Source organism: Silene latifolia, chromosome 1 (assembly GCF_048544455.1).
Source record: "Silene latifolia isolate original U9 population chromosome 1, ASM4854445v1, whole genome shotgun sequence".
NCBI classification, from domain to species: Eukaryota; Viridiplantae; Streptophyta; class Magnoliopsida; order Caryophyllales; family Caryophyllaceae; genus Silene; species Silene latifolia.
The window spans coordinates 173365009-173437097 of record NC_133526.1 but is presented as its reverse complement, the minus strand read 5'-3'; the positions used below and the strand labels follow the sequence as shown (position 1 = coordinate 173437097).

The 72089-nt window shown below is 40.5% G+C and overlaps 1 protein-coding gene across 1 annotated transcript; it reads right to left on the bottom strand.

Moving 5' to 3' along the window:
* Positions 1–50692: 50692 nt before the first annotated feature.
* Positions 50693–51992, bottom strand: LOC141587879 (protein FAR1-RELATED SEQUENCE 5-like). The gene is made up of 2 exons (XM_074409346.1): positions 51540–51992; positions 50693–51133 (listed from the first exon to the last, which is right to left on the bottom strand). The coding sequence occupies exons 1-2, from the start codon at positions 51990–51992 to the stop codon at positions 50693–50695; spliced, it is 894 nt and encodes a 297-aa protein (XP_074265447.1).
* Between the last annotated feature and the right edge of the window lie 20097 nt (positions 51993–72089).

Below are 72089 nucleotides of genomic sequence, written 5' to 3'. Positions count from 1 at the left end.
ACGTAATAAATATAAAAATATATTATTAAAATATGGGGTGTTACAGTCTTACTCCCTAACAAAAAGTTTCGTCCTCGAAACTTGAGGTCCACCTTAAGTGAAAAGCTCGGGATATTTTTCTCGCATCGATGCGTCGGTTTCCCAGGTTTCTGACTCGGTTGCTTGACTCCTCCAAAGAACTCGGACTAACGGAATAGCCTTACCATGAAGTGTCTTCTCTTTTCGATCCAAAATTTTAATCGGCTTTTCGGAGTATTTTAAGTTAGGCTTTATAGCTATCTGGTCTGATTCGATTATGTGGGAAGGGTCGCTACGGTATCTCCTCAACTGGGACACGTGAAACACATTGTGGGTATTAGATAGGTTAGGTGGTAATGCTAGGCGGTAAGCCACTTGACCCACTCTCTCCAACACTTCAAATGGTCCTATATACTTTGGACTGAGCTTCCCTTTCACTCCAAATCGTCTAACCCCTTTCATGGGTGAGACTTTTAGGAATACCTTATCACCAACCTCAAACTCGATGGCTTTTCGACGAGGATCAGCATAAGCCTTTTGTCGATCTTGGACCGCTTGCAATTTCTCTCTAATTATCTTTATTTGCTCTATTTGCTCCTCAATCGTTGTTGGTCCTACTTGAACATTATCACTGGCACATCCCAACAAACTGGGCTTCTACACTTTTGCCCATATAAAGCCTCAAATGGTGCTCGTCCAATGCTAGAATGATAGCTATTGTTGTAAGAAAATTCTACTAATGGTAAATTGTTCTCCCAATTGGTATGGAATTCTAGAGCACATGCTCGCAACATATCCCCGAGGGTTTGAATAGTTCTCTCTGACTGACCATCTGTGGCAGGGTGAAATGCGGTGCTCATAACTCATAAGTATCTTACTGCCCAAAAGTTGCTGTAGTTTTCTCCAAAAGTTAGACATGAATCTCGGGTCGCGATCCGAAATGATTTCTAATGGTACACCATGGAGGCGAATTATTTCCTTTTGATATGCATTGGCCAACTCCTCCAGGCTCTAGTTTTCTCTAATAGGTAGAAAGTGAGCTACTTTGGTGAAACGGTCAACAATTACCCAAATGGCATCTTTCCCGCTCGGTGTTCGGGGTAACCCCATAATAAAGTCCATAGTCACCGAGTCCCACTTTCCTTCTGGAATCGGTAGTGGTTGCAACAAACCACCTGGTCTTTGATGCTCTATTTTCACCTTCTGACAAATCAAGCATCTAGAAACGTACTCGGTTATGTAACGTTTCATGTTCTGCCACCAAAAGTGTAGCTTGAGGTCCTTATACATCTTGTCGGCTTCAGGGTGAACAGAATATCTCGAATGATGGGCTTCATCGAGGATTTTTCGTCTTAACTCTTCTCTTTCAGGTACACACCATCTCCCTTGAAAACGTAGACTGCCATCATTGTGAATCTCAATGTTTTGAGTCTCGCCTCGTTGAACCAATTCTTTATAATGATTAAGCAGATTATCCTCCCATTGTGTTGCTCGGATCTCATGAAATAACTCGGGTTCCACGGTAATCAGAAACAACTTATCTACCTTATGAAGAATAACCTCAACATCAAGTTTCACCAAATCTCGCTTGATATCTTCGGGTAAGGGCTTAAGAACATGTAGCCCATGAGATGAATTCCGGCTTTGAGCATCGGCTACAACATTTGCCTTTCCTTCCTGATATAACAATTCCAAGTCGTAATCCTTAATGAGTTCCAACCATCTCCTTTGTCGTAAATTCAGCTCCTTTTGAGTAAAAATATACTTGAGGCTCTTACAGTCGGTAAAGAATTTGCAAGGAATGCCATATAGATAATGTCGCCAAATCTTCAAGGCAAAAACAATGGCTGCTAACTCAAGATCATGAGTCGGGTAGTTACGCTCGTGATTTTTCAACTGTCGAGACGCATAAGCGATCACCTTACCATTCTGCATAAGTACACAACCCAACCCATTTAGTGACGCATCACTGAATACATCAAATCCTTCGCCATCAACTGGTAGAGCTAAGACAGGTGCGGAAGTGAGGCGATTCTTAAGCTCATTGAAAGCCTTTTCACAGTCCTCTGTCCACACATACTTAGATTCCTTTTGTAATAACTTGGTCATAGGTTTGGCGATCTTAGAGAAGTCTTTGACAAAACGACGATAATATCCTGCCAAACCCAAAAAGCTTCGAATCTTAGTTACATTCGTTGGGGATTTCCATTCCATTACCGCTTTAATCTTTGCGGGATCTACCACGACTCCATCCTTGGAAATCACGTGTCCAAGAAATGATACTTTTTCCAACCAAAATTCACACTTAGACAGTTTAGCGTACCATTGAGACTCTCTAAGAATATCGAGTATTGTGTGAAGGTGCTCGACATGCTCCTCATTGGTTTTTGAATATACCAATATGTCGTCTATGAAAACGACCACACACTTATCAAGTTATTAGTGGAAAGTTCGGTTCATTTGGTCCATGAAGACTGCAGGTGCGTTGGTTACTCCAAATGGCATTACTACAAATTTGTAATATCCATAACGGGTCCTGAAAGCGGTTTTAGGGATATCTTCACTTCTTACTTTAATCTGATGATATCCGGACCGAAGATCAATCTTTTAAAACACTCATGCTCCACGTAACTGGTCAAATAAATCGTCAATCCTTGGAAGAGGGTATCTATTCTTGATGGTCACTTTATTGAGCTCTCTGTAGTCAATACAAAGTCGCATACTCCCATCTTTCTTTTTAACGAACAACACAGGTGTGCTCCCTACGGCGACACACTTGGACGAATGAATCCTTTTTCGATTAGCTCTTCTAACTGTTTCTTTAGTTCTTGCAATTATAACGATGCCATACAGTAAGGGGCTTTAGAGATAAGAGCGGTTCCAAGGACTAGGTCAATAGAGAATTTGACATCACGGACAGGGGGCACTCCGGGTAACTCATCGGGAAAAACATCAGGATATTCTCTTGCAATAGGTATTTCCTCAAGTTTAACCTCATCGTCAGACTTGGTAATATTGCACAGTAAAACTTCATAACCTTTATGGTGCATCTTCACCATTTTCATAGCGGACACGATTTTAACTCCTCCTGATACCTGGATGCCTTGGTATGACACACGATCACCAAAAGGACTCCTCAAAATAATCTTTTGGTTTCGACATTCGAATTTGGCATGATGCTTGGATAACCAATCCATTCCTAATATGACGTCAAACTCCGCGAGGTTAAATTGAATAAGGTTGGCGTGAAATGTGGTATTGTATATAACGATTGGGATGTCTTTAAACAAGGATGAACAACTAACATTCTCACCATTAGGCAAGGTTATAGAAGTGTACGTTTCATCCTCAGTTTTTATGTGGTTTCGTTTGACAAATTTCGTGGCAATGTGAGATAATGTTGCTCCAGTGTCGAATAATACTAAAGCTTTAAAATAATTAACAAGGTACGTACCCGAAACAACATCTGGGTGATCTCCGGGATCCACCTCGGTCATCATGTACACCCTTCCTTGCACCCTGACCGGAGTTGCTGATGGCTTTTTAGGGCAAACATTAGATCGGTGTCCCTTTTCCTTGCAGTGCCAACACTCGATAGGAGAACCATCACATTTAGTGTTAGGGTGACGTGGCTTCGGGCAACCTGGGCACTTGCTGAAATCACCTCCAGGTTTGTTAAAACTTCCCCCGGGCTTGTTGAAATTTCCCCCGTTTGCAGGTGCCTTTCCCTTACCAAAATCACCTCCCGAATTAGGGTGTTGCTGAGTCAAGGCTCCATGGAAGTTTGGGTTAGAGTACTGGGGTTTCTAAATGAAGCCAGACTTTGACACGGGTGGAGTAAAGTTCTTACGTGCCACTTGTTTAGCCTCAATGTCTTCTCCCATGATCGAAGCATTCAGACTTAAGGCGGTTTGATATGCCTTGCTGATATCAGAGATAGGTTGCTACAACATTGCGGTACGGAGTCTACCCACCATGTGGCGGATATAGAATTGCACCAAGCCATTCTCTGAGGGGACGATCCTCTTAGCAAAGCGGGCTAGTCTCATGAACTTGTCATGATGATGTGACCATAATTAGCGCATATTTAGCCCCCGAATTAGCCTTGTTCTCATTCTTTTTAGTGCATATTTGGGTCATTTATTATCTTTAGTTCTTTGTTTTGCATATTCTTTGAGATTTTGATCCCTTGGTAGGAAAGGAGTAAGAATCTTGCATTTTCATGGCAAAGTGAGACTAAATTGATCGAATTCAATGACCAAGCATCAAGGAGAGACAAGATTAGAAGGCCTTTGTACATATTATAGTAGAAGAGCAATGTTGAGAAAGGATCCTTGAGTCCCCAAGGAAATCCCCAAGGAATTTATGAAGAAAAGGGAAGAAAAGAAGAAGATGTCTTGCTGAGTGACAATCCGTGCGGATTGTCCCCAATCCGGCCGTCCCACAGCTGCACAATCCGTGCGGCTTTGCTCTAATCCGCTCGGATTCCACCTCCACAATCCGCCCGGATTCCCTCGAATCCGCTCGGATTCCAACGCCAGAATCCGCCCGTCCCGACCTTATTCCGCCCGGATTCCAGCACAGCGTGATTTCCTCTTCTCCAAGCTACGAAGAAAGAAGCCCTTCCTTCGAAAAATACCGGCTCCTCCTTGCTCAATCTAAAAAGTGTAATTACTAGTTTAGCCCTTAGATAACCCTAATGCATCCTCCCTAATTTCCACTATAAATACCTCATTAGTCTAATTAGGAGAGCATGTTCTTCTTATCAATAATTAGAGTAGTTAATATCAATCAAATCTCTCTTTAGTTTTGTAATCAACAATTAATCAAGTTCTAATACAAGTTTTATTTCCTTAATCTCTCTTTTGTTCATCCTTTATTTTGGGTATTTGAAGATTATTTGGGTTATTATTGGGAGATTGACAACCTCTCAATCAAGCATTCAAGTACTTCTTTTATCTTTGCTTTATTATTGGAATCATTAGTAGGTATAATCTCTTAATCCCTTTTTAATTATTGTTAATTACTTTCATTTATTCATCATGTTTCATATTGTTGGTATGATTGACAACCTTGCTAACATGATCAACATGATAATGAGTGAGTAGTCTCTTAGCTAGGGTTAAATGGGTGATTAGGGGAAACCAACATGGGGAATGATTCATGCTTAAATTAATATGCTTTCATGTTTTATTTGCTTGCTTGTTTTGATCTCAACTCATGCACATGTTATGTTTGATGAAATGCTAAGCCTATGAATCCTTGCATTTACCACCATCACCTATCTTTTCAATGAGACTTGTAAGACATAACCCAACTCGAGTCTCATTAGACCATGCATGTTGTTGAGTAGGGAAGATTAAGTCGACTTGTAGGTGTTGTACAATCTAATTGATTCGGCTCCGGGACCCAAACTTTCCTAGGATTGTAAGATATAACCCAACTCAATCCATCACAACAATAATTGCTTGCTTATAATTTGAGAACATGTTTGTATGATCATATCCCATGATTCCCCTATGATCCCATGACACCCTAGTGCTTTTAATCAATTGTTTACACCCCCTTTAATTCATCTTGCTTGTTTATTTTCATTGCTATTTTAGTTTAGTGACCTTCTACATCAACCCAATTTGTGACACCCCTTAGACACCACTAGTTGCAATAGAAATCTCATTTCAATAACCGTCCCTTGGGATCCGACCTTTACTTGCCTCTTTACTAATTGTAGAGTTGTTTGTGAAGTTATAAATTGTGTTTTGATTCGACCGTGACCCAACGACCACATCTTTAATTGTGAACACGAAACGGACCCGATCAAAAATGGCGCCGTTGCCGGGGACGGTGTTTACTTGATTTAGATTTCTTTTTATTGTTATTAGTTGTGTCTTTCTTCGCCTTGGGGAAGTAAAACTCCTCAAGGTTTGCTCTAATCGTTTTCAAGTTGTTTGATATTTTGCGAGATGGATTTCATAGATTGTTTTGTAGAAGACCACTTGAGTATCCCTTACTTCAAGGATCCCATGCAAGCATTGGAAGCCTTGGAAGCAAGTGAGGCTAAGAGCATGTATTGGGAGTTGGAGGTGGATCTCTTTGAGGCCGCTCTAGCTAACAAGGAACTCACTCGTGCACAATCCGAATTAGTGCATAATATTCTAGTGGAAGCATATCAACCCATCATGGGATTTGAATATGATGAGGTTGATGAAAGTGAAGTTGAGTATGCTATGAGAATGGAATGTCTAATGGAGATGGAGCAAATTCTCAATGAAACTCCAAAGGAGGAAAGTAAGGTACAAACTCCTACTTTGAAACCCCTTCCCCCAAATTTGAAATATGCTTACCTTGATGAATTAAAGACCAAACCCGTGATTGTTAATGATAGACTTGATGATGACCAATTGGGAAAGTTGCTTGATGTGTTGAAACAACATGAGAAGGCTATAGGTTATAGTCTAGATGACCTTAAGGGGATAAGTCCCAACTTTTGCATGCATAGAATTCATCTAGAGGAAGACCATAGACCTACCATTCAACCCCAAAGAAGATTGAACCCCCACATGCAAGAAGTTGTCAAAGGAGAAGTCATGAAATTACTTGATGCGGGAATCATATATCCCATATCGGATTCTTTGTGGGTTAGCCCCGTCCAAGTGGTACCTAAGAAAGGAGGTACTACGGTAGTGACAAATGAAAAGAATGAATTAATACCCACAAGAATGATCACCGGTTGGCGTATGTGCATTGACTATCGGAAATTAAACTCCGCAACAAGAAAAGATCACTTCCCCTTACCATTCATTGACCAAATGCTTGAGAGGTTAGCCTCCAACAAATTCTTTTGTTACCTTGACGGGTATTCGGGATTCTTCCAAATCCCTATACACCCGGATGACCAACATAAGACCACCTTCACATGCCCTTATGACACTTTTGCATATAGGAGGATGCCTTTTGGATTATGTAATGCCCCCGCCACTTTCCAAAGATGCATGATGAGTGTCTTCTCCGATTACTTAGAGACCATAATGGAAGTTTTTATGGATGATTTTAGTGTTTATGGAAAGGACTTTGACTCATGTTTGCATAATCTTTCTCTTGTGTTGCAAAAGTGTGAAGATGTTAGCCTTGTTTTAAATTGGGAAAAGTGTCACTTCATGGTCAATGAAGGAATTGTTTTGGGCCATTTGATTTCGGAAAAGGGCATCGAGGTCGATAAAGCTAAAGTTGAGGTGATAGAGAAACTCCCACCTCCAGTGAATGTTAGAGGGGTGAGAAGTTTTCTCGGTCACGCGGGTTTTTATCGTCGTTTCATAAAAGATTTTTCAAAAATAGCAAAACCCCTCACTCAACTTTTGCTTAAAGATGCCCAATTCCAATTTACTGACGAGTCTGTTGAAGCTTTTAATAGAATAAAAGAAGCATTAATCTCGGCACCAATCATTCAACCCCCGAATTGGGAGTTACCTTTCGAGATTATGTGTGACGCTAGCAATTACGCCGTTGGAGCGGTTCTTGGCCAACGGGTAGGAAGAGCTCTTCACGCCATCTATTACATAAGCAAGACCCTCGACCCCTCTCAAGTGAATTATGATACAACCGAAAAGGAGCTTCTTGCCATTGTTTATGCTTTGGATAAATTCCGTTCCTACTTGCTTGGATCCAAGGTGATTGTATTTTCGGATCACCGTGCTCAACGACATCTCTTGATAAAGAAGGAGGCAAAACCAAGATTGTTGAGATGGATTTTGCTTCTTCAAGAATTTGACTTGGAAATAAGAGACAAGAAAGGAGCCGAGAATGTAGTGGCGGATCACTTGTCAAGGATCCGGTTTCATGATGAAAATGGAGAAACCCCGATCAATGACTCATTTCCCGACGATATTTTGATGGCTATTCAAACACAACTTGAGAGGCACATCACTCCATGGTTTTCCGATTATGCCAATTATATTGTTGGAAAAGTGCTCCCTCCAAATTTGAACCACAACCAAAGGAAGAGATTCCTATTCGAAGTGAAGAGGTACTTTTGGGATGATCCAAACCTCTACAAGGAGTGTAGTGATGGGCTCTACCGGAGATGCATCCCTCAATGGGAAATCCAAGGAATCTTGGAAGGATGTCATTCATCACCTTACGGTGGGCACCATGGAGCAAGGAGAACCGTTGCAAAAATTCTCCAATCGGGCTTCTATTGGCCTACAATGTTTCAAGATACAAGAAAATTCATCATTCATTGCGATGCTTGTCAAAGAACGGGGAATATATCTTGGAGGAACGAAATGCCACAAAAGGGCATTCTAGAGGTAGAGATCTTCGATGTTTGGGGAATCGACTACCAAGGGCCCTTTGTGACATCCAATGGGAATAAGTACATCCTTGTGGCCGTAGATTATGTCTCAAAGTGGGTGGAGGCAATTGCCACCCCAAATGATGATGCAAAAACGGTCACCAAGCTTTTCAAGAAGATAATTTTCCCAAGATTTGGAGTTCCTAGAGTGATCATTAGTGATGGAGGAACGCATTTCCATGAGAAGAAGCTTGCATCCCTTTTGACCAAATATGGTGTTCAACATCGAACCGGCTTGGGATATCATCCTCAAACAAGCGGTCAAGTGGAAATTTCAAATAGAGAGATCAAGCAAATCCTTGAAAAAGTTGTGAACAAGACTCGGAAAGATTGGAGCACAAAGCTTGATGATGCTCTTTGGGCTTATAGGACGGCCTATAAGACTCCCATTGGAGCCTCCCCCTACAAGCTTGTCTATGGAAAAGCATGTCATTTGCCAATCGAATTGGAGTACAAAGCTTATTGGACAATCCGAGCACTTAATCTTGATCTCAAATTGAGCGGTCAAAGGAGGATGATTCAAATCCAAGAGTTGGAGGAATTCCGACTACAATCCTATGAGAATGCAAAGATTTACAAAGAAAGAACAAAATTGCTTCATGATAAGAGAATTAGACAAAAGGCCTTGCACAAGGGAGACAAAGTCCTTCTATTCAATTCCCGCTACCGACTCTTTCCGGGAAAATTGAACTCTAGATGTATGGGTCCCTATGTGATAACCGAAGTTGGAAAATATGGAGATTTCGAACTCAAGGCGGAAGATGGAAGCAAGTTCAAGGTAAATGGTCAAAGGTTGAAGCCATACTATGAAGGAGCGTTTGTTGGAGAGGTCGAGGCTACCTACCTCGGGCCTCCTCCCCCTTGAAAGGACCATCTAAGGGAGAGTTTGGTGGAGTCCTCCCTAAACCACCACTTGTAAATATACTAACCCTCTAACTTGTATTTATTGCATTTGTTTTAATAAAAGCATGAACTCTTTTCATGAGCGTAAGTAAGGGAGGGTTACTAATGAATTTTGAATGAAGGAAGGAACAAATTCTCAAGTGTGGGGACGCATCTAAGAGAGGATAAGAAGTCAAAACTCGCAGCCTGAATCCGTGCGGATTCCCTGGAATCCGGCCGTCTTGCTGGAATCCGGGCGTCTAGAGGAGAAACCGTCCGTCCAGCTGCGCTGAAAATTTGAAGATTTTTGGACTGAGGTTGAATCCGAGCGTCCAACGAGGAAAAACCCCCGTCTCATAGAATCCGGCCGGATTTGAAGAAAGACGCCCGTCTTTCTACCTGTGCATTTCAAAGAAAATCTCTGAAGAAGAATCCGTCCGTCTTCATAAGAAGACGCCCGTCCCATCGTAAAAGAATCCGAGCGTCTCATGCACGGGACGCCCGTCTCTGAAGCGTCAAATTTTGGAAATTCTCGCTGTGACAGAATCCGGGCGTATTGCCCAGAATCCGCCCGTCCCGAGGAACACGAATCCGAGCGTCTTCAGCTCGAATCCGCTCGTCTTCTCACGGTGTTTTGACCCGATTTTTTCCCTAATTAAAATACACCCCACCACACATACAGTGACACATCACTACTCCTTCCAATTGCACTATAAAACCCACCTCCTTATGACTCCCATACATATCCAAATCACTCTCTAACCCACAAAATCAAAAAGCCCCAATTTCCTAGGGTTTCCAACACTCAATCAACAAGGAACATCCTTACCCTTTTACAAATCAAAAGAACCCAACAAAAGAATCAAGAATGGCACCAAGGAGATCCTCTTTTAGGAGTGCAAGAAGACCAAGGATGATGGGAAGTTCTTCTACCTCCCATCTCAACACCATTAGAAGGGAACATGAAGAGATTGTAGATCTCACAAGGCTTGATGATTTCTCAAATGTGGAATTCCTCAATGATGTGCAGAGATTAGTCTTCCACCGGCTTCTAAGTAAGAATATCCTTCCCACTAAATTTTTATGTCATGCTACCTTGAGAAAACTTGGGATTTTTCACCAAGTGGAAGCTCTCTTTGAGGTTTTTGGTCTTTCAACCCTTTTTCGCATGTATGAACCAACCTATCGGTCCCTTGTGCTTGAATTCTTGAGCTTTTTGAAGATTACAACCTTGAACAAAGTGATATGCATAGAGTTTAGGTTGGAGAATGTTTCTAGGATGATGACCCTTGTAGAATTCGCAAATGTGTTTGGACTTGATGTTTCGCCTACCCGAACATCGAAACCCAAAAAGTATAGTGTTGCACCTTTGTGGAGGGCCATGACGGGCCGGGATTTCATTCTTACCAAGGAATGTCTTGCTTTTCATATCCAAAACCCGATCTTGAGGCTTACATATCGATTTCTTTCGGGCATTCTCTTTGCCCGCCGAGATCCGGCCATCGTAAACCAATTAGACCTTGTGTTTATGGAATCATACCTCAACATTCAAGGGAGAGATGGGTATCACTTCAATGCACCTCTAGTTTTGCTAGAGAAATGGGCAAAGTTTAGAAATGGGGGCGATGATGGAATGAAGCACATAGTGAATGGAGGACTCATAACTAGACTTGCAAAGCACTTCAACCCAAGGTTCAATGAGAACAATGAGTACACTCCACTTACGGGGAGCACGAGAATTAATGAAGATCTCCTTCTCGTCCAACACCATTGGATAACCCTTGAGGGGGTCGATAAGCGGATAAAGTGGTTGACAAAAGGAAGCGATCCGATTTATCTCCCAATGACCGATCTACCACGGATCTCCCCAAGAAGAGGAAACTTGTCCCCAATGCCCTCCTACCTCATCCCATGTCAAACAAAGCAAGCACCACCACCCCAAAATCCACCACCACAACAACAAGAACAACAAACCCAAAATGAGAAGATAAAAGTGCCTCCCTACCCCTTTCCCTACCAACCATATAACCATCCAAATCCCTTCATCCTCCCCCGTGACGACTTTGTCACGGGAATCTTACAAGATCTACACTACCGTCAATACGAGACCTCCGTGGACACTTACTATGCTCTCTACCCCCAATACCATGAGATGGTTCGAAAAGGAAGGATTAGTGAGGAAGGAGCTTTCCCCTCATGGGCTCAAATGGATTTGCTCTTCCCCAACTCGGAGAAGGCTAATGAAGGGGCGAACGGTCGCCAAGAGGAGGAGAGTGGCAATTCTTGTGAAGGTGACACGGTGAAGCTTGAGAGTGAGGAAGACGAATTCATGGACCCAAGTTTGAGTGATGCTTCAAACGATATTTGGGATAGCGATATAGAGGGAGATGATGCCGATGTCTAGAAGACTACTTCATCACTAGGTGGAGCGGGCAAGAGGCACCCACCTAAGTTCAAGTGAAGTTTTCTCATCTCTCCTCTTTATTTTTCAATGTTTAATGAAAAGAAGTTTGTGTCTTGTTACCTTGTATTTTCATTAATTTTGATCATTGTTGGAGTAGTCCTAGCACCATAGAGGACTCACACCTCGGTACCATTGAGGTGTTCTCATTTTATTGTTCCCATTTTCAAAATCCAAAATGACAAATTAGTTTCATGCATTGCATAGTGTGTGCATGAACTACACCCATCCTTGGACATTAGCAATAGTGTCTCACTCGGTTTGGAGAAGTTAATGCATATACAATGGGAGGTAATCTAAATTATCCTCTCCGTCATAACAAAAACCATGCATCATGTAGTGTAGCTTAGTGTAGATTGCATTTAGTATAGAAATCATGCATCATCTTTGCATAATTTCCATCATTTTGGCCATTGAGGATAATGCCCATATTAGTGTGGGGATGGGAATTCTAACATTTAACTCTTATTCAAAAATCCAAAAAAATTGAAAAATCTCAAAAATCATAAAAATTTGAAAATTGAAAACCCAAAAACATGTTTATTTCCTTTTGTAGTCTTATATATATTGTTTTGTATATATTGTGTTTGTTCTATCCTTGTTCACATTGATTGACTACGCCACATCCGAGACATGAGGATATTGAAGACCGCATGGTATGATCTTTCCAATCTCCTTTTTCCTCTTTATGTTAATGACTATGTGGCTTTATTTTGATTGATGCGGTATAACAATGTGAACTTAGGACTTGCATTTAGTTTATATGTCATATTAGTTGATAGAATCACTTGCATTAGGATGTTTATATTAGTTGCATCATGGCATGTAGTTGCATGTTAGAAATGTTTTGAAAAATGCCTATTTAGGAACTTTGACAAGAGCAACTAAGCCATTACAAATACTTGTTCAACTTAAGACTTTGCCTACTAGAATGGTTGTAAAACACCCTAGATAGTGTCATACTAGTGTCTTTTGACCCATGACCCAAAGCCTAGTCAAGGGTTTGCATGTGAGTCACCTATCCAACCCCGTGATGCGATATGGACTTGGTTAACTTGTCTAGGTGACCTTGTTTGACCTTGTGGTAAGGCAACCCAAAAATATTTTCTATCAATAAGCTTGAAGTGCTCATTTCAAGGAGTTTTGTCATGTGGAAGTAATGTAATGCCAAGGAAACCTCAAATGTTATGAAATGTTGAAAGTTGAGAAATTTAAGTTGTTTTGATGGAGGCGTACCACTTCAATGTGCTTTGGTGAGGGATCCATTGAATTGGGCCCCCATACGGTTGTGAATTCGGCCGCCCAGAGACAGAGTGACTATCGCCCAGAGACAGAGTGACAAACCCCATCTTAAATTTTTGAAATGTGAAAGTGAAATGAGGTCAATTTTGAATACTAGTCATATCCACCCGTTGTGAATAAAGATTTGAGCATTTCATTCCCAAAAAGCCTTTTGTCAAGCCACTTGGTCGAGCTTGGGACGATCCATGACCTTTACTTTTGTAGAGAATTCGAGACTTGTCATGTCATATGCTACTAGCATCATAGGGATCATCATTCCACCACCATCCGATCGCTCTTGACGAAAGCATTTGGAAATTGAGGACGAAAGTAGTCTAGTTTAACACCATTTGGAGGTGATTTAGTACCATCCTCTTAGCCTTAGTAATTTGTTGAACTAGTATTTGTGAAGGATTACATGCTCTTAAATTTGTTCCTCTTTAGTGCCTCCGCCACTTGATGAGGAAGTGGCTATTCTTTTTGTAGATGCATCCATTATGTGATTTTGTGTGCTTAATGTTTGGATGTGTCGCCATTTTGGCAAGACCCACCTTGCCTTGCAAGAAGGCATCCTACCTTATGGTTGTCTTGTTGTGCGTTGAAGTGGCGGAGTGAGACCCGCTAATTGTCTCATATCGGCTATATTATTAGGATAGGTTAGTATTGGTCCTAGTCTTTGTCACCTCTTTACTCGGGACGAGCAAAGGTTCGGTTTTGGGATATTTGATGTGGCCATAATTAGCGCATATTTAGCCCCCGAATTAGCTTTGTTCCCATGCATTTTAGTGCATATTTGGGTCATTTATTATCTTTAGTTCTTTGTTTTGCATATTCTTTGAGATTTTGATCCCTTGGTAGGAAAGGAGTAAGAATCTTGCATTTTCATGGCAAAACGAGACTAAATTGATCGAATTCAATGACCAAGCATCAAGGAGAGACAAGATTAGAAGGCCTTTGTACATATTATAGTAGAAGAGCAATGTTGAGAAAGGATCCTTGAGTCCCCAAGGAAATCCCCAAGGAATTTATGAAGAAAAGGGAAGAAAAGAAGAAGATGTCTTGCTGAGTGACAATCCGTGCGGATTGTCCCCAATCCGGCCGTCCCACAGCTGCACAATCCGTGAGGCTTTGCTCTAATCCGCTCGGATTCCACCTCCACAATCCGCCCGGATTCCCTCGAATCCGCTCGGATTCCAACGCCAGAATCCGCCCGTCCCGACCTTATTCCGCCCAGATTCCAGCACAGGGTGATTTCCTCTTCTCCAAGCTACGAAGAAAGAAGCCCTTCCTTCGAAAAATACCGGCTCCTCCTTGCTCAATCTAAAAAGTGTAATTACTAGTTTAGCCCTTAGTTAACCCTAATGCATCCTCCCTAATTTCCACTATAAATACCCCATTAGTCTAATTAGGAGAGCATGTTCTTCTTATCAATAATTAGAGTAGTTAATATCAATCAAATCTCTCTTTAGTTTTGTAATCAACAATTAATCAAGTTCTAATACAAGTTTTATTTCCTTAATCTCTCTTTTGTTCATCCTTTATTTTGGGTAATTGAAGATTATTTGGGTTATTATTGGGAGATTGACAACCTCTCAATCAAGCATTCAAGTACTTCTTTTATCTTTGCTTTATTATTGGAATCATTAGTAGGTATAATCTCTTAATCCCTTTTTAATTATTGTTAATTACTTTCATTTATTCATCATGTTTCATATTGTTGGTATGATTGACAACCTTGCTAGCATGATCAACATGATAATGAGTGAGTAGTCTCTTAGCTAGGGTTAAATGGGTGATTAGGGGAAACCAACATGGGGAATGATTCATGCTTAAATTAATATGCTTTCATGTTTTATTTGCTTGCTTGTTTTGATCTCAACTCATGCACATGTTATGTTTGATGAAATGCTAAGCCTATGAATCCTTGCATTTACCACCATCACCTATCTTTTCAATGAGACTTGTAAGACATAACCCAACTCGAGTCTCATTAGACCATGTATGTTGTTGAGTAGGGAATATTAAGTCGACTTGTAGGTGTTGTACAATCTAATCGATTCGGCTCCGGGACCCAAACTTTCCTAGGATTGTAAGATATAACCCAACTCAATCCATCACAACAATAATTGCTTGCTTATAATTTGAGAACATGTTTGTATGATCATATCCCATGATTCCCCTATGATCCCATGACACCCTAGTGCTTTTAATCAATTGTTTACACCCCCTTTAATTCATCTTGCTTGTTTATTTTCATTGCTATTTTAGTTTAGTGACCTTCTACATCAACCCAATTTGTGACACCCCTTAGACACCACTAGTTGCAATAGAAATCTCATTTCAATAACCGTCCCTTGGGATCCGACCTTTACTTGCCTCTTTACTAATTGTAGAGTTGTTTGTGAAGTTATAAATTGTGTTTTGATTCGACCGTGACCCAACGACCACATCTTTAATTGTGAACACGAAACGGACCCGATCACGTGATAATCCTGGAATGTCATGCCCTCCATGCTTATCCTCATAAACTGTTCCTCCATCTGCCACTTTAACTCTTGTGATCAATATTAATTCTCAATAGTCACCTTAAAATCTTCCCAACCAAAAGTAGTGTCTTCCATCAATGTTGGTCTAACCATTTCCACCAATGATTAGCCTCACCCTTCAGGTAGTAGGTGACACAATTCACTTTCTCCTCCTCGGGAGTATAAGTCAACTCGATTAACTTTTCCATTTCATCCAACCACTTGTTGAGCACATTAGGGTCAGTTAATCCAGAATAAGTCATAGGACGGTGTTTGGAGAATCTGTCAAAAGCTGACGGTTGATACTGAGGCTGATTGTTAGGTGTTTTCCATGGCCTTCTTTGCCAAGGCAATGATGGCTTTTCGGTATTCGAAATCCTGTTTACCGGCGGCGAACGAATTCTTAGTGCTCGCTGTGTCATGGGTACTGGAGCTACTCTTCCAGCTAGACTTTGAACTGCTTCCACTTGACCCATCGCGGCTGGATCGTTTGAAGCTAGCGCTGCTTGATCGAGTGTTATCAGACATCTGACGATTAATACACGTGTAAGTAAACTTAAAGGCATTAAGTAAGCACAAAGAACACTTGAACGAATGAACTTAGAGATCACATGTTCATATTTTCACATAGAGGTTTGACGATTAATATAAGTATTTCATCATGTCAAGCATAAAGTCTTGCAAGATAAGTTACAAAATACGTAATACAACGCATCTTAAGGGTATCTATGAGTTCCACTACGAAATAGAAAGTCATTGACATTACGGCAATATAGCCTAACAATCTAAGGCATGCTAGACACTACGGATTTGCCCTGATGTAAAGGTACAAGGCAAAAGAATAGTCGTCCCAGTCGATAAACTCTACACTAGGCCTAGGACTAACTCGTCTCCACCAAGACAACACGTCACTGTCCAGATAGCTGACTGCAACCTGGACCCACAATGATCGTGGTACGCGACGTTGACGGAAGAATCTCTCCTTCCTGTCCAAATAAGGAATCCTGTCATCTCGGGTCCCATCAGAAGGTGCTATGCCAAAGGACACCAATCGCCTGATCATTCGGCGGTCCATCCGGACTCCGGAACGATATAGAGGTAAGTGAGGTCTATCGGCCCAAGACCTTCAATCGATATCCCTAAACGCACGGGTCCTCCTCTGGTACTCCTCATACTGACAATATCGCTCGTGACACTGGACTCTAGTCAGGTCGCCAATACGGACTCCATCTTCCACAAACTTTTTAAGACTCATCTGAAAAATTTGTAAAAGAAAATAGCAGAAATCAGATAAAGTTTATTTGTTAAACTTCTAAAGAAGTTTTTGTGGACAGAGGGGGTGCCCACGGGGGCGCTTGGGAGAGAAGAGAAACAAGCGTTTGCATTTTGTATGGAGTCGCCACCAATTTTTATGGGAAATTGGAACCGTTCGAATACCTCGTGCCATGTCAAGACACAAAGTAGAGACATGAACACTAAGCAATCGTTACCCTTAGCATTCTATGTCTAGAATGACTCTCGTTGATGCCAATGAACACGGGTGTTCACAGATATCTGGAGTAAGGGGTGAGGGTACGTATTAGGAAGCTCTTTTGATCGAACACCTAATCCCGCCCGCCTCGATAGCGGCCTCTACTAATGATTAGGGAAGTTATTCGTACTTGATATATCGTCGATTGTATGCATGCAATGCAACATCCAAGTTTTAATCCTATTATGTGAGATTAGACTAAGTCGGTGAACAATTAATTTAGCAAAAAATTAGGTCGAAGTAGGATTTAAGTTCAATTATATGTGAAGGCATACAAATGATACAAGAAATATGATAAATACAATAGGAAAATTACAATAATGAAAGTTACATTAATTACTTTGGATTAAGCGATTTATGTCGAAAATACCTTTAAAAACGGATAATTTGAGAAAACGAAATAATAAAAGAATAAACGAACAGATCAGAAGGTGATAATATGATTAATAATTAATTATACGGATGTTAAATAAACTAGGTCAAGCAACAACGGAGTTCAGAAGCAGAATTCAACCCGGAACAGGCGCAGCAGAGCTGCGTCCTTTGGAATAGGCGCAGCAGACGCTGCATCTGTTCCTGACCTGAATTCTGGCTGTGAAGCCGGAATTGCGTGTTGTTAATACTCGTTGGTGAATTTAATGATTGATTAAATTATTTACTCGGATGAAAGTGATTAATACGTTATTTACAGGTGAATGATAGGTCATAAAAGCAATAAACATGGATGAGACGGAATTAAGACGGATTATTATGCGAAAGAATGATTGATTAGTGACATGAGTGAATAAAATTGATTAATTACAACGAATTAGTGACAAATATACGATGGTGACAATAATAAACAGATGCAAATATGTCAAAGATGAATTCCAGAGACCCAATATTGATGAATTGGATTTCTACAACCCGGATTGAATTTAATGATGAAAACCCGCAAATATTGATTATAAGGGATTTAAGTCGGATTTAACAATGAATTATACGAACTAATGATGATGATTAATGACATACATGTGAAATTATTATGTGATTGTGTCGAAGAATTAACAAACAAACGAAAACAAATAACACGACGAATTACAGAGGACGAACGAAGAAGAAAGGAAGCGAGAATCGCGGCCCTCACGAAGAGGCGCAACAAAGTATCAAGCGCTCCTTCGAAGAGGCGCATCGATTCTTGTGCGTCCTTTCTCGACGGTTATCTGCTGGAAATCCGTAAAAGAGGTTTTAAAGACGGTTTTAGAAATCGGTTTTAAAAGGTATTTTCGACATAAACCTTACAATTGTGATACAATAATTAAAATACAATAAATAAAAGAGAGATTTACACCCTCAGACTTACATGTTGACGAAACGAGAAGGACTAAGATATCGATTAGTGATGCTCGACGCGAATGCAAAGAAAGTGCCCTCGTAGGAGGAAAACGATAAGATTAATTAAATTGATTGATTTGGAGTTGGTCAAATTGGTCGGTCATGCAAACGAGGCTGGTACTCAGAAGGATCTGAGCTTACGTGGTCGAATGTTCAAGCACGTAGATGCCAAAAAGTAAGAACAAAGGTCTAGAATGCAAAGGGAGAAGAGAAGGGCGGACACTCGCGTGAGAAATATGAGGAGCGAAAGCTCCTATTTATACTAATCACGTGAAGGAATTAGGGTTTCGGAGACTCTTTGGAAGTGAATCTCGGAAAGATATGAAAAAGATACGAAAATTACGCAGAAAAGGACCTGGGAAGAGGCGCAGCAGTCACTGCGTCTCTTGGAAGAGGCGCAGCACCTGCTGCGTCTGTTCCCAAGGGGTTTCCTCCTGCGGAAGAAAGATTTCCGTGTTTAAGTTATGGTAGGACGGAATAATTCGGTTTTCCTTAATATCTTATGTGAATATAACGGGAAATTGTTTACCAAAAGATAAAGATTGTGAAATATGGAATAGAAATATCCGGAACATTCCAGAACATTCTGACTCGGGATTTAACAGTTCTCAGAAAGTGGAGACGGTTTTAGACCTGGACTCCAAATGTACTCTAATTACTGTCAAAACGACCGTATTGGCACGTAGATGACAACTAAGAGGTAGACATTAATATTTGAGCAATCACTTGACGATAATCTTACGAATTGTCACAAATCGTTCCGCGTACCAAACATGCGGCCCAATCATCACCGGGTGGTTTGCGAGAGGTGCGAAAATGAGGTATCTCTGAGCCCCCACTTTGACCGAGGCTTGGACAAGGCGAAAGTCAAAGTATAGCCATCAGGTCAATCGAAGATTACAACCTGACGACTATGGCGACGCGAGGCGGCTCAAGGGGTCTGAGCCAAGGACCTGTCGTCGGGAACATTTTAGAGTCTGTCGACTATCGGGGAGGGTCGTTTAAAGTCCATTAGACTACGTAAGGAGGCTCGCCAGCCATAAGAAGAGATCATACCTGAGACTTCTTTCTCGAGATGTTTCCGGAGGTATATGGGAGCTGTTGAGCGAAGATCAGGCGTAAGGACTAAATAAGGTGAGTAGCGGGACACAAAGGGAACTGCTGAAAGAAGGCTGCTTGGGTAGTCTTCGAGAAATAATTGCGAGTAGCGGGACACAAAGTGGAACTGCTGAGGAGAAATATGCTTAGGTAGATGTTAATCTTCATGTCTTGAGAGGGACAGTACGTCCGCTTACTCTCGCTGGAGACATGATTGGGAATTCATTCTTCATGTCATGAGAGGGAAAGTGTATCCGCTTACTCTCGTCGGGAAACATAATGAAGGCGTGTCGAATTCTGTGAAGGAATAAATGCTCATTGTGACACGCAAAAGGTCTTGGAGGAAATAAATAATATGCAATAGTCTGCGGCTGGCTTGGAAATGCGGGCCGGAATGAAAGAAAATCGTCAAACGGACCAAAAGGATAAAATAGCATCGGGGAAGAGGCGCACCAAAGATGGGCCCACAAATAACGAACTCATAACGAATTTTTGAAAATCCGTATGGAGGGAACATAAGGAAGAGGCGCAGCAAGAGCTGCGTCTCTTGGAAGAGGCGCAGCGCCTGCTGCGTCTATTCCCCAAAGTGTTTCTTCTGCGTAAAAACGCGATAATCAGAGGCTTATGTTCATTATCATTTCGAAACACAATTTCACATATTCTCTCTCAAATCTTCACCATTTCCGCCAAGGTTTGATCCAAAAGCTTGCATTAATCATGACTGATCGAGGTATGTGTCTCATTCTTGCATTAATCGTCTATATTTGTCGAATTTTGGATCGAAAAAATTAGGGTTTATGACCCAATTGATCGAAAATTTGGGGCTTTTCCCCCAAATGCATTTGCCTTGTCAAATTGACATTATAAATGGATAATTGGTAATATTAGGAACATAACCATGCATTTGTCTCGAATTTTCGTTGAGTTTTGAGCCTTTGAGTGAATTTGAGACGGTTTCACAGCTAAACCGTAAATTGCTTCGAAAATAGCCTTAGGATTGCCCATTTATGATGAAACTTGATATTTGGGATCCTTGAATGATGGGTAAACTTCCTACCATCTCGGAATTTTGGTTTGTGACGGCTTTTTCAGGACACTTTTCTAGGGCATAATTGCCGTTATAACGAAATGTTGCCGAAATTTCGACTCGAACCCGGAACTAGGCTTCAAATTAGGCTTTACTTGACCCAAATTTCCACATGAGTGATCAGGTTGGTGAGAATGTGGCCAAAGATGGCGAGAAAGAGTGATTTCAGGGCTTCCGAAGGCTAGAAAATCCCTTAACCAAGGCTTGTCGTCACGTGACGCGGCCTAAATTTGCTTTAATATTGCAGGTGATGTAGCTTCTACTTCTGGGAGAGCTCCCATGGAGATAGACATTGCTACTGTCGAGGAGGATTTAGAGCAGGCCTTCATCGCCGCGGTGATGGCTGCTGAGGACGAGGTCCACGAGGAGGAGGCTGTCGAGGAGGACGAGGCCCCGAGACGGGCCAATGTTGGACGAGGAGGTCATCAGCTGAGAGGAGCTCCTGCGTGGGCTGAGACTTCGGAGAGCATTAACCTGTTGTGGGCTGCAGAGGGTCACCTGTCCTACAGGACGGTGAAGAGCTTGGTAAATAGGAATTCACTACTCATTACTCATCCTCTTTCATTCATTTGTTCACATCTCTTTCAAATTTCATTCAAAACTAAAGATAGCTTTTGTTTCAAATCACAATAGGAGGCCGGGAACATCAGGTCGTTCTCGGGCTACACGACAGCGATGGAGCACTACGAGCGGCTGTCGGCGGAGGAGCGGGCCATGATCGAGCACGGAGCGTTCGGTCCTTTGGTGCAGGCCTGGAGGGATATCGCGAAGAGGAAGCTGCGGGCTAACCTTAGCCTGGTCCGCACTTTCTTGGACCGATTCTGAGATACGACTTCCACGTTTCACATGCCTTTTGGTGAGGTGGGAGTCACTCTGGAGGACTACGGCATGATTTCTGGTCTGCCGTGTGGGTCTGAGGAGGTGGAGTGGCCGGAGACTGCTATGAGGGTGGACTCGGCCGAGGCGAGGAGATTGATCGGCTGGAACTTGTCGCCGAAGAAGCTGTCACGATCTTGGGTTTGGTGCCCAGCTCCTACGTTTGAGACTACTTTGCGGGAAAGATCTCGGCGCCGGTGACGATTGACGGGAGGGAGACGGCTCCTCCTCCTGTCTGGTGAGCGGAGGGGCTCGTTTGTGGCTCTGGTGGTTTCTGTCTTCGATTTACCTCGGAGACAAGGGCGAGAGGCTGTCGACGAAGCTTCTTCCCTTCCAAACTGACATGAGTTCCCTAGGGCGTTGGGACTGGGTCACTGCTGGCTTTGCGGTCCTCATCCGCTTCATGAGGGCCATGGTTCGTCCGGAGTTGATGGAGAAGGAGACTTCTCCTGGCGCTGTCAGGCCTGGACTACTGCTGGAGGTATGAACCCTCCTTTAGACCGAAATCAATTCCTCTCTTTATCAAATTACGAAAGATTGTCATTAACTATATTGCCTTGCAGGCGTGGGTGTACTCCTACTTCCCGGGCCTCGCGCCCAAGAGGACGGAGCCGCTGGAGAAGGCCTATACCGTGGTGAGGAATTAGGTGATGTGCAGAACGAAGAGCAAGCGTTCTTCTCACAGCGTCTACCGGCGGGACGTGAACGCTCTTCAGCTAGACAGCGTAAGCATCTTTCTTATATTCATTTGCTTCTATATTTCTTTAATTGATCATAGGAATGATCCTTGTTTATCTTATCATAGTGGGTGCCCAGACCTTGGGCGGAGTACGCTGGAGCGCCTCCTTTCGTGGCTGAGGTCCTTCGACCCAGGAGTTCGAGCCGGCTGCTGCTGAGGACGTCGATGGGTCCTGTGTAGTACTTGGGCGAGCGCTTGGCTCGTCAGTGCTCTCGGGACGTGTTGACGGTTCCCGTCGATCCTCCCAAGACGATGTTCAGGGAGCCCTCTGAGGCCGAGCGGGAGGTGGACTTGGCTGGTGCCAGTGGTGACGCCCTCCTTCTTCCTGGCGAGGACTACTCGGCGTTCCTCAACGGGAGGTTGGCGTACTGGCCGGTAGTGGTGAGCATTTTTTACTCTTCTTCTTAACTTGATTTTCTTTTGAGAACTATGATGAAAGATCACCGATTAACGAGAAATATTTGACTTTTCAGGAGGTCGAGGCGGCAGGCATCGAGCCCCCAGAGTACCCCGAGACCCTCGAGTACACTGACGCGACCGGGAGGACGACGATCTTCGAGCTGCGTGACTTTGACGTAGCTGTGACGGATGCTGGCCTGGACAGCTGGCAGCATCTGATTCGGAGGGTGAGCCTCTAACTTTGCATAACTTCTGTGTAAGAACACATTTGATTGAGTTTGTTCAATTGTTTAGAATTTCTTTTTGGAAATGCAGGTTGCGCCGTCTCGGTTTGTGGCGTTGTGGAGGGTGGCCAACCGGCTGCGAGCTACTGCCGTCGAGGCACTTGTCGGCGGTCGAGGTCGTCAGGTATGAACCTTATGCCTATTCCATTTTTGAATTTTGATTTTCCAACTTTGCTTGAAACGATTGACATGAGCCAATTTTGTTGTTGTTTACAGGGTGACCACGAGCTGGAGCGAGTGACCACGAGCTGGAGCGAGAGTTGACCCAGTCTCGGGAGGAGACAGCTCGTTTGTTGAGGGAGCTCGAGGTTCGGGACGCCGAGATTGCCGTTCTTGCGGCAAGAGTTGCAGAGCTGGAGGGCGATCAGCAGTAGTTTTGTGTAGCTTTTGTAGACTTGCACATTTGGAAATTGATTTTGGACATTTTTTGGACTTTTTTTTGGGGAGAGAGCCCCCAGTTTGTAGTACATTTCCCTTGTTTGGTGTATATATGACGGCATGAGTGCCTTTGCTGCTGGATTGCGTTTGCTTGTATCTGCAGGTTAGCTTTGAACAGGTTTGGTAGATGACGGTTTATGCCGTCATGCTGCCGAAATTTACATAGAAATCACGCAAAACATACATTTGTATATACATATGGCCTCAATTAGCGCAAAACGAATGACTCAAAAGATGCAAAAAATGCAAAAAAATGCAAAAAAATTGCCGGAAATGACCGGACGGTAGGGAGGGTTACCCCTAAAAAAAGAAAAAAACAGAAATCTATAAGTTAGAAATGTAGAAATGAAATTAAGAAATTGAAATGAATATATAAATGTTGAAATTCGGTAAATCGAAAATTATTTTCTAAAATAAATGAATTAAATGAGAAATGTAAAATTAAAATGATTTAAAACGAATTAAAACGAAAATTATTTCCTAAAATAAGAATGAAAATTATTTCCTAAAATGAAAATGTGCGAGTGTGGTAAAATGGCGAAAATGTCGATGTCGCCTCGAAATGCATGCCCGCGAAATTAGGAAACTTGAAACATGGTAATCTTCACGTATTTACCAAAATAATAACCCGTAGGAATAGGAAATTATTCGTCATGGAATTAGGAAAGATCCAACGCGGAAAATCACAGAAGGGAAGCTGAGGAAGAGGCGCAGCATGAGCTGCGTCCCTTTGAAGAGGCGCAGCAGGTGCTGCGCCTGTTCCCAAGGTGTTCTATTCTGACGGATTTTTGGAAACAGAAATTAGTATAAATAGAAACGTCGAGGGAGCTTTTATTCACACAAATCTTCTGTCTCTGCTTCGTCAAATTACATAAAATTTTCAAAATAATTTTTCATCATGAATACTTTGGAGATTCGTTTGAAGGAATGGACCAACGAATTTTCGAACATGGAGAAACATGATATGTGTTTTAGCAGGATTTTCCTGAAAGGATCCGGCTTAATTATAGAGTAATCAGGGTATCTAGTTCTATAAGTTTGGAATAATATTATGAATAAAATAGCAAAGAAGGGCTAAGTATAAAAGATATCACTTGTATTTATTTAATAAGCTGAGCATAAACTCGTATATGTAATTGAGTATACAGGAAATAGTAAGAGATAAATTAATTGATCACTCATGAATCCTCCCCTTTACAAATGCTCGATCATCTATATATAGTTCTACTAATATTAACGTTGTATTTAATCCCAACGTTCCTCTCAATAGTCGGAAATTTATTCTACGGATTAATAGGGCACATTTCCTATTAATCCGTTTGACCCGTTCTTCTCTAACTGTTTTTAGCTTTTCTCCTTAATCACGTCTTGATTCATGGGAGTGATGTAGTCTTGTGGTTGGACTTGGTCTTCCTTGAGAATAGGACGTGGCCATATAGTTGGTATAATTGTATTTCTTGTTTTCCTTCTTAATCCAGCCTGCCTAGGTGTCGTGCCAGGCTACTCTGTATTCACCACCAGCCTTTTTTCCAGGGTTTAGTTGCCTTCTTACTGTAATATCTTTGAATAGTAGTCAGACTTGTCAGGTCCTGGGTTACTTCAGTCAGTCTATTAAGGTCAGGCCAGGCTGGAGTCAGATCAGGCTAAACTGGGCCTAACAATTGCCCCTTGACATTTTACCCATGCTGGATCTGGCCAGGGGTGAGATGTCAACTTTACCGGGTTTAAACAATAAGAAGAATCATATTTATTCAGTGACTCTTAGACTCCTATTTACCGTTGAACACTGCAACGGCTAAATGATGTCATGCTGACAGTTTTGCAATTCCTAGGGTTTCCATGCCGTTGTACATCCTCTATAAATACGGTATTTAGGGCGAGATTATTCTTCACCAATTTTCCTCCACTTTCTTTGCTAAGTTTTCTTCTGAAATTCTCCCCTATTTCTCAGCAATCTTGTTCTGCTAATTTATACTTTTTTGATAATTTAACTTCATCACAATAAATCAAACAATAAAAGATATGGGAGCCAAAAGACGTCCTTCATCCCAGAAAACTGCTGCTGTTGCTGAGCCTGAACCCATAGATGTTCAGGAGGAAGAGGTGATGGAAGTTGAACCTCCTGCTCGTGCTGTGGCTTTTAAGTACCAGGATTCTGTTTTCACCGCCCTTCAATCTCTGGATTCTTCTTTTCCTGAGGAAAACTTACTAAAAACAAACTATGACAAGATTCTAAGGGAGAAGAAAATAATTCTGAGTCAACCGAGGTATGGATTCTCGAGTCTTGTCCAGTCAGGGCTAACTGGGTGTCACCTGGCTGGTTCTGTATTTTTGAATGGGCGTTCAAAGCAGGCTGTAAGTTACCTTTTACTCCCTTAATGATTGACACCATTCGCGCTATGGAGGTATCTCCTTTTCAGATTATGCCAATGGTTTGGAAACTTGTCCATTCTATTGAAAATTTATGTGCTAAACACAATCTTGTAATTACTATTAATGATATCAAGGCAATATATCATATGAAAAATCCTGTTGATGGTCGTTTTAATTTGAGAATTAAATCGAAAATGTCTCCATTAATTACTAACCTGGACTCTGGAGATGATAAAAATTGGGCAAAGACTTTCCTGTTTGTCCGGACTGAGACTTTGGGATCGGGCTTTGATTATCTGAGATATCCTCCCTTGGAGAGTGGTAGGTTCCCTGTACTTTTATTTTGCAATATACATTACATGAAATTAATAGATTTTGATTTTTACCTGTAATTGTGACGGTTTTGCGGCTCCGATTGGAGCTTTGATTCTCTTGATGAGGAAGTCATTTCCGGGATAGAGGCTTTCCTTGCTATTCCCGAGAAAGAGAGGACCTGGCCAGCTAGTTTGGGCGGGAATTGTTGCCCCGGTATATGAAGACCAAGCCGATCGGGGTCGAGTACCCAAAGGCAAGCCTAGTTCTACTACTCTTTCTGTACGTCTTACTCGTATGTCTTTATGTTAATCGTTATCTTCTTGTCATTTCTCGTCCTGATACTTACGTATATATTTTTTATGTATTCGGTATTTAGGTCTTCTGCTAGGTTGGCCACTTTTACGTAAAGGATTTGAAGGTGGGGTGGCTAGGATTGCTTTGAATGTAGTCCAAGAGTCGGGAGGCTAGTGGGAGTGACAAAACGCTTGATATCCTGGTTTCTGATATTCAGCCTTCTCAAGATCCACCCAGGATAGCGTCACCGGAGGTCGTCCAGGCTCAAAAAAGGAAGAGGGAAGATGTTATCCTGGAAGAGGAGGAGGGAGAGAAAGAGCCTATCCAGGCTCAGCCAATCAGGATTATAAGGCAAGTGCCTACTAGGGTTGATGACATGGATGATGCCCGGGCACGGATAGATGAGTTTTCTGCAAAAATGAGCGGCCAGCTATTGTCTGCTAGAACTCTTGAGTCGTCTACCAGAGTGGTTTCTATTCTGACTTCTCTTGTGACAAAGGCTGCTGAACTTGCTTCCCAGGCTAGGGAGGTTAGTTGTAAAGGGATATTTTTAATTGTTCATGTGCTTTTTGTTTTGCCTTGTATTTGGCTGATTGATTTTATATATATGTAGGGATTGGATGCGGGTTGGCTCCTGCTTGTCAGCTCAGGGATGCCCAGGCCAGGGTTTCTAGTTTGGAGGAAAAACTGGATAAACTTAACCGTGACCTGCACACATCCAGGGGTAATGAAGTAGTGCTTCAATCTCAGTTGAGGACAGCTAGGGAGTCAACCAGGGCCGCTATAGTTTGTGAGGTAGCTGCAAAAAATGCTGAGAAGGCTGTCAGGCAAGAGTTGGAGGCTGAGAAGCAGGCAATGCAGGATCAGTTGAGAAAAAATGAGGAGCTTGTTGCTGAAAAGGAATTGGTGGAGGCGAGGTTGGCTGATGTTGCTCAATACTTCTTTGGGAAAGGCCGGGTCGATGCTATGAGGGATCCGGAATCTGACCGGGCTAATTGGAATCCGGACCGGGATGAGATAGCTTTGGACGCTCAGTATCCTGATTTGGCCAATATGGGTCAAGAAGAAGAAGTGGATTCTCCTCCTTCCAAGGCAAAGTCTGATGACCAGGAAATGGCGGATGGTTGTGAGTCGGTCACTGGCTCAAAGATAGCTTAGTTTTGTTTTTCTTTTAGGTTTTGGTCTATCCAGGGGGAATGTCCCTGGAATGAATATTTAGAAGCATTTTTTTGGCCCATCCAGGGGGGATGTCCCTGGAATCGATGGGTATTAGGTGTGTGGTAAGGCCAATTATTTTGGATGAATAAATATTTGGTCTTTGTTTGTTTCTTTTTGTGTTTTGACAAGGTACTTTTGAAATGTTGGATGTGTCTTTGGATCGACCGGTTTTTGACCGGATCGGGCGATTTTAGTGCCTTGATCTGCGATCCTCGTTTTTATTGTATGTTATGGGTGGGTTTGTTGCCTGTCTGGAGGGCTTACGTCCCCTGCCTGTCTGGAGGGCTTATGACCCATCTATGTTATACAAGTCAGGAAGGATTTTTCCAGCTTTGTATGTTTAAGTGGAGCTCAATATTTAAAGGCCTGTTTTGCAACTGAAATTTGGATATCAGTTGGATATTTGGTGGGGGTGGCCCCCAATCTTTAAGATTTGTTTTAAATAAAATGCAATATGTAAAACAAGTATTGAAGATTTCACTAAGTAAATATGAGAACATAGATAAGTACTTGGGCACATAATTTGAAGAAATAATATACGGCATTTATTCATATAATTACAAGTATCATACATGTAGTTTCCAGGCAAGAAATGTCAAGGTGAAAAGTTATACCTGGATTGAGAGATATATTTTATATGTGAAATAGTTTTAAATGTGCAATATTCCAAGCTCTTGGGATCATTTCGCCGTCCAGGGTTTGTAATCTATAAGCTCCATGGCCGACTATTGAATCAATCAGATAGGGACCTTCCCAGGTTGGGGCCAATTTGCCAGCATTCTTTTCTTTTGTGTTTTGGAAGACTTTCCTGAGGACAAGGTCTCCTACCCTGAATACCCTGGCTTTGACAGTCTTGTTGTAGCTTTTCGCAACTCTTTGCGATATCTTTGCTAATCGATCTTTTGCATCTCTTAGCTCTTCTGTTAAGTCCAGGTTGTCCTCCATTAGAGGTATATTGCTTGTTATTGTGTTCAGGCTGCATCTGGTGATGGAATGTCCACCTCGGCCGGGATTATTGCTTCACATCCATAGACCAAGGAGTAGGGGTTTGGCTGTGGATGTTTTAGGCGTGGTTACATCATTGAGGACCGGGGGGAGTTCTTGACCCATCTGCCTTTTCTTCTTTCCAGCTTTTTCTTTATGCAGCTGATTACCACCTTATTACTGGATTCTGCTTGACCGTTGGCTTTTGGATATCCTGGTGTGGATGTTACAGTTGATGTTCCATTGAGCACGAAGGTCATTTCTTTTTTCTTTTCCCACAAATTGTGTGCCATTGTCGTATACTATTTGAGAGGGATGCCATATCTACATATGATGTTGTGTTTGATGAATGCTGTGACATCCTTCTCCTTGACTTGCCTGTATGATTCAGCTTCTATCCACTTGGAGAAGTAATCAGTCATTGCTAGCATGAAAACTTTCTGTCCGGGTGCTTGAGGTAGTTTTCCTACTATATCCATGCCCCCACTTCATAAATGGCCAGGGTGCGGATATGGAATGTAGTTCCTCAGATGGCTGATGGATATATGGTCCGTGAATCTGACAAGCTTTGCATTTAGAGCTAAAATCCAGGCAATCGGCTCTCAAGGTAGGCCAATAATAACCTGTTCTGAGTACTTTGCTTGCCAGGCTTCTTCCACCTTTATGATTTCCACAAGATCCTTCATGGATTTCGATAATATCTGCTCGACTTCTTGTGGTTCCAGGCATCCGAGGTACGGCCCGGCCTGCGATTTCTTAAAAAGCACGTTGTCAATAATAGTATATGAAGCAACTTTTATTTTTAGTGCTTTGGCATCTTGCTTATTTAGGGGAAGGATTCCTGTTGTAGCCGATCATAGTAGGGTTTTGTCCAAGAATTGGCAATATAAATTGGGAAGCTTTCATTTTGTTTATTTATTGCGGTTCTAGTAAATGTACGATGGGTATTTTGTCGAAGTCTAGGGGGTGAAGTTGGATCCTAGGCCGGCTAGAGCATCGGCACAGGTATTCAAGTCCCTAGGAATTTGGTCAATATTAAAATTGCGAAATTTTGATTTTAAGATTTGAACAACATCTAAATAAAGCATCATCTTTGAGTCTTTAGCTGTATATATCCCATTTACTTGGTTTGAAATAAGGAGGGAATCGATCGTACCTTTAGGTTTTGTACACCAAGGTCAATACATACCTTTAATCCAACTATTAGGGCTTCGTATTCTGCTTCATTGTTGGTGGCTTCAAATGCACAGCTTATAGCCTATACTATCTTATCCCCCTGTGGCGATTTTAGTACTACTCCCAGGCCTGTGCCCCTCATGTTGGCTGCACCGTCGACAAATAGGGTCCATTCTAGGTCCGCTGGTCGTTTGTCGGTTTATTTACTTCTTTTATTAGGTCGGGTTCTAGGGTCGGACTAAAATCACCCACAAAGTCTGCTAGTGCTTGTGACTTAATTGTTGTTCTTGGTTCAAATGTTATGTTGTATGTGCTTAGTTTGTCTTGACCATTTACACATTCGTCCAGGATAATTCGGCTTCCTAAGTATAGATTTGATAGGAAGATTGGTTCCGACTATTATAGGGTGGCTTTCAAAGTATGGTCTTAATTTTGTGCAACTCATAATTAAAGCTAAAACATATTTTTCAAGCGAGGCCATACGATCTCTGCGTCCGATGAGACTTTTACTTACATAATAGACGGGGTCTTTGTTGTCCGTCTGCTTCTTTGACCAAGACCGCACGACATCGGTTTACGTGGATCGACGGTATATCTTGTCGGGGGCTCATCTTTGATTGCTTTTGCCGGCGGGGAGGAGAGGATAGATATATCTTTAGGTCTTCAAAGGCGGTCGATGATCGGGGGTCCATTGAAAGTCCTTGTTCTTCCTTAACGAGGTTATAGAATGATTTGCACCTCTCTCGATGATCTTGAAATGAACTGTTTAGGGCCGCTATTCTTCCAATCGGCTTTTGTATGTCTTTGACTGTCTTTGGTGGTTCTAGCTCCGGAATAGCTTTGATCTGTTTAGGGCTGGCTTCTATTCCTCTTTTTGTCACCATGTAGCCCAGAATTTGCTCTTTGAGACTCAAGTGGCATTTTTGTGGGTTGAGCTTCATATTGAATTTCTCCAGTATTTGGAAGGCTACTTCCAGGTCTTTGACGTGGTCTTCTGCCTTTTTTGACTTGACTACCATGTCATCTATATAGACTTCCATGGTGTCTCCTATCTGGTTTTTGAACATCATGTTGACTAGCCTTTGGTAGGTTGCACCTGCATTTTTTAATCCAAAGGGCATAGCAGTATAACAATATATACCTCTTTCAGTGATGAAAGCTGTGCTTTCCTGGTCTGCTGGGTGCATTTTTATCTCGATTGAATCCGCACCGAGGCATCCATGAATGTTAACATTTCGTGGCCTGCAGTGGCATCTACCATTGCATCGATGTGTGGCAGGGGAAATGGATCTTTTGGGCAGGCTTTGTTTAAGTCGGTGTAGTCTACACAGACTCTCCATTTGCCATTTTTCTTTTGGACGACTACTACGTTTGCAAGCCGATCGTCAGGTACATTACTTCCCGATCATTCCCATGTCCAATAGCTTGTCAACTTCTTGGTTGATGATTTCATGCCTCTCTGCAGCGAATTTTCTTCTCTTTTCTTTGTACATGGGCTTAAAGGATTTGTCAATGTTCAACTCATGAGTAATAACATCAGCATCTATACCAGTCATATCAAAATGTGACCAAGCAAAACAAGACATTTTAGTTTTGAGAAAGTCGACCAGATTTGGTCCGATTGAGTCGGTGCGTCGACCCTACAAGTACTTTCTGTCGGGAATTCTGGATCTAATATGACTTCTCCTGTTTCCATCTGTGATTGTGCTACATATTCTTCCCTGACAGGTGACTTTAATTGCTATGCGAGGACTTACGACTTTGAGGGTTTCAAAGCCTGAGTGTAACATTCCTGAGCCGTCCTTTGTTCTCCTCTGATGGTGGTTATCCCCCATTCTGTTGGAATTTTCACGCATTGATGGTATGTTGATGGGATTGCTTTGACATTGTGGATCCATGGTCTGCCCAGGATTACATTATACGAGGATAGGCAATCCATTACTCCAAATCTTTCATATGAAGCCACGCCTTCCACATAGGTAGGCGGTGATTTCTCCCAAGGTGTTCTTTGTTTCTCCACTGAATCCAACCAGGACGCTGGATTTCTTGATGATCTTCCCTTCGTCTATCTTCATAGCTTTAAGGACGTCAAGCATTACCAGGTTGATTGAACGCCTCCGTCTATCGGGATTCTTGATACCTTTCTTTGTGCCAATTTGCATGGTGATTACCAGTTGTCATGGTGTAGATCGATATTCCTGCAGTCCGAGTCATCAAAGGTAATAGCAGGCAATGACTTGGGCCTGGAAGGAGGTTGAAGTCCGGATTCCCTGGATATTCTTTTGGCGGTGAGCTGGTCGGACCACGATTTCGATCCTCCATTTATGAATTTGACTTCATAGATGGGGGGAGGAGGAGAAGGGTCTCTGCTGCTTCCTGGATCTCTCTTGTTTTGTCCTTCATCTTTGTTCTTTGGCTGCTGGATTAAGTCTTTCAAGTAGCCTTTCTTTAGAAGATATGCCACCTGTTTCTTGAGTTGGATGCATTCTTCGTGGTGTGTCGATGTCCGATGGAAGTCACACCATCTTGTTGGATCTTTCCTGGGGTTGTCGGATTTCTTTGGCCATCCGACCGTATCTCCCCAGGTTTTCCGAGCGTTTGATTAATCCTGCGGTATTAATAGAGAAGTTATATTCAGGAATAGTTGGAAGGCTAGAAAGGTTACCTTTATGTTCTTGTGCCATATTGACTTCAGATCGTTCAGGCCTAGAATAGGGTGCTGATCTGGGATTGCCTCCTTTCTGGTAGGAGCTTTTCTTGTTAGTGTGTCCATAGCCTTGCTTTCCTCCGGATGAGTTCGTCCTGAAGTTGAGGTCTTCTTCCAATCTGACATGCTCTAAAGCGATGGGTTGAACAGTGGCAAAGGTCGGGCGAGCTTTCTTAGTCAGTCTGCATAGATGTCACTTGTCAAGCGGACTCCTTGCTCAAAGGCTTCCACCGCTTTTTCTTCATCACACCTGGAATGGCCACCTTTTCTTTGACAAATCGGCCGAAAATTCTTTGAGAGATTCTTCAGGAAGTTGCTTTACCCTGAGCAGTTCTTTGGGTCTCTTGGCCATATCTCTGCTGCTTGCGAAATGTTGATTGAAGGCATTGATCAATTCTGCAAAATTCTTGATACCTCCATTTGGGAGATTGATGAACCATTGTAATGTTGCTCCAGGCAGGGTTGTACCAAAGCCCTTACACATGCAGACTTGCCTGAGTTCACTGGGTATTGAGGCAGCCAACATTTTCTGTTTGAATATGGCAACGTGATTTTGTGAATCAGAGGTTCCATCATAAGTTCTCATGGACGGAACAAGTAAATTTCTTGGGAGATCAATTTTTGCAATTTCATCTGCAAAGGGTGAATCTGCGTCATTAACTTCTACTTCAGCCACAGGGTCTGGCACTCCGGGTATGTTTTCTATTTTGTTGTGGAGTTTTTGAATTTCCTGAAGCATGGCCATCATTATTGTTGCTTCAGTTTTGTTTGTCTCATCATTGGGAATGGTTGGGGTACCGGATAATGTATCCTTCTCCGGGGTTCCAAAATTGGAGAAGTCTATGTTTTTGATAATGGATGAAAATGGGGTTCCTGGTTCGAATCTGGTCTTGGAGCCCGAAGCCTGATTTTCCAATTTTTTCTTCGAGCTAGACTCGATTCTTTCACCTATTGATTTACGCTCATTGGCCGCCTTCTCTTGGATTGTCTCCAATTCTTTGATCTTGGCCAGGGCAGCCGCTAATTGTTGTTCTGCGGTGAGTTCCACCATTTTTGTGTGTGAATATTAAATGAAAAATGATAAGGGGAATTTTATTGGTTGAAGAACTAGATGCCCCACGGTGGGCGCCAATTGTTTTAGCAGGATTTTCCTGAAAGGATCCGGCTTAATTATAGAGTAATCAGGGTATCTAGTTCTATAAGTTTGGAATAATATTATGAATAAAATAGCAAAGAAGGGCTAAGTATAAAAGATATCACTTGTATTTATTTAATAAGCTGAGCATAAACTCGTATATGTAATTGAGTATACAGGAAATAGTAAGTGATAAATTAATTGATCACTCATGAATCCTCCCCTTTACAAATGCTCGATCATCTATATATAGTTCTACTAATATTAACGTTGTATTTAATCCCAACGTTCCTCTCAATAGTCGGGAATTTATTCTGATTAATAGGGCACATTTCCTATTAATCCGTTTGACCCGTTCTTCTCTAACTGTTTTTAGCTTTTCTCCTTAATCACGTCTTGATTCATGGGAGTGATGTAGTCTTGTGGTTGGACTTGGTCTTCCTTGAGAATAGGACGTGGCCATATAGTTGGTATAATTGTATTTCTTGTTTTCCTTCTTAATCCAGCCTGCCTAGGTGTCGTGCCAGGCTACTCTATATTCACCACCAGGCTTTTCTTCCAGGGTTTAGTTGCCTTCTTACTGTAATATATTTGAATAGTAGTCAGACTTGTCAGGTCCTGGGTTACTTCAGTCAGTCTATTAAGGTCAGGCCAGGCTGGAGTCAGACCAGGCTAAACTGGGCCTAACAATATGGGTGCTTATAATTTTAGGTCTTTGTTGAGTTTGAAACTTATCAAGGTTGTTAAACCGTTCTTGGATGCTTGTCTTGACTATTGGGACCCAAATTACCATGTTTTTGCGTTCCCTGGAGGTGACATTTGCCCATTTCCCGAAGAAATTGCTGCTATTGGTGGGCGGGATCCCGAACACTTGCATGTCATTCCTTCTACTTTGCAAGGGTACAAGAGCAAATTTAGAGACTTGCTTGGGTTGACTAGACTTAAGGTGGACCGTCTAGTGACTTCGAAAGGCGTGAGGATGCTGGACTTCATAGATCGATTCATCAACAGGGCCGACCCCACCGTTTCTCATGTTGCTAGGCGGAGAGCATTTGGCTTTTGCTTGTTGCATGTGTATGTCTTCCAAGGGCATGTTGATGAAGACTTGAGAGGTGATCCCCGTCTTCTGGGCCTTGTTGAGCAAATGGAGTTGCGCAGGAGCCCAGCTTGCTTATGCTTAGGAGAGATTCTTTTGGGCTTGGATAATAGGAAATCCAACCGTGATCTACCGTATTTGGGGAGTCCCGTCATTCTGCAGGTAAAAGACACATTTTTTCTTTCTTCTTCTTCTTTTTTTTCGTTTTCGTTTTTTTTTTTTTCTTTTCGTTTTTTTTTTTTTTTTTTTCGTTTGTTGTCTAATACCCGCTTTTGGTAGGTTTGGCTTATGGAACGGCTCCGATTGATCGAGCCCCCAGTTCATGTGCTCTCCTATCATGCCCGCTCGATTGCGATGAGGACGAGGTTGTATATGGTGGACTTCACTCGGGTCTGTGATTACTGGAAGAACAAACTGAAGAGTGATGATGGCCCGTTGATTAGGTGGGTCGTACCGTGGTGGCACCTCAAATCCGTCACTGGAGTGTCTTCTTTGGATCCCACTAGGTCCGTGCGCATTCCTGGATTGGAGTTTATGGTGTGCATCTTCCGGAAAGGTGATGAGACAAGTTGGGCTGAAAAGCAGACGATCCCGAAAACTTGATACCGTCCCGCAGATCGCTATGGCGCTTACTACGAGAGTCAAGAGAGTGGGCCATTAAATGGGCCCAAAGAAACATGTGGTTCTTGAATTTCTCCGCTAATGCCTTGTGGGTGTCGGATTCTTATCTGCGATGGAGAAAGGCTACTACTCCGGAAGAGCGCTAGAGATTCAGGAAGCGCGAGCCCGTTGACTACAAGGTGCGCGAGTTAGAGAAAGAGAAAGAGAAGCATCTGACAGAGGGAGAAGAAGAAGTCGGGCTTCAAGTTGTTCATCCTTCGAAGAAACCAAAGACTACTCCTGTCGCGGAAATGGTGATTAGCAAGAATGGAAAGTCTAGGCCTCGAGAAAGACCGTTGGTGATTAGGTCTGAAGTGGCGCAAGAGCGTCCGGCTCGAGGTCGTGACAAGAAATATGACAAGAATGACAAGGGCAAGGGGAAGATGGAGGAATAGCCCGAGTCTTTATTTATTATTTTATTATTATTATTATTTATTGTTGTAATAAAAGGTGGGGTTTTTAGAATCCTAGCCTATTCTATTTTTATTATGTAGCTTACTACTATTATTAGAAAATGGATGAAATAAAAAAAGGTTAAGTGGTTATGAAACCGTTGTGATTTTCTATTTATTATTCTTGTCGAATTCCAAATGCAATGCAAATGTCCTTCTATTTACATTTTTGAAAATAATGGGTTGAATCCTGTGAAGGATTGCCTACGTATTCACTTAAAAAAATGAAATCAAACCCTTGCGCGTAGTTCGAGTAAATGTAAAAGAATAATTGTCCTAAGCAAGAGCTTGTAATGAACTTAGAAAATAAGCATGAGCTTTTTGCTTACTCTGAAGGTGCAAATTTAGTTTATTTGATGATATGAGGATGACAAATTTGTCAAAATGCAAGAGCACAGTGACATTAGCTTATTTCAGCTTGGCCAGGGGCCGTTTATTTAGTGCCACAAGAGTGACACGTGGGGTTACGCGAGGCGCGTTTTTGTTCCTATCCTACGCATAGTACCGTTTTAGTTGTTCCTATCATATCTATCCCTCTTCCAATCGGCTTCCGGGATTTGACTTTCTAGTAAAATACGCAAGGATGGTATCTCTAGCTCGACTGGTTGTACAGCTTCCATGCCGTAGGTCAAATGGAAAGGAGTAGCCCTAGTGGGCGTCCTAACAGATGTGCGATATCCCCACAAAGCAAAGGGTATCTTGCTTGGCCAATCTCTATAGTTGTCAATCATTTTCTTGAGAATCGTAACAACATTCTTGTTTGCCGCCTCTACCGCGCCGTTAGTCTGTGGTCTATAGGGCGAAGAGTGGTGATGCCTAATCTTGTATTTGGCTAGCAATTGCTCAGTCTCAGCTTGGAAATGTGATCCGTTATCGCTAATGATCTCATGTGGGCAACCATATCGACAGATGATGTTGTTTTGTATGAACTTTGCCACATTTTTAGCTGTAAGACTAGTGTAGGAAGCCGCTTCTACCCATTTGGTGAAATAGTCAATTGCTACTAGAATGAAACAGTGACCTCCTGCTCCGGCCGGGGTTATCTTCCCGATTATGTCAATTCCCCATGCAGAAAATGGCTAGGGAGACGTCATTGTATAGAGCAATGAAGGAGGGACATGTTGTACATTCCCGAAGATTTGGCAATTGTGGCAATGTCTTACATATTTGATGCAATCGGATTCCATTGTGGTCCAATAATACCCCAAACGTGTGATTTTCTTTGCCATCATGGGCCCACTCATGTGAGGACCGCATTCTCCGTCGTGGACTTCTTCCATCACCTTTCGCGCCTGTGAATGATCAAGGCAACGTAGGATTACACCAAGAGGTGTTCTTTTGTATAATTCTCCTTGCATGAGAACGTATTTGGAAGCAAGTAGGCGTATAGCACATTGTCCCCTCTTGTCCATATCGGGTGGATAGGTACCATTGAGCTTAAAATTCAGGATTGCTTGGAACCAGGGTTCCTGCGCGATTTCTTCTTCATCGGTGATTTGGTGGACATAAGCCGGCTCTGACCGTCGTTCGATGCACAAAGGCATTTCCACCATGTGATCTGGCATATTAATCAAAGATGCAAGCTTCTCAAGAGTGTCTGCAAATTGATTTTCTTCCCGAGGTAGGTGTAGGTAGGTTACGTGATCAAAGAATTGAGCGACTTGGTCTATTCTAGCCTGATAAGGTGCGAGGTTTTCGCTTCGAATTTTCCAAGATCATGTAACTTGGTTGATGATCAGTGATGAATCCCCATGTACTCGGAGGTTTTTAATGCCTAGGCTCACTGCCGCTTGTAGTCCAATGAGACAAGCTTCGTATTCTGCAGCGTTGTTTGTCACCTCGAAGTCAAGTTTGACAGCAATTGGTGTATGCTCGCCTTCAGGAGAAATGAGCAACACTCCTATTCTAACTCCTCTCAAGTTTGATGCTCCATCAAAGTAAAGGTCCCAGGAATCTACATCAGTTTGGAGTATATCCTCGTCTGAAAATGACCAAGTGTCTACCGTTTGTGCGTCATTGATGGGATTTTCTGCGAAGAACTCGGCGACGGCGCGCCCTTTAATAACTTTCAGTGGCACGTATTTGAGGTCGAATTCTGAGAGCATCAGGGTCCATCTTGCTAGGAGTCCGTTGAGGACGGGTTTCTCGAAGAGGTATTTGACTGGATCCATTTTGGAGTATATTTTGACGGAGTAGCTAAGCATGTAATGGCGTAGCTTCTTCGTTGCCCACACAAGAGCGAGGCATGTCTTTTCGAGTTGTGAATATTTGTACTCGTACTCCAGGAACTTCTTACTAAGGTAGTAGATAGCCCTTTCTTCACTTCCCTCTTGTTTGAGCCAAAGATGGCACCCATGGTCATTTTTTGATTCTTGTGAGATATAAACCAAGAGGTTGATCTCGTTGCGGCGGCATGAGCACTGGTGGTTTAGCCAATATCTCTTTTATTCGGTCAAACGCCTTCTGACAATCGTCGTCCCACATGGTGTGGTCTGTTTTCTTGAGTTTCTTGAAGATAGGCTCACAAATCATTGTAAGTTTTGATATGAATCGACTTATATACTGCACCTTTCCCAAGAATCCTCTGACTTCTTTTTCCGTTTGAGGTTGTGGCATTTCGATCAGAGCTTTGATTTTGGAAGGATCTATTTCTATACCTCTTTGACTAACGACGTATCCCAGGAGTTTGCCAGATGTTACCCTGAATGTGCATTTCTGAGGATTGAGCCTCATGTTGTACTTTCGTAGCCTTGCGAAGGTTCGTAATATGCCCCTCTCTTTCCTTTGATTTGACAATCATGTCATCTACGTATACCTCAACTTCTTTGTGCATCATGTCATGCAAGAGTATAGTTGCGGTGCGTTGATATGTAGCTCCGGCGTTGATCAATCCAAACGGCATGACCGTATAACAATAGGTTCCCCATTGAGTGACGAAGGCGGTCTTATGCATATCTTCCATGGCCATTTTGATTTGATTATAACCCGCATATCCATCCATGAAGGATAGTAACATGTGGTCAGCAGTGTTGTCCACCAATATGTCGATGTGGGGTAGAGGGAAGTCATCTTTAGGACTTGCTTTGTTCAAGTCCCTAAAGTCAACACAAACACGGATTCTCCCATCCTTTTTGGGCACAGGTACTATGTTGGCTACCCAAATCGAAATACTCGAAACTTTGATGAACCTGGCTTTGAATTGTTTGTCAACTTCTTCTTTAATCTTGAGAGCCCATTCTGTCCTCATTCGTCGAAGCTTCTGTTTCACAGGTTTGAAACCTGGCTTAATCGGAATTCTACGTTCAGCGATATCCCTGTCGATCCCTGGCATGTCTTTGTAGGACCAAGCGAAAACGTCTTTGAATTCGTTTAGGAGGTTTATGAAATCGGCCCTTTCGGTAGAGCTCAAAGTAGTCCATATCCTAAGTTCTTGGGGTTCTAGTTCGGTTCCTACATTGATGGGTTCGGTGTCTTCTATTACTGGTCCCCCTTCCCCTTCCTGTAGTATTTCTTTGGCTATGTAGGGAGGTATTTCGATCGAGTCTGGGTCTTGGTCATCCTCAGTATCATCGTAAACATAATTTAACTCAAGATAACACAAAGAGTAAGCAGAACCTGATTTATTCATATTAAAATTTGAGTATAGTTGAAACAAAGAAGCCAACTGATCCATGGTCAGTGGCGGCAAAGGGACAGTGGTTGGGGCATTTCCCGAACTACTGTGACTACTCGAGGCTAAGCTAGGAGAAATAAAGGGAGTAGGGATGACGACAGGAGGAGACTCTCTAATGACTTCTCTAGACTCCGACTCTGACTCCGACTCCGACTCGAACTCATCGTCTTCTGGTTCTCCTTTGAACATCTCTCCTTCTCCAGTGGTGAGCTTGAAGAGTCTTCCTTGATTGTTAGTCCACTTGATTGATTTTCTCCATCCTTTCTGCTGTCTTGCGTTGGTTTCTGTGATTAACGCGGTGGGGTTGAAGCGATCGTCTTGAAGTATCATGGTAATGATCTCATCCTGCGCGGCCTTGACAAATCGATCTTCTCCAAACAATAAGCTAACGGTTTGTTCGTCTAAGCAAGGTGCTTGACGGGTTTTGACGGTAGGAACCGTTTCTGGAGGGATAAAGTAGCAATCGTGAAAAATCTCGATTCCGGCTAGCTTCTTCTCGAGATAATGCCAAGGCTCGGGAAATCCGTGAAAGAGTTCTAGACTTCCTTCTTGAACAAAGTACCCATTTAAAGTGGGGAGATAGGGTCTCATTTAGACTCCTACATGCTTCCGGTTTTGGACTTGGGCAAGCATTTCGAGAACCTCTTCTTTAGTGGGTTTGTACCCTAGTCCAAGTGGTATCCTCTTTGAGTTGCCTTCCTTGTATGGTGCGAAGGTGTTTCTTCGAGTAGGGTTCAAAGGCATTCCAGGGAAGTATCCCTGGGTTTTGAGCATGTGGTTGACCACCAAGTTGGAGTAGGGATCATAGTATAAGGGTGCCAACTCACTTTCTATGACGCTTACACTTTGGAAGCCTCCAAGTTTGTATACGGGATCTGCAAGGACTTGATTGTTCGACTGTTTTTCGATTATTGCCTTGATGGGCGACGAAGTGATCGTCACTACTTTGCCATTTAGTGGGATCTTGATCTTTTGATGAAGGGTGGATGTTACCGCTTTGGAAGCGTGAATCCACGGCCTTCCCAGAAGTAGTGCTTTGATATGGACGACCCGAGCGAGTTAGGTGGTCTACATCTTGGTCTTCACCATTTTGGACTATTTCTTTGACTAAGGAGTTTTCAATGAGATACTCGTCCTCATCATCGTCGGCCTAAACTCCATTGATTGCGGTTAGCTCTCTCATTCTCATGATTTCATCTTCCAGTCATATGATTTGGTCAACTAGTTTATCAACCACGGTGACTACTTCTTGCATAGTAGCATTTTGAGAGAAGATTAGTGGCACATGTTCTTTGGGTGTTGCGTTGGGATCGCGTAAAGTTGTCACCATATTTTCTAATTCCCAAACTTGCCCATCTACACTCCTTGCCCATATGATGAAGTCGGAAATGGTAGGGGAGATAGTAGAGTAGAACCCTTCATTCTCGATTGCGTAGACTTCATTTTCGATTGGAGAAATAAGGTGTGAGCAATCTAAGGTAGATTCATCACTTGTAATCACTAGAACTCCAAGAGGATTCTGAGTGTTGTTGGGTTTACCTCCCGGTGGTATTGGCAATCGACCATCTTCAATCATGTCTTAAAGCACGTTTTACAACTTGTAGCATTTTTCTGTGTCGTGCCCCTTGCCCCTATGGTATTCACAGTACGAGTTCTCATCCCAGAATTTGGATTTCCTTTCGGGTTCGGGAGTAGGTCCAATGGGTTGGAGTTTGCCTTGCTTCATTAACCTTTTTAGATCGTTGGAGTACGTGTCCCCAAGATTTGTGAATTTCCTTGGTGGGGTACTTTTCTTGGATGGCTCGAGAAGGTTAACTTTATCGATTTTGCTAGTAGAGCCGTATGAACGACTTGTTGAACCTTGATATCCTCGACCTACCGTTTTGGACAAGAGTCCTTTACGGATGTCATCTTCAATCCTTGTCCCTAGTACGGTCAAGTCCTTAAAAGTTTTGATGTTTTGGTACCTCAAATGATTGGCATAGATGGGTTTGAGATTATCCACAAACTTCTCCACAAGAGTAGCCTCATCCGGGCGTTCAACCAGTTGGGTACTAGTCTTCCTCCACCTACTTAGGAAGTCGGTGAATCCTTCTTTGTCATTTTGGGTAAGAACCTCTAGAGTACGCATGTTTACTTGGATCTCGGCATTATCCGCATATTGTTTAGAAAACTCGATTGCGGCATCTTCCCAAGTAGCGACCTTCTTGTGGTCTAAGGAGTAGAACCATTGCTTCGGGATGGTGTCAAGAGATGAAGGAAAGATCCTTAAGAACATCTCGGGTTTGATGCCTTTGATAGACATATAATCTTTGAAGGCACGGATGTGGTTCAAAGGGTTCTCGTGTCCCTTGAATTTAGGGATATCCGTCATATTGAAGTTGGTTGGCAATTTGGAATTGACGGCCTCATACTTGCGATTGTTCTCCTTATAAATGTCATCCCCCTTAAGGTACATCAATTGCTCCTCTAAGTATTGTAGTCTTTTCTCGCTACATCATCCCCATGAGAGGATTTTCATCCTTGGATTCATTATCGGAGTCACCTATTACTTCACTTTCATGAGGGGGCAACCTTCCCTCTACGGCATAGATACGGCCCTCGATGAGCTCAAGGCGGTCATAGACTTGGTCTTGGGTAACTTGCATTTGGGCTAGCGCGGCTAGGATTCGATCATTACCATCTTGAAGTTGGTGGAGGTTTGTTTCGCTGGATCCAGGCATCTTGAAAACTGGATAAGAGATCGGCGATGAATCAAAACACGATCGACCATTCTAACACACTTGCTAAAAGAAGAAATGTTTTGACTCGTGAAGTGGGTGTGTGCCACTTGTGTTGAGTGAGCTTTGAAGAAAGACAAGGTTTTTGAAAATGTGTGTCCTAGTCAACTATAGTGTAGTTGTAGGAGTGGACTCAAAGTGAGGTTTTGAAATGGGCTTTGTGGCCCGAATTTTGACACGACAAACGGACAGAGTTTTGACTGGATTTTGCGCTAATTGAAGGCCTATTTCGAAATTTTGATTAAGAAAAGAGTTTTGATTTTTGAAAAATCGTCATGATTTTGTTTAGAAATGGTGATCACGTAAGGTACAAACATTTATACAAGCATTATAACGGGATGCTGAGTGCATTTAAAAGGGTTTTGATTTAAAGGGTGGGTTGCCATACCGAACCATCAAACCCGAAGTCTGTGGAGAGGCTCGTACCAAACAAGAGTAAGGCCGATTCCTAGTCCAATTCCTCAAGTAGTGAAAGCCCTTGATACAAACAAGAGTAAGTACCATGGTATGGATGACGTCAATCGCTATCCATCCTTAGGCCCAAATAAGAATTAGGACCGTTTAGAGGGGACGATTGGTCAAATGGGTTGGGTTGGGCCTAAGAAGGCCGAATAAAACGATCTAGGAAGACCGAGTTATGAAAACCGACAATTGTCTTATACAAACTATTCCCTAACCTTGTTCAAGTTTCACCCTTGCTACACGTAAGTGTATTTTCCCCAGCGGAGTCGCCAAACTGTGGACAGCGAGGGTGCCCACGGGGGCGCTTGGGAGAGAAGAGAAACAAGCGTTTGCATTTTGTATGGAGTCGCCACCAATTTTTATGGGAAATTGGAACCGTTTGAATACCTCGTGCCATGTCAAGACACAAAGTAGAGACATGAACACTAAGCAATCGTTACCTTTAGCATTCTATGTCTAGAATGACTCTCGTGGATGCCAATGAACACGGGTGTTCACAGATATCTGGAGTAAGGGGTGAGGGTACGTATTAGGAAGCTCTTTTGATCGAACACCTAATCCCGCCCGCCTCGATAGCGGCCTCTACTAATGATTAGGGAAGTTATTCGTACTTGATATATCGTCGATTGTATGCATGCAATGCAACATCCAAGTTTTAATCCTATCATGTGAGATTAGACTAAGTCGGTGAACAATTAATTTAGCAAACAATTAGGTCGAAGTAGGATTTAAGTTCAATTATATGTGAAGGCATACAAATGATACAAGAAATATGATAAATACAATAGGAAAATTACAATAATGAAAGTTACATTAATTACATTGGATTAGGCGATTTATGTCGAAAATACCTTTAAAAACGGATAATTTGAGAAAACGAGATAATAAAAGAATAAACGAACAGATCGGAAGGTGATAATACGATTAATAATTAATTATACGGATGTTAAATAAACTAGGTCAAGCAACAACGGAGTTCAGAAGAAGAATTCAACCCGGAACAGGCGCAGCAGAGCTGCGTCCTTTGGAATAGGCGCAGCAGAGGCTGCGTCTGTTCCTGACCTGAATTCTGGCTGTGAAGCCGGAATTGCGTGTTGTTAATACTCGTTGGTGAATTTAATGATTGATTAAATTATTTATTCGGATGAAAGTGATTAATACGTTATTTACATGTGAATGATAGGTCATAAAAGCAATAAACATGGATGAGACGAAATTAAGACGGATTATTATGCGAAAGAATGATTGATTAGTGACATGAGTGAATAAAATAGATTAATTACAACAAATTAGTGACAAATATACGATGGTGACAATAATAAATAGATGCAAATATGTCAAAGATAAATTCCAGAGACCCAATATTGATGAATTGGATTTCTACAACCCGGATTGAATTTAATGACGAAAACCCGCAAATATTGATTATAAGGGATTTAAGTCGGATTTAACAATGAATTATACGAACTAATGATGATGATTAATGACATACATGTGAAATTATTATGTGATTGTGTCGAAGAATTAACAAACAAACGAAAACAAATAACACGACGAATTACAGAGGACGAACGAAGAAGAAAGGAAGCAGGAACTGCGGCAGCGTCACGAAGAGGCGCAGCAGGTACTGCGCTCCTTCGAAGAGGCGCAGCAGTTGCTGCGTCCTTTCTCGACGGTTATCTGCTGGAAATACGTAAAAGAGGTTTTAAAGACGGTTTTAGAAATCGGTTTTAAAAGGTATTTTCGACATAAACCTTACAATTGTGATACAATAATTAAAATACAATAAATAAAAGAGAGATTTACACCCTCAGACTTACATGTTGACGAAACGAGAAGGACTAAGATATCGATTAGTGATGCTCGACGCGAATGCAAAGAAAGTGCCCTCATAGGAGGAAAACGATAAGATTAATTAAATTGATTGATTTGGAGTTGGTCAAATTGGTCGGTCATGCAAACGAGGCTGGTACTCAGAAGGATCTGAGCTTACGTGGTCGAATGTTCAAGCACGTAGATGCCAAAAAGTAAGAACAAAGGTCTAGAATGCAAAGGGAAAAGAGAAGGGCGGACACTCGCGTGAGAAATATGAGGAGCGAAAGCTCCTATTTATACTAATCACGTGAAGGAATTAGGGTTTCGGAGACTCTTTGGAAGTGAATCTCGGAAAGATATGAAAAAGATACGAAAATTACGAAGAAAAGGACCTGGGAAGAGGCGCAGCAGTCACTGCGTCTCTTGGAAGAGGCGCAGCACCTGCTGCGTCTGTTCCCAAAGGGTTTCCTCCTGCGGAAGAAAGATTTCCGTGTTTAAGTTATGGTAGGACGGAATAATTCGGTTTTCCTTAATATCTTATGTGAATATTACGGGAAATTGTTTACCAAAAGATAAAGATTGTGAAATATGGAATAGAAATATCCGGAACATTCCAGAACATTCTGACTCGGGATTTAACGGTTCTCAGAAAGTGGAGACGGTTTTAGGCCCGGACTCCAAATGTACTCTAATTACTGTCAAAACGACCGTATCGGCACGTAGATGACAACTAAGAGGTAGACATTAATATTTGAGCAATCACTTGACGATAATCTTACGAATTGTCACAAATCGTTCCGCGTACCAAACATGCGGCCCAATCATCACCGGGTGGTTTGCGAGAGGTGCAGAAATGAGGTATCTACAGTTTTCCACATAACACTTGATCAGATTACCGCGATTTAAAGAAACACATCCAAAATGCATTTTAAGAAACTTTAAATAATAGGTTTATTATACATAATATAGCATATCTAGTTTTCAAGTTGATAGGCTTTAAAAGTTACATATAATTTTTAAAACATAATCAAATATTTTATCACAGTACTAAGTTTCCCAAAGTATGTCAAATTTTCTCTAGAGTACAACTGAAGATGATAAAAAAAGCTTATTACTAGTGCTATTAAGCACTATGTCTAGAAGTACTCAGGGTTATCACTACGATAGTCCACATATGGGTCACGAAGAACACGATGTCTTGCATGGGTGGCCTCCTCTCGAGTTTCCAGTGGCGTCGGGTGCATGTCCCTCATGCGCTCCAGCTCAAGAAAGACCTCAGTGATGCGGTCGAACTCCATCTAGTAAGATGGCTCCAACTCTATATGTCCTGGGGACGGGCACCCAAGCCTCCTCATGTGAGCGGCACATCTATATGCTATCTCCTTACATAACTGATACCAATATCCTCTCATCGGTAAGCTGAATACAAACTCCTTGCCTCTAGCAATCTCATCGGTGTGACAGTCGTGGATACAACCCGCGACATAAGTCTGGGTCCACTCTCGCATCTTTTTAACGTGATGCTCCATGCAGTCTTCCTCCTCCATGAATGGGTAACGTGGTGAAACGGGTGGTCCAATTAATTGAGGACGGTTTTCAATAGCACGTAGGTACGACATACTATGAAACACATTGATTATCAAGAAAGTAAGCACACCATTTAAACAATTAGCACATAATAAAGTAAAATCTACGGGTTCCTAATCTAGGTCGGTCCTTAATGGTTCCTACCCTTTTTACCCCTTTCAAGAAATTACACTCTTGTTATTTAATCCTTTGTATTAGACTCGTGTTTCCATTAACTAGGAAGGTCGAGAGAATGAATTCTCTATTATCGACTAGTCAGGAGCGGATTTCAAGTTCGGTGCTAAAATTTGGATATTTTAACACCTTGCCAGAATAACCACGCTCTGATACTAACTGTAACAACCCAAATTTTCTAGACGTAATAATAAAGTCTAAAATAGGAAACAGCGGAAGATAAAATACATATCCGAGTCATTGTCTGGTTAACTAATTCAAAATATTACATAAGTGTTCAACATTATCTTAACTTAGTCAAATTACAATACATTATGTATATATGATAAGCGGCTAGCTAATCCCGTCTTCAAAATCCAAGCCCAAGTCCACGGGAACTGTCGGTCTTCTAACATAATTGTTGTTAAAAATCATATACAAGTATAATATATACAAGTATATAAAAGAAAACAACAGGTAAGTGAATCGATAAACAACATTTTTAAAAATATACAACATTAAATGAACGATCACCCAAATAAGCAAATCAAATTTTAATCATTTATGAAAACATCAAAATCAAGAGGTCGTATTAATTATTTTAAAGACTTTATCACGACATACCCCGACCTATTATATACACGGGTTCCAAATAATGTTACTTTATTCAAAATCCGTATAATAACATATATATCGCCAATCATCCCGATACTAGGGAGCTTACATCATTACCCCTATTTACCGTAATGACATAAGCACGTTTATAATAAGCTCTTCCTCTAAACTCCAGGGTCGAATGCCGGTGCGTGGGGTTGATAGACCCGCACCACGGACTAAACACCACCCGGCTAGTTATCCCCAAGGTCTGTCACTACATCAAGACTTTCGGGAACCTGGATGCGATCCACCAAACACGTACGAGACTGATCAGGTCCCCACCTAAAGTATGGCCACACTCCCGCCTACTCTCGAGTCAATATCAATATATCCAAAGACCCTTCGCACGCAACGGACGGTTTTATACGGTTAAGCTAAGTGCTATTCATCCATGTTTATACGTTTACAATAGTATAAACATGTTTTCCCGCTCGTAGAGATTCCGAACTACCTCATAAAAATGCCCAACAAAATACAAAATATCATTTTGTTTTCGAAAACAAATTTTTATTTTATTATTTCCCATAACCAAGTTCTACTTGGTCAAATAAATTTCGTTTCTTTGGTAAAAGTTTTTGTTACAACACTTAGCAAATAATTTAATTTTTGACGGTTTTCTAAAGTCGATTTTGTCCCTATTTATAAGCCGGGATTTGGCCACTAAACTTAACCAATAGGTCTGGTGGGTCATAGGCCCATTTGACCTTAGTTAGTTAAACTTGACTATTTTGACCAAAGGTCGGTTTAAACTCGTAATAATCAATACGGTTTTAATTTTATTATTTATTAATTATGTTAGACTTGGTATTTTTGAATACCCCTTACGGTATAACATAATTATATTATTTGAAGTCCCAAAACAGAATGAGAGCTTATTTTAAGAAGTCTTTTACCGCTTTTCATTTTTAACAAAGTTTAAGACAGTTTTAATTATTATTTTGAGAAATAAACCCCAAACGACCACCAAGTTTTACAAACTTTTTACGAAAATTTTTGTGGGGTTTACCTACTGTCTAAATGGTCCCCATACCATATTTTATCCCAAATTAAATTTTCTAAGTCGGTTTTCAAATTTCGGGTTCGTTTTTCAAGTATAAATACATTTTTAAAGTTTTATAAATCCTAGCTATAAAGCTAATTTTTGATATCTAGGCTTATAATATTATACTTGAATACTGTGTAAAATTTAAGAGTAATTCGTGGTCCAAAAGTCCATAAATTAAATTTTTTGTGAATCGTTTATGACCCGGAATTCGGTTTTATTGATTTAAATTCGGTTTTGACCAAAACTTTGCCAAATTTTCGACCCATAATTAATTTTATAGAATACTAATATCATTATTATGACCCCAAAATTCTATCCTCATAATCTTACCATATTTTAATTTTTATTAGTCCAAATTTAAAGGTTTTAAGTGATATTAAACCATTATTAGTGGATCTAACTCAAATACACTCAAAGTGAATTTTTACCAACTCAAAAATACCATTTTATGTAAGTTAATAATATGGTCCATTATTAGTTTTAACATGCATGCAAGGATCCATAATTAATACTCCCTCCTATTCATTCATTTTGTCCCTCTTTCCTTATCGAAGCTAGTCGGATTTTTGTCCCTCTTTCCTTTTTTTTGGTAACTTTTGTGTGGTCCAAATTTAATTACATATGGGGTAGAGTGGAATAGAGTATTTTGTGTGGTCCAAAATCATTTTCTTAATTCTTGTGCAAAATAGAAGGGGGACAAAATGAATGAATAGGAGGGAGTACCTTAAATAAACTACATTTAGTGCATAATTAATTATTTTTAAGCTATTAATCTAGTAATTCATACTACTATCACCATATATAACAAAATAAAGGTCTTTGATCTCATAAAATTAACATGTAACATAATATTCATATTCTTATATAAAAAAAATTAGCTAGTAATAATTTTTCTATATGATATCATATAACATTCACTTAAAATAACATGCATGCAATAATTTCAAGCAATACAATGAAAATAATATTTTTGCAAATAACATTTTTAAGGGTTAGTCATCATTCACTTACACTATCTAGTACACTTTGTCAAATTCGGCTTCTTGAGTATCGTAGATGTTGTCACCGTCTTCTCCTTCTTCTTCCTCTTTTTCGGCCAAAATCAAAACAAAGAAAAGTTGTAAATTTTCCACCCTTAAAAATATATTAAGATTTCCTTACATAAAATAATTTTAATGTGGTAAAATATTTTACTTATGATTAGTAAATTTTATAAACAAATTCAATGTAGAAGATTTAACTTAGTTTAAGAGGGAAAAGGTGAGTAAAAATCACATTTAATAATATGAATACATTGGTGTGATTAAGCTTAAAGAGTAATTAACTTACCAATCAATGAAGAATGAAGAGTTTTTTTTTTTGTATAGTGGAGGGTGTTTCACGGCAAAGAGGAGAAAGATGGAGAAATTTTTGATCAAATTTTGTTTAATGTGAAGTAACGATTAGGAGTGTAAATGCATGTATTTTGATTTGTTATAGCTTTAGCATTACACTTGTCCTCATGCATTTATTAAGACACATGCATTTTGCCAAGTGTTTCATGGTGGGGACGATTCTCAAGGCGGAAGACGGATTGAGTTTTCGAGACGATTTTAATAAAACATATTTTGAAAATAGCGTTTTTGAAACGGATTATGTGCGAGAAGAATTTTAAATAGTTCGAAATTTTAGACGGTAAACAAAAATAAATTTTTATCTTAAAAGTTTTTGGGAGGTGAAAATTTACGATCAATGTGTCCTACTTAACAAAAATATTCTAAGTTCGGGTTTTGGGTTACCAATAAACGGGTTTTACTTACGTAATATTATAGCATTATTAACGTAATAAATATAAAAATATATTATTAAAATATGGGGTGTTACATTATTGCCTTTTGGTACCCTCCCAGATCTTCTTCTGTCAACAGGGTCCTGCAGACCACCTTTCCTTTGTGCTGCGTTCCTCTTCATATGTCTAATATTGCATTCCTTAGGCTGTAGCCTTCTATGACCTCATACCCTAGAAGAAACACCGTCAGGGACATATGCGTCTATAGTTTCAACACCAGCAATCCCCTCCAACTCCTTAATTAATTCAGAAGTCACTCTATCGTATGTTGCATAAGTTTCATCGTCTCGAAGCGCTAGTGTGGAAATGTAGTGGTTCCTTATAGTCACCTTCAACGACTTCTTCGCACGAGCTGAGGCTTCCGGATTATAGTACCAAGTTTTGATTGTCTCGTATTCTCTAACCAGGTCCTTTCGCCATCGATCAAGTATATACTTCTCCGGGATCACCTTCACATCTTCGATAACCATGCATCTAATAATATGTCGACACAGTATATCCTTGAACTCAAATAACTTACATGAGCACTTGAGCAGTCTCACACTTCTATCAATATCAACCCAATAGTTCTTACACTTACCAAATGGCGCCACTTTTTTTATCTTCAACGTTAAATGTCACACTATGCCCAAGTCTTCTTGGCGGATCAGCGTTGGTATAAATTAACTCAATTACCTCGTTACGTACCAACTTATATATCTTCTTAGTATACAACTTATGGAAAACCTGCTCAACAAGTAAGTTGCACTCAATCTTATACGGTTTCTCTGTTCAATCGTTATTGTTCGCGGTCTCCTCCTCAACTTTCAATTTCAAGGCTTCCTCAATTTTATTTTCAAACTGACTTAAGGTAGTCCTCCCATTGACATAACTTTTGAAAAAACGGTTTTGTTGCTCACTCCTCTACGTCGACGACATCCCAACACAAAATATCCCACGCTAATATGCGGAGACCCAACTCTCCCTGATCAAGTACGACTCTGTCACCCACAAACATTTTTCAATACCATATTTTTGAACCATTTCCTTCCATGCTATCTCAAAATCATGCACATCCAAATTGTCGTGAACTGCTAAATTCAGGTCACTTGAGATATCGTTCCAAAGTGGATGTTTTCCCAGATTTTTACCAGCATTTTTCAATATGTGCCAAAGGCAGAGCCTGTGGTGAGTGTTGGGGAATATTTTTTTAATTGCATTATCAATTGCTCTTTTCTGGTCTGTCAATATAACTGTTGGAGCTCTACCCATGCATTCTAAAAACTTGGCAAAAACCCACTCAAAACTTTCTTCATAATCGCGCGTAACCAAAGTACAAGCAAAAACAATTGAATTCCCATGTTGATTCACCCCTATGAAAGGGAAAAAGGCATGCAATACCTGTAACACCATGATTTATTCTATCAGATTTATGATATACTACAATTAAGTTGGTAAATATATAGTACTTCGTAATACCAACCAGCTAAAGTAAAAAGCATACAACTATCCTATGAAACAAAACTTAAACTTACATAATCAAACAAATAAAATTACTAATCGGAATAATTATATAGTACAATTAAATTGGTAATTTTAATTTTAATTTTATAAATTCTTGAAGCAGGGTAAAACACTCCTATTCTTATATAACCAAACAAACAAATACGATTAATCAAAATAGCATTTTAACACAGATAAATTGAGATATAACATCTTACATATTCGTCAAGAAAGTTGTATCGTACGTCACAGCGTCGCCGTACGCTTTAAACATAGCTCGGCAGCATGAATCACACCAAAAAACATTCATTGGAGCCCCAAAATCGTCGAGCTCAATTGCATAGAAATAATTAGGATCCTCCTCTTTAATCTTCTCAAAATATGCCTTCAATTCTTCAGCATAGCCATCTATGAGGCTGCGTCTTCGTTCTTGATTGATGGCGTTTCGACTATCACTAAACTTAAAGCCAAGGTTCTGATGACGTCCCCCTTCCAAGACCAACGACTTGTAATTATTTAATATTGAAATACCAGCAGCATCATTGATCATCATCATCTTTTTGAAGTAGTCATTTATATGTCTAAACCCAACAAAAAACCGGCTTTTCTTAGGATCCATCTCATGGTTGTGCTCTAAATGGCATTTCGTTATCTTCACTACGTCTTCATCGTCGAAATAACGGGACTCAATGTAAACATTGCAGGCATCCGTGGTTTTAGTAGCATGACCAAAACAAAGCCTTAATCTTTCATACATATGATACCGTGGTTCATTCTTAAAGGAACCTTTTTTTTTAAACACCGTCTTCCTTGTACTTTTTAAAGAGTTTATTAGTACGAATGTACCATGAAAACTCCTTCTTATATGCGTATGAGTGGGCGAAAGCTGCGAGTTCTTCAGATGACTTGTAAGCCAAACCTACAATAGGTTCAACAATGTTATCGTTCTCAGCAGCAGTAACGACGGTGTCATCATCATCCACTGGACCGTCGTCATACAACTGGACATACTCTCTGATTAAATCAACATCGCCATTATCTTCTGCTTCACCATTGCCTTTTGTTTCTGCTGCTCGTGAACATTCAGCTTCTTCATACACGTTACTGAGATCAAAATCGAGCGTCATTTAATCAATTGTTGAACGAGTATTAAAAAATAAGGTTTCGAAAATTTTAATTTTACAATATTAATCACTGTATTTTTTTTTTTGGAGTATAAGTTACTGTATTTAATTTTACAGTTGTTTAAGTAATGAAAAAAATAAGAGTGATAAAGTGTTAATTATAAAGATTAGACTAAAAATAAGCGTTGTTAATTATAAAGATTAGATTAAAATATGTGTTGTTAATTATGGAGAATAGATTAAAATAAGTGTTAATTAATATTGGGGTTATTCCCAATACTACTCCCGCCAAAACCGAAAAAATCCCTCCCATTTTTCCCTCCAACTTTCCCTCCAAACAAAAAAGAATCTTTGACTCACCTTTACACGTGGCGCGCGCTGATTGGCCCGTGTACCAAGGCCTTGTACACGCCGTGTATTCCTAGCACCTTTGAGAAGTCTACGAGTATACTTTTTTTCTTTTTCAGCGAAAAAATGAACTTTTTTATTGATATTCCCCAATTAATTAAGAATAATTTTTCGTCTAACAAATACAAATCTATTTTGAATAATTTCTTTAACATTAGCAACAAGAATTTCTAATTTGAGAAGGCGACTAAATAATCTTGCTTCATTCATTTGCATCCAAATAAGATATCAACTCGCCAACACAACCGATGTAATTATATGCTTCCTAATCTGGCTCCATCTTCTTTGAGCTATAATCCTCAGGCAATAAGCTTCAAATAAGATACCAACTCGCCAACACAACAGCTGTAAACCTGTAACTATATGCTTCATAGAGAATTACTATTTACCTTTTCTTTTCTACCTTCTCCTCTCACAACCGATTAAAATATCGTTTCTTGTGCTTCATCCACTAGCCTTTTGACTTTACACGATATATACTAAATTAATCAAATGTGAGAGAAAAAGGGAGAAGGTAGAAGAGAAGGTTGGAAGGAAAAGTCCATAGCAACTCCTCATGCTTCATAATCTGACTTCATCTTCTTTGAGCTATAATCCTCAGGCAATTAGCCTTACTAAAATCATAGCTTAACGAATGTCCAACAGCTTGCGGTACTCTTTGACTATATATGCAATCCTGAAACAAATGTTCATGACTCTCTAAGGTGAGGTTACATATACAACACAGATTATGTGCAACAACAAACTGAAATAAACATTATAGAGTATACTTGATGATCAAAGTGCGATTTTGAAACAAGTGTTCTAGAAAAGTTATATAATTAAGGTGCACCTTGTCCCTTCTAGTAATTTGTTTTAAGGATGTATGTGATTATTTAGAAAAATATTATACAACAAGACGGGGTTTTTGGGAACATTTACTGAATTTTTTAAATCTTGATTCGGATAAACCTGTAACCGACGTGTACAACTAAGGATTCGGAATGGATCTTTTAGAACAAAGTTGTTTTTTTTTCATTTCGTCCGATGTTGCATTGTACCTCGTAAGGAGAAAAAATCTTAATGGGTACGTACTTTATAATTCATTGTCTTGAATTTCCAACTTTTTTACAAGTATTTATTTTAAGTTTACCATTTTTTTTAAACGTGTGTTGATTCTTTTATTGTACGAGGGCATTTGTATGATGTTTCAATCCAAGATTCATCTAGAACTGTGACGTTCTTTATTCCTGGCGTCGTCAGCAGTTTGAAAATGACACTTATTCGACGTGGCATTATGACCGTGAGTCCGTGATCGAGTAAGTTATTACATCTATCATACAATTTTGTTGTCAAGTCACTACTTTTGATTTAGACAGTACATCTTGATAAATCTAACTATTAGTTGATTCTTATTATTATAAAATACGACGCTTCTTTCAAAGACAAAATATTGAAAAATACAATGATATTGTTTTTGCAGGCGCTATAAATAAAATCTTCAAGGAAATGCTTGATTTCTTGGACTTGCTATAGACCATACCCATCGAAAAAAATTATATTATTAACTTGCATTTTAACCTTATGCATGACATTGATCGTTTTTATTTTTTATTTTATTTTTATTTTTATTTTTTTTTGTTGTTGTTGTTGTTCCATGTGATACACTACTTAGAGCCCATTTTTTTTTTGGTCCTAATATAATAGTATTATTATCTTCTTTGAAATAATTTATTTTAAAGATGTTCGTGATCATCTATAAAAATACAATTCTCCCAAAATTTTAACTTTAGAACTCCTTATTTTAGCTATCTCATGGAGTTGCTATCTATTTTCTCGTGTTACAATTTTACAATATTGCTTCATTTTTATCATCTAATAACAACCGCCAATTTTACTTTCAAATCAAAATCTTTTAAATAAGAAACCATGGCTTTGATATGTATATTTCTCTGAAGGCGTTGCGCGAAAAAGGTAGTCGGCGTCTAAGGCTGGACATTGTGGTGGTATCAATAGCAAGGATGGCATATTCAGAGGGCAAAGACACGAGAGATCGAAAGAAGTGAAGAGCAAGTAAAGATGTGGGATTAAATTGGTTTATTTGAGTTCATGTGATTTTTTTATATATATTTGGCTTTTACTTATTGGAATGGTCTTATACTAAGAGACCACCTTATTTAACAATTTGTGTTTTATAATAGGCGTCATTATAACAACAACAACAACAACATCAGAGCCTTAATCCCAAAATGATTTGGGGTCGGCTGACATGAATCATCATTTAGAATCGTACATGGGTGAACGCACACCTCAAAATGCGAAAAAAAAAAGAAATAGTGAAAAATAAAAGGGGAGTGAAACATAATACAAATGCCAGATAAACTTATATAATTTTAAAATCGAAGTCCGGAGTTCTTTTATAAAACTTAGAATTTAAATCGAGAATAAAGATTAAAACGATTTTGAAAATCGAAGTAAACTTAAAGGTCCGGAATACCTTAACAGTGCACCAAGTATCCCCCTACTACTAAGAGAATAAAAATTCTCTTAGTTTTCTCTCCAAAAAGCATCTAACTAAATAACGTAATAAATAAAATTTTCTTTCATTAAATTATTATCTTTTCAATGAATATATTCTTATAAATAAACTCTCATTTTTTAAGTAAATTCATAATTATGATTTTTTCATTAAAATAAAATAAAATTGATATTAAACTATAAAATATAAGTTGCTAAATTTTTCAATAATGTAGTAATAATCATTACTACATAGAATAACTTGACACATTCTTACTATTAGCTTAGTGACAAAAAACATTCACTAAAATAAATTCATAAGTTAAATAATTTTTTTGTTAGTTTTTCATTTCAATTTTTTGTTTCATATTGTGGACAAGGCCCTCGGGAACTGCGTCCGCGGGATCCACACCAGGCATAATCGACTCGAGGTTCTTTCGAATCGAATTAAGACCAATTAGAGTCGCCACCAAGTTTTTTGGGAACTTGGAACCGTTCAAGTCAACTTTACACCTTTCATCGAAAAGCATAAAGCCAATCGACTACGAGTGATTAAAGATAAAGACTTGTACCCTATATCACTCGATTTGAATGACTCTCGTAATCCAATGGTATTTAGACGGATCCACAAACCATAGATCTTGAGTAAGGGGTGAGGGTACGTGTTGGGAAGCCCATAAGGACACCCAACCCCGCCCGTCAATAACGGCCTCTACTAAGTCAAGTGTCGGATTTCAAACAAGGTCATAGCTACTACGATATATGAAATGCAAACGTTGTTTTAACCCTATCATGTGACAACAATTTCTATGTCGTTTTAGATGCAACTAAACTAACTTTGTCAAAGTTGTAATTTAGCATGTGGGTTGATTGATCTAACAACATGTAAAGCAAACAAACAAGGCTTAGGGGGGATGGGGGAGCCGTTGGGATCTACCTATTACAAACCAGGCATTTTATGCCGACACAACAACAAATTAAAGATACAACTCGATCTAAATACAAATGCTACATACGACGCAATACATGACAACACACACGGCCGTTTGGCCTTGAAAACCGTGCACATGAGGGGTGGCCCACGGCTCACATGACCCACGGCCTTGGGTCACTCCTCGTAATGCGTGCTCGCGCTTAATCTCATCGAATTAGACATAGGGCTACGCACCAAAGCATGCATTAGCATAAACCGGGCCATGTTGCTTTAGACAACATGCGGTTTACTACGCTTCTACAAACATTGGGGAACAACCGTCTAACCAAACAAGACTAAGGTTTTTAGAAATCATTTGACTCGATAAAACAAAACAAACTTGAAAGATTACAACTCGATAAACCAACTATGAATTACAAACAATGAAACAACGAGAAAACAAACGGTATAAAAACAAAACGAGAAAGGTAAAGAAAACGGCCACCTCACGGCCCAAACCAACGGCCACCCTCACGGCCAAGACGAGGCCAACCTAGTTCCTAAGTTAAGTTCATTGGTTAGATCGAATGTTTGCGAAAAGGGATAGGAAACAAGTTAGAAAACGAGGTAAAAACGATGTTGATTGATTGTCGCACGAGGGTGCATTCTACACGGCCTAAAGGGTCTAATTAGGTCAAATTCGCTAATTAATTTAACTCATCGAGTGTCAATAAGAAGGTGCTAATCACGCACTCTTATACTAGCGAGAAATTAGGTGAAAGAGAGAGATGCATTCAATTGTTTACAGAATCGTCGATTGATTTTATAACTTACGTCGAAGCCACCTATCGTGTCTAATTAGGTTATTAAATTAAATTAATGTTATCTAAATATGTCATAGGTTAACAATCAGAGGTTAGACTAACATACAACGGGTCCTAGGGTATGTCGATTTGGCCGAAACAAAAGGGGGTCGAAAGCGAAGAACGAAGTTAGACAATTGTTTTATTTATGCCCTACCTTGAACACGAGGATATGTAAATGAGACGGGGTGTACGACCGACTGATGTAGCGGTTTCTTTTCCCATCTCAAGTCAACGCGGGTGTTCATGGTGGTACTTTAACTCATACTCGGACTAACTAGTTTCATAGTTAATTTAAAACAATCGATAAACAAAACGAAAACAAACAAAAAAACAAACTATAAAAAGAGCATAAGAAAACGAAATAAAAAGAGGAAAGAGAAGGCGATTTGATGCACCCTCAACCTACATGTATCGTTGACACCGTCTTGGGTCGTAATCGATGGTAGATTTTATCTCGAGAGGCCGTCGTCGACGAAGAATAAAGCAAACACGCGTTTTGGAAACTTTCTGGACAGCGATTTTCAAACAGTGATATCTCCCTCGTTTCACGACGAAAATTCGATTTAAAAGATGTTTTGGAAACTAGAAAGAGAGGAGAACAAGGATCTTAAAGCAACCCCTGCTCGTTTTGGGTTATTGGGCACGAAAAACGAGCACAAACAGAACTGGACAGACAAGAAGAAACCGCGAAAACAGAGTGTTATTTCACTCTGTTTTTCGAGGGATTTCGTGTACTCTCAAGGGCAATTTGGCTCGTAAATATTTGTCTAATGTGTAGATGGATGTTATTTGGTTAATTAGGAACAAGAAACTCGAATTTTTATGAAGGTTTGATGGAGGAACGAAAGGGTTTTCGAAGAGGACACACAAACAGTTTCAGTTTGTGTGTCGGTTTTGTTTAGGGTTTTTGAAGGATGTTTAGGGTTTGTTTCTGAGGTTTAAAGCTTGTGGGTGATGGTTGGATGTATGTAGGACTTAGAGGAGTGAATGTATGGTGAAGGGGTGGTATTTATAAGGAGTTAAAGTAGGGTAAAAGAGAGGGAGAGGCAGTCGGGCCTGCTCACGCATAGCTGCTGTCCAGCAGCTTTTGGGGGGTTTTATAGGGTTCGTTTGGGGGTCTTTCTTGGTGATTAAGGTAAGGTAATATGGGTAGAATATTAGGGTATGGGTTAGGGTTAATGGGCACGGGTTTTGGTGGTATTTGGAGCGGGTTTTGGGCTCGGGATTCATCACGCAAAACAGGGGGTAGGCTGTTTGTATGCGGGCTGTTGGGGGTGATTTGGGATGGGATTTGGGTCGTGGTTAAGGGGGTTCGAACTGGGTTGGATGGGTAGAGGCTTAGGTTGGTTAGTGTACTCGAGATTCGTGCCAACTCGTAAAGAAAACGGGCTCAAAAACCGAGCTAAAATCGAGCTCAAAAACACATGTTCAAAACGAGTTCTTTTCGATTTTCAAATCGATTTTTCAAATCAATTAACACATTAAAATAAATGATTTTTCAAACCAAATATACTCACAAAATGATTTTTCAAATCAAATATTTATTTTATTTTCAATAAAATAAACTTGGAAAAATAAATTCAAAATAAAATAAAATAAATTGAATTTACCTAAAAAAAACTTTAATTTAAATATCATTTAAATTAATAAAATGAACTCACTTAAGAAACATTAATTTAAATATCATTTAAATTAATAAAATACTTCATCGACGACGCCCATTCTACATCGTAAAACGAGCTCCAAATAATGACAATGACAACTAAAGAATACATGTGTCCTATCATCATCGGGTGTTTGTCGGGTTCTCTATAAATTCCAATATCGACGGATACGGGTATCTACAGAGCCCCCACTTTGACTGAGGCTTGGACAAGGCGAAAGTCAAAGTATACCCCAGTCCCTCTCGACACGAGGATTCTTCGGTCGTTTATAGTCCATTAGACTTGCGTATATAAGCTCGCTTGACCATAAGAAGAGATCATACCAAACTTCGTTGGGGATTGGCTCTTGCTTCATTGTGTTATAAACGCATATATGGTGGATTGAGCCTTATCCTTAGGCGCCTACGTATCCGTTTCGACGGAATCAAACCCGCGTCGTAGTTCGGCAAGAATCGCCGACACACATGCCCAAAGTTTATCATCTGCACGGCATTTGTCCAAAATTCATCATCTCGCGACACTTGCCCAAAATTTATCATCTGTGGCAGTGCCAAACGGGACGGGACTTTCCGAGGAGGTTGCCGCCACTTTCGTCATTTGCTTTCACCATGCGGAATTCTTCCATTTCATACTCTTGTATTGAATTGAATTACGGGTGGATGTCATCCCTTTCATCTTGATAATGGTCTCAAACCAACGGCTTGAGCCCCGATTTGCAATGGCTTTAAAGTCGAAGACTTTAGAGCCCCCAGTTGAAGCATATCCTGCTACATTTGAAACACAACAACGTACTAGCAATAATCATCACTTAAGCACATTTGGATCATCGATCTTGAAATTGGATCATTTGAAATACTGGGTCATCGACCCGAAAGTTGAATTTGAAAATTTTGAATAATTGGGCCATCGACCCGAAAATTGAATTTGAAAATTTTGAATGATTGGGCCATCGACCCGAAGTTTAAATTTGACATCACGTGGTATGTTAGGCCATCGACCCTTCAAAAATTGAATTTGAAAATTTTGAATGATTGGGCCATCGACCCGAAAATTGAATTTGAAAATTTTGAATGATTGGGCCATCGACCCGAAAAGATTCTACTACTTGGATCATCTATCCACAATTCGCAAAAAGTTTTTGGGATTTTGAAATTTTTTGAAATCGAACTTTGATGGGTGAGCATGAAATATGACTCAGACACTCTGTATGACTCGTAAACAACGTGGGCGTAGCCCGCTACCGTAAAACAAAAAGGAAAATAAAACCGTAAGTGTGCCCGGGTTTTAATTCAATTATTGACTTGTTGGGGGTAGAAATGTAAATTGGCCATTCTGACGCCAAAAGATGACAAACGGGAATCACAAGGTCGTCGGACTTGAGACAGAGATATCGTATGGCATGGGCGTGCTCCCGAGGGCACATGGGAATCAAGATCACTTGGCATTGACAAGGTGGATTAAACTCACGGAGCAACAACGTTGGCTTCGCCCAGACACTAAACACAAACTGATTTTATGAGAACACTCAGACATCACACATGACTTTTGTTGGGAACATTCTGTCACTCTTCTCCTCGCCTCCTTTCTTTTCAGCGAGTTTCACCATTTCTTGTCACCGCCTTCTTTCTTTTCAGCGGGCTTTTACTATTTTTTCTTCCACGCCTTCTTTCTTTTCAGCGGGTTTTTCATATTTTCTGTTCCCAACACAAACCCACATCTATGTGACTCAGCATCTTTGCCTAAACCATTATATAAAGCTCATTTTGAGACTCGATACTATTCATCCGAATCTATATCCTCATCCTAGCCTACATCGAGTGCTAAGACCGACTCAAACAAAGGTGGCTTCATTTGGACTTGGTTAAGACCCGTAAGAAACCGACAAGATGACAACTTGGTTGATGAGTGGATTGAATCCCTTATTCTGAAGGACTGCCTACGTATTCGCGTGGAGCGAAATCAAATCCGACGTAGTTCGATCAAGGTGCCTTAAATTGGCATTTTAATTGTGTGTACACACTCGAAGGTTTCACCTAAGGTATCATGTCGTATCCCATTCTAGCCTGTAAGGTACTGTTAAATCCCGTGTCTAGGGTTGGTAACAAAAGGTTGTGGTTCTTTGGGATGTGGAGCTTGGTAAAAATAGATTCGTAAGGTAAACCATCATTCTGAAGGTTCGTTTTGTGGTGCTAAGGCCAAGGGCTATGGCTGCTGATGTGGTTGGAATGGGTGTCTCGGGTTTGATGAAACCCGAGTGCAAATGGGTTGGAAAATGATGCGGGTTCAAATTTCCATGTCTGGACCCTAAAGGCTAGGTATAATAGCACAAGCGGAATGATTCTCAAAATTCCTGACTATCCCCTTGTAACTGTCTCAGGAAGGACTTAGAGGGTAAAGAGGTCACTACTTATGCTTTTTGGCTTCGCCCATTGAACCTCAACTATGGGTCCTTGACTTGAATTCTGGCTTCCGTAACTTCGACATTCAACCAAAAGCATTCTGCAATAACTTCAACATCTTTTTTTTTTCTTTTTTTTTTTTTTCTTTTTTTTCTTTTTCTTTCATCACTTTTCTTTTTTCATTTTTCTTTTCTTTCCCCCCTTTTTTTTTTCATCTTTTCATCTTTTCATTCTTTTTCATATTTTTTCTCTCTTTGAAAATGATCTTCTATTCATTCTCTTAGTCATAAATGGATACACCTTGAAAACTGGGCTTCGCCAACTAAAATGGGTTAGAACTAACAATTCCTTGTTAGAATGGGTTGGTCTCTTCTCTCTTCGAGAGGGGATGATTTTATGGGGAAAAGGCTTCCCTTCCATCATCGATAGGGGAAACAAGGAGCTAGTCCGGGTTTGTCATAGAATCATCTAAAAGCTTGTCACAAACATTGGTTCAGATGGAGGTTTTCTACCACCAGATACGGAATAGGTAAAGGAATCAAACACGGAATCCTATTGTACCTTACATTTTGAAACGGGACATATTTCTACCCCAGGGATGCCTTTGAGTGTGTTGTGCGTTTTATCATATTTCGGAATGATTGAGGATTGGAAACGAGACATATTTGGAAACGAACTGCAACTTTTATTGGAATGACACATGCTTAACAGACTCGAAGGAACGATTCCTAGGACACACCCTAGGTCATCTTGGAATAAACGACTCAACTTCAAGAAAAGAAAGTCCTAGACTCGACTCGACTAAGATAAGAAAACAGATCCCGACTCATAATTTTCAAATCCGGTCTTGAGCTTTCTCTTGTTCAGCTGTCAGCTTAGATGCTCGGCTCTTGTTCTTGATCCCTTTGATGGTCGGCCTCCATCCCGAGGTAGTCCTCTGAGGATCTACGCCAGTGATGAAAGTTGGTGAATCGAATTGTCCTTTATTAACTTCGTTAACGAGAGGAGTACAATTTAGAGCAAGACTCCCGACTTGAATTTCATTCTTCGGGTTTGGCAAGCATTCAAAGCAATCCCCAAATATCTTCCCGATAAACACCCCTTTCAAGTGACATGGGCGGATAAGATGGGAGTAATCGACATTGTCTTCAACAGAAACAAAGTTAGCGTGATCGCCAAATGGATTTGTGATGTTATTGGGTTTTATGGCTGGGATTGGGAGCATTCCGTTCTCAATCATGTCTTGGATTGCGTGCTTCAGTCGATAGCACCTTTCAGTATCGTGTCCCTTCCCTTGATGGAAGGCACAGTAGGCATTTGGTTTATACCATTTACCTTGTTGATCAGCGGGAGGGTCCGGAGTTGGACCAATAGGCTTCAGCTTTCCTTGGGCTATGAGCCTTTGGAGAGCGTATGTATAAGTGCATCCGATATCGGTGAATGCCCTAGGTGTTTGGCGCTGCGGCTTCTTCGATTGCCCTTCTAAGAGATTGATGGCTTCACCAATATGGGTCGTTGCTGGGGCCTTGGCCTTAGACGATGAGGCCCCTTGGTACCCTATCGGCTTTTCAGCCTCTGCCCTTATGACATCATCTTCTACCTTTATCCCGATTCTTATCAATTCTTTGAAAGGGCCAAAATTCTGGTATTTCAGAGCATTGCGGTAAATAGGTCGTAGATTCTTTACGAACTTATCTACCATTTCAACTTCATCAGGCTTCTTGGCTAATTTCACGCTTTCAGCGCGCCATCTTGCGAGGAATTCAGTAAAGCCCTCTTTTTCCTTCTGTGTCATTACTTCCAAAGTCCTTATGTTGGTTTGAATCTCAACATTGTCGGATAGTGCTTACGAACTCCACCGTAATATCTTCGAAAGTGGGGAAGTTCTTAAGGTCAAGATTATAGAACCACGCCTTCGGGTGTTCATCCAGAGATTGGGCAAAAATTTCAGAGAGCATGTCAGCAGGTACTCCCTTCAATGCTAAGTACCCTTTATAGGCCTTAACATGGTGGACTGGATCTTCGGTGCCCTTGAACTTTGGGATGTCAGTGAGTACCATGTTCGTGGGCAACTTATCCTGCACCGGGGCATAGGCCCTAGCATTCTCATAGTGAATGTTCTTCCCCTGGGAGAGTTTCAAACGGTCTTCGATGAACTTGAACCGTTTTTCAAGATCAGTCAGTGGTGGAGGGGAATCTTCACCTAGCTTAGATTCGATTGCATCCATTCGGGTCATCATGAGGTTCACGGCCTCAGTAAGCTTGTTAACAGCATCTTCCATTGCTTGACGTCGGGTTTTTGGCGGCCTTTCTACAAGAAAACCCCGTACTGAGTCAATATTCGAATGTAAGAGCCCCTGCACACTTAAGGACACGACACCAACTTGACTCAAACAAAGACTCGACTTGAGACTGACTAACCAAAGGTTCGACTCACGGTTGGATTTAGACCTTGGTTCATTTTAGACTCGGCAAAACGACATGACTCAAACTGTCATAGCACGATTCTAAACTGGACTCGGTGTGACTAAACCCGTGATTGGACCAACATAGTCCTTAGGTTCGGGTGAAACGCCCTAAATGGCCTAGCTTGGGCGTTTTTGTGGACTATCCTAGACCAAAAGGTCGACCAACATGACTCAAGGCCCAAGAGGTGAGCTTGGGTGACCCAACAAGGTCGTGTTCTAGACTCTTAGAACGAAACACACCCGGCCTAACACGGCCATGACCTGGACACGACTTGACACATTTCATGCTTGGTTGAGGTTCGAGAGGCATTTTGGATTGGTTTTGAAAAAAAAAAAAAAAGATTGATTTGAAAATGAGATTTGAAATGGGCAGCATGCCGGCTATAAAAGCTCATTTTGGGCCGAAAATTCTAGTCCTATTTGGGCAGCATTCCGCGTTTTTAAAACCATGCTATTTTGAAAGTAAGTTGTTCAAAAGTTCAGTTTTGAAAAGGACATGGGAAATTTCGAAAAGACTCGGGAAAACAAATTGCACATTGTCATTCTCATGTTGTAAGGATGTATGCTCCTAGACATCTCTAAGTCTCGGCAAGTCTTCTATAAGAAGGTCTATGCCCTCCATCCTTTTGCGGTCTTATAGAGCAAGGTGTCTTAAGGTAAAGTACCTAGAAGATCGTCCCCACCCTCAAGAACCACGCGAGGCGAAGTGGAAGCGAGCAATGTGCAGCTTCCTGGCATAGTGGGACGTCGCCCCCCACGCATCACGAAGAAACGCTGGGACGGCCCGGGCAAGTCCTTAAGGGTTTATGCATGAATCGTAGCACTATGAGTAATGTTTTACTTTCCAACACTTTCTTTTCAAGTTTCACCTCGGAGGAAAAGACCCTAGAAACACAAAGTGTAACTAGTCCTCTTTTCCCCAGTAGTCGCCAAATCGTGGACAAGGCCCTCGGGAATCTGCGTCCGCGGGATCCACACCAGCATAATCGACTCGAGGTTCTTTCGAATCGAATTAAGACCAATTAGAGTCGCCACCAAGTTTTTGGGAACTTGGAACCGTTCAAGTCAACTTTACACCTTTCATCGAAAAGCATAAAGCCAATCGACTACGAGTGATTAAAGATAAAGACTTGTACCCTATATCACTCGATTTGAATGACTCTCGTAATCCAATGGTATTTAGACGGATCCACAAACCTTAGATCTTGAGTAAGGGGTGAGGGTACGTGTTGGGAAGCCCATAAGGACACCCAACCCCGCCCGTCAATAACGGCCTCTACTAAGTCAAGTGTCGGATTTCAAACAAGGTCATAGCTACTACGATATATGAAATGCAAACGTTGTTTTAACCCTATCATGTGACAACAATTTCTATGTCGTTTTAGATGCAACTAAACTAACTTTGTCAAAGTTGTAATTTAGCATGTGGGTTGATTGATCTAACAACATGTAAAGCAAACAAACAAGGCTTAGGGGGAATGGGGGAGCCGTTGGGATCTACCTATTACAAACCAGGCATTTCATGCCGACACAACAACAAATTAAAGATACAACTCGATCTAAATACAAATGCTACATACGACGCAATACATGACAACACACACGGCCGTTTGGCATTGAAAACCATGCACATGAGGGGTGGCCCACGGCTCACATGACCCACGGCCTTGGGTCACTCCTCGTAATGCGTGCTCGCGCTTAATCTCATCGAATTAGACATAGGGCTACGCACCAAAGCATGCATTAGCATAAACCGGGCCATGTTGCTTTAGACAACATGCGGTTTACTACGCTTCTACAAACATTGGGGAACAACCGTCTAACCAAACAAGACTAAGGTTTTTAGAAATCATTTGACTCGATAAAAGAAAACAAACTTGAAAGATTACAACTCGATAAACCAACTATGAATTACAAACAATGAAACAACGAGAAAACAAACGGTATAAAAACAAAACGAGAAAGGTAAAGAAAACGGCCACCTCACGGCCCAAACCAACGGCCACCCTCACGGCCAAGACGAGGCCAACCTAGTTCCTAAGTTAAGTTCATTGGTTAGATCGAATGTTTGCGAAAAGGGATAGGAAACAAGTTAGAAAACGAGTAAAAAACGATGTTGATTGATTGTCGCACGAGGGTGCATTCTACACGGCCTAAAGGGTCTAATTAGGTCAAATTCGCTAATTAATTTAACTCGTCGAGTGTCAATAAGAAGGTGCTAATCACGCACTCTTATACTAGCGAGAAATTAGGTGAAAGAGAGAGATGCATTCAATTGTTTACAGAATCGTCGATTGATTTTATAACTTACGTCGAAGCCACCTATCGTGTCTAATTAGGTTATTAAATTAAATTAATGTTATCTAAATATGTCATAGGTTAACAATCAGAGGTTAGACTAACATACAACGGGTCCTAGGGTATGTCGATTTGGCCGAAACAAAAGGGGGTCGAAAGCGAAGAACGAAGTTAGACAATTGTTTTATTTATGCCCTACCTTGAACACGAGGATATGTAAATGAGACGGGGGTGTACGACCGACTGATGTAGCGGTTTCTTTTCCCATCTCAAGTCAACGCGGGTGTTCATGGTGGTACTTTAACTCATACTCGGACTAACTAGTTTCATAGTTAATTTAAAACAATCGATAAACAAAACGAAAACAAACAAAAAAACAAACTATAAAAAGAGCATAAGAAAACGAAATAAAAAGAGGAAAGAGAAGGGGATTTGATGCACCCTCAACCTACATGTATCGTTGACACCGTCTTGGGTCGTAATCGATGGTAGATTTTATCTCGAGAGGCCGTCGTCGACGAAGAATAAAGCAAACACGCGTTTTGGAAACTTTCTGGACAGCGATTTTCAAACAGTGATATCTCCCTCGTTTCACGACGAAAATTCGATTTAAAAGATGTTTTGGAAACTAGAAAGAGAGGAGAACAAGGATCTTAAAGCAACCCCTGCTCGTTTTAGGTTATTGGGCATGAAAAATGAGCACAAACAGAACTGGACAGACAAGAAGAAACCGCGAAAACAGAGTGTTATTTCACTCTGTTTTTCGAGGGATTTCGTGTACTCTCAAGGGCAATTTGGCTCGTAAATCTTTGTCTAATGTGTAGATGGATGTTATGTGGTTAATTAGGAACAAGAAACTCGAATTTTTATGAAGGTTTGATGGAGGAACGAAAGGGTTTTCGAAGAGGACACACAAACAGTTTCAGTTTGTGTGTCGGTTTTGTTTAGGGTTTTTGAAGGATGTTTAGGGTTTGTTTCTGAGGTTTAAAGCTTGTGGGTGATGGTTGGATGTATGTAGGACTTAGAGGAGTGAATGTATGGTGAAGGGGTGGTATTTATAAGGAGTTAAAGTAGGGTAAAAGAGAGGGAGAGGCAGTCGGGCCTGCTCACGCATAGCTGCTGTCCAGCAGCTTTTGGGGGGTTTTATAGGGTTCGTTTGGGGGTTTTTCTTGGTGATTAAGGTAAGGTAATATGGGTAGAATATTAGGGTATGGGTTAGGGTTAATGGGCACGGGTTTTGGTGGTATTTGGAGCGGGTTTTGGGCTCGGGATTCATCACGCAAAAAAAACAGGGGTAGGCTGTTTGTATGCGGGCATTGGGGGTGATTTGGGATGGGATTTGGGCCGTGGTTAAGGGGTTCGAACTGGGTTGGATGGGTAGAGGCTTAGGTTGGTTAGTGTACTCGAGATTCGTGCCAACTCGTAAAGAAAACGGGCTCAAAAACCGAGCTAAAATCGAGCTCAAAAACACATGTTCAAAACGAGTTCTTTTCGATTTTCAAATCGATTTTTCAAATCAATTAACACATTAAAATAAATGATTTTTCAAACCAAATATACTCACAAAATGATTTTTCAAATCAAATATTTATTTTATTTTCAATAAAATAAACTTGGAAAAATAAATTCAAAATAAAATAAAATAAATTGAATTTACCTAAAAAAAACTTTAATTTAAATATCATTTAAATTAATAAAATGAACTCACTTAAGAAACATTAATTTAAATATCATTTAAATTAATAAAATACTTCATCGACGACGCCCATTCTACATCGTAAAACGAGCTCCAAATAATGACAATGACAACTAAAGAATACATGTGTCCTATCATCATCGGGTGTTTGTCGGGTTCTCTATAAATTCCAATATCGACGGATACGGGTATCTACACATATAAAAATACAATGGAGTGAACTGATAAATATTAATGAGGTGCAAATTTAGAAAATATAAATCCTCCTACATACTAAGAGAATACAACTTCTCTAAAATTTTCCTTCCAAAGTGTTCAAACTTATATATGGAAATAAATTAGATTTTCATTTATTAAGCTAATTTTCCATTTAAAATAATCTATACATAACAACAGTATTCCTATTATTAATTTCGTGACGGAAAAAGAATTTTTTTAAAAATAATTTGATGCAGTTAAAATATTTTCATAAAAAACACAATTCATGGAATTATTCAATTCTTTTGATTTATTTTAATATTAGTTATTTTTTATAAAAATTCGTGAGATATAAATCTAAAATCTATAACTAATGTACTAAAAATTAAAAGGCCTTATTTACCGCGCATTTGCGCGGGATCTACACTAGTTAATATATAAGAAAATTATTGGTAAAAAGTATGATAAAAAACAAATAAATTTTTAAAAATTAAATAAGGGTTTTTTGATAACTACTACCTTTGTATTACCATGTTTTAAGAACTACTACCAAAATAATTTTCGCTTAAAAACTACTACCAATAAGTTTGAATTTTTTAAAAAACACTATCAAATCTCATCCAAACTCAATAAAACACAATCTCAACCATTTATTTTTGAATTTCCATCCTAAGTTGTTAATTTTATCCCTTAAACTAGTTAATTTAATTAAGTTTAAACAACTTTTTTACCTTAATTACGTTAGATAGGTGAATTAGATGAAGCTAATTTAAAGTGATTTTGCCCCAAAATGATTGGCAAACTGTAGTATTGGTAGTGTTAAAGGGATAAAATTTACAATTTAAGATGGAAATTCAAAAATAAATGGTTAAAATTGTGTTTTATTGGGTTTGGATGAGATTTGGTAGTGTTTTTAAAAAAAATCAAACTTAGAGGTAGTAGTTTTTAAACGAAAATTATTTTGGTAGTAGTTCTTAAAACCGTGTAGTACAAAGGTAATAGTTATAAAAAAACCCATTAAATAAAAACATTATATATTTCAAATAACGTCAAATACTAAAAATCTACGTGTATCATTGCCTTCCATTGTGCCCTATCCGTCACCATTCCCTCATCAAGCTCGAGAAATCTCATAGCCATGTCTGTTTTGGTCTCCTTCTAATCCTATCAACCTTGTCTCTCATCTAGGTCTTCAACCTCTTAATCGGTGCTTTCATAGGTTTCCTTCTTAGATAGGCGTATTATTATTAAATAAAAAGGTGGGTTGATGCGTTAATCGTTGCGTCCAATGAGTTATGGTTATTACCCAAAGGTGGGTTGATGTGTTGTTGAGATTAGAATGGTCCAAGTACAAAACTCATCATGGCCTAGCCTATGGAAATCATGGGCTCACATGGGAGCTCATGGAGACTGGAGAGCTTTTCTATTCATGTACTCGGCCCAAATGTTGGGTGATTTTCGTCGTCGGATTTTTGGGTCCGTACAAGTGCAGAAGTCAAATTATTCTAACGCCTAATTCGAAATTCACAATTTTACATGGTTTTTAACTGGTGGTAATTTTTATAGTACACATTTTACTCATCTTAGTACACTATTGATAATTATGTCCTTCACATTTTCCCTCCCATTTTCTCTCTCTAATATCTCTCTAATCTATTTCTCTCTAGTTTCACAAATTCATTCTCCTAATATTTTTTTTTTTTTGAAATAGAAGAATAATTTTATTAATAAAACGTCATACGACACTTACAAGGGATAAGTGTAATTGAAAACGAATCTATTAGAAACCAAAGAAAAATAAATTTCTTGTAAACTAGGGATCTCAAACCATGATCTGACAATTCGGCTCGGCCTCGTATCGCTATCGTCATGCAGCTTTTGATGAGGGGATCCTTCGTATGATAAATTGTAAAAGGAAAAATACCTCTTAGTAGTTCCATAGATCGTTGACAAATAACATGTATCCATTGAAGTAATGTGCGACGAACCATCAACAAATTACTCTTGTCTATATTTTAATTAAAACTAAATTCAGGATTAACTGGAAAAACCCCGAAATAAAGGACAGAAAAAACTGAAAAATGATTCTCTCAAAAAGAGAGACTTTTATTGATCAGATGACAAATACGCATTGCTATTAATTGAAAGATGAAACAGTTTTGGGGCTTACCATCGATTAATTATCGATGGAAGCCCTGAAATTGATGGATGAAGGCTAGGGTTTTTTCAGAGAGAATGGAGAGAGAATTATTTTTACACAGGTACTAAGAGCAACTCCAATGGTTGCTTTTAGGGACTTGCTTGCAATTTTTGTAAAATTTCAAGCAAGTAGCTTACCATTGGAGAGGGAGTGAACAAATGTAGCTTGAAAGCATTGTAGCTTTGTCAAGCTACATGCTTGACATGAAAAAAAGAAAAGGTAAATTTTTTTATTGGATGAAATTAATAAGGTGGGACCCATATAAGCTACAAAATGTTGTAGCTTCCCATTGGAGCGGTGTGTAGCTGAAAAGCAAAACAGCTTAAAAAACCGACTTGGCAAATCAGGCTACAATGTATTGTAGCCGTCCATTGGAGATGCTCTAATATACTCAACAAAGAAAGAAAAACAACGCCATTACAATTTACAAATGTACTACATTAAGAATAAAAGGGAAAAATCAAGCACAATCTACGTACAACACCACATACGTACTACATCGGTCTAAACAATACCACCACATCGGCGACCACCTGCGCTGGTTACCAGCCAACCCGACCAGACCGCCACTGTAACACCCCGGCCCAAACCGGGTCGGGAGCGGTTACTTATGATAGCTCACCAGGCTGTGTACATGGCCCACAGATCAACACGAGTCCTTTATAGCGCATTTTGTCCTCACTCATGCGCATTCCGGGAAGCTTCCCAGGAGGTCACCCATCCTAAGACTACTCTCAGCCAAGCACGCTTAACTTTGGAGTTCTTTTGTATGGATGACCATAAAAGAAAGTGCGCTTTGTTGATATGAGTAATACTTCCAATCCCTTTAAGCACGAGTCATTTAAGCCTATCACTGGACATCTTCAATTAACGTGGGGTGTTACAATCACCCCCACTTGAAGAACGCAACGTCCTTGTTGCGCCTGGGAGCATAACCGCTAACCCAGAATCCTCCCCCGCTAGGTGGGTGATCACAATGGAGCGTATAACAAATGCCTCCAGGAGCGTATAACAACTGCCTCCCATCACCACACGGTCGCAAGGTTGCTCTGATACCACTTGTAACACCCCGACCCAAACCGGATCGGGAGCGGTTACTTATGATAGCTCACCAGGCTGTGTACATGGCCCACAGATCAACACGGGTCCTTTATAGCGCATTTTGTCCTCACTCATGCGCATCCCGGGAAGCTTCTCAGGAGGTCATCCATTCTAAGACTACTCTCAGCCAAGCACGCTTAACTTTGGAGTTCTTAACCAAGTGGTGTTAGTCTAGTGGTAGCCGGGTTAAACTTTGAAGCTTAAAGAAATGCGGGAGTTGAGAGGTCCCGGGTTCGACTACCAGCTGGGGCGATGATCACTTGGCCACTGCAGCCCCCGAATGGGATGGCTTACATGGTCCATGTGGTGGTGCGGGAATGCATGGACTCGGGGGGATACAACTCCCTCGTCACCAAAAAAAAAAAAAAAAAAAAAAAATTGGAGTTCTTTTGTATGGATGACCATAAAAGAAAGTGCACTTTGTTGATATGAGTAGTACTTCTAATCCCTTTAAGCACGAGTCATTTAAGCCTATCACTGGACATCTTCAATTAACGTGGGGTGTTACAGCCACAACCCGTGCACTCTTTCTCCGGCGCTCCTGCACTCTTTCCCGCGTCGAACACCAATATCTTCGCAATACTAATAGCACCACCACCATCGACCGATCAACAACAACACCACCTCCGACAAAGCACTGCCCTTGTATCCGGCGACAAGACACCAAAAGCACCACCAACATTGACCCATCAACAACGCCAATAGCACCATCATTGCCTTTGTCGTAATACGCAGTACACAAGTTTAATGGAATAATGAATTTGTTAACCCTAATTACTAGAAGAACGTAGCCTTGAAATGTTTGATTTAGTACAATTTATCAAGAACAAAACAACAATTTGGCATTTATGGTAGATTTTTTTCAATTTAATTATATTGTACTACAATTTATAAAGCACAAAACTATAACGAGTCAATTTAATTATTAATAATGGACTAATGGATTAAAGTACCCGTTCTATACTCGAATTATCATTCATAATTTAAGAATTTGAAAGAGGTTGAATGATGAGAGATTAAGGG

What these genes read in the sequence shown, in the direction of transcription:
- LOC141587879 (XM_074409346.1), bottom strand. Translation starts at nt 51,992, where the DNA reads ATGTATGAAAGATTAAGGCTTTGTTTTGGTCATGCTACTAAAACCACG. An exon ending in ATTTTGGGGCTCCAATGAAT is followed by an intron (nt 51,134 to 51,539) that starts GTTTTTTGGTGT and finishes ATGGTGTTACAG; the next exon opens with GTATTGCATGCCTTTTTCCC.